At 34.2% G+C, this 72,089-nt stretch overlaps 2 protein-coding genes and 2 pseudogenes across 3 annotated transcripts; 3 read left to right on the forward strand and 1 right to left on the reverse strand.

Annotated features, from left to right (window-relative positions):
* Nucleotides 1-9,680: 9,680 nt before the first annotated feature.
* LOC120184378 lies at nucleotides 9,681-10,536 on the forward strand (annotated as a pseudogene).
* Nucleotides 10,537-13,769: 3,233 nt separating this feature from the next.
* Nucleotides 13,770-18,756, forward strand: LOC120184374 (glucan endo-1,3-beta-glucosidase 4-like). Of its 2 annotated transcripts, none has more exons than XM_039188862.1 (6): nucleotides 13,770-13,963; nucleotides 15,556-15,593; nucleotides 15,626-15,699; nucleotides 16,022-17,269; nucleotides 18,453-18,480; nucleotides 18,566-18,756. In XM_039188862.1, the coding sequence occupies exons 3-6, from the start codon at nucleotides 15,633-15,635 to the stop codon at nucleotides 18,702-18,704; spliced, it is 1,482 nt and encodes a 493-aa protein (XP_039044793.1). In that variant the 5' UTR covers nucleotides 13,770-13,963; nucleotides 15,556-15,593; nucleotides 15,626-15,632; the 3' UTR covers nucleotides 18,705-18,756. The 2 variants fall into 2 exon arrangements, with proteins under 2 accessions (XP_039044793.1, XP_039044792.1); XM_039188861.1 differs by having other exon boundaries at nucleotides 13,957-13,991; nucleotides 15,554-15,593.
* An 896-nt stretch (nucleotides 18,757-19,652) lies between these two features.
* Nucleotides 19,653-24,128, reverse strand: LOC120184419 (annotated as a pseudogene).
* Nucleotides 24,129-31,509: 7,381 nt separating this feature from the next.
* Nucleotides 31,510-33,819, forward strand: LOC120184379. The gene is made up of 6 exons (XM_039188865.1): nucleotides 31,510-31,517; nucleotides 31,619-31,802; nucleotides 32,393-32,566; nucleotides 32,648-32,762; nucleotides 32,842-33,137; nucleotides 33,646-33,819. Exons 1-6 carry the CDS (start codon nucleotides 31,510-31,512, stop codon nucleotides 33,817-33,819), a joined length of 951 nt encoding a protein of 316 aa, XP_039044796.1.
* The last annotated feature ends 38,270 nt before the right edge of the window (nucleotides 33,820-72,089 follow it).

The raw sequence follows: 72,089 nt of genomic DNA on the forward strand, positions 1-72,089 counted from the left end.
GGAAAGTGTGTGATAACCCCGTAAAAATGTGTATTTTTGTGCTTTTTACTTATGTTATTGTTTGTTTTAAGCACATTTCATAGCATTTAGATTTTATTTAGGTCATATAGTTGCATTTGGTGGAAAAGTCTTGTTACAACAAGAATTTATTGAAAACCGGTGCTGCTAAGGGAAATGTCTTGTTTTTTGTGGTATTGTGAAGGTGATAAAAGCTTAAGGACAAAACGTGGCTGCTGAGTCATGCTGGAGAAACTATTGCTGTAGCATTCTGGAGATGGAAAGCTTAAAGACTTACCGTAGCAAAAGATGGCTTGCAGAACTGGAGCAGAAAAGTCAAAATAGCAAAAATATCTTTGCTTAGCTGTCTGGCCACACGTGACTCACCACCTTTGCTGCACATTTTGGGACCACTTGCCATAATAACAGCCCCTTTCACGTTAGAAAGATGCCACCTAGGGTACAAAGGGAATTTTGGGCCCAAAACCCTAGAAATATTCTATCTATAAATACCTAAGGTGCCTTACATTTTAAAGAGACTTTTGGAAGGCCTTGGGAGGTGACCTAAGAGAAAGACGACTGCTCATTTCCATCTTCTTCTTCATTTTTCATCCCTTTTCCGTGGTATCCTCCATAGTCGAGCTTCAAGGGAGGTAGAAACTAGACCTTGAGAGAGACTAGCTTATTAAGGTGGTGCATGGTGGTGGAGCTAAGTCACAGTATGAGCTTATTTTGGGAGTCTTCTTCTCTTTGTGCTTTATTTTTATATATTATTTGGGCTTGTATTAAACTTTCATATTCTTGGATGAACTTAGCCACAACATGAACTTACTTATTTGGTGTTGGATTTGTGTTTGATGATTTTAATTTTGTGTTAATGGACGAATAAATGTTTTATGTTTTAAATGTTGTTTTGCTCATTGTTTTTACCTTTATGCATTGTAGCATTGTAAGAGCTTTTGAGAGATTGTCATTTTTAGCAAATCCTGTCGGGCAACATACTCATAGGAGCAGAGATCATCCCTAGCACAAAATATTTTCGCCATAGCAAATCTATTCCATTTACCTCCAAATAAGCTTGATTGTGTGAAATTGTCAAGTTTAATCTCATTTCCAAAGTTCAATTTATTTTCTTGCCTTAGCATACTTTTCCACTTTGCTTAAATTCTTGCCTCAACACGCTTTTACATTTCCAACAATTTCACCACAACATCTTTATTCCACTTCACTCTATTCTTGCCACAACACTTCATCATTCTTTATACATACCATCTTCATAGCTACTTTCATTTGTTTATACCATCATAAATATATACTTAGATTTAGTTAGTTTTAGATTTAGTTCGTGACAACTTTTATTTTTTATAGCTTGCCTTTAAAATACCTCTAATCCTTGTGGAGACGATACTCACTCATCGTTGTATTACTTGCATCGATTATGTATACTTGCATAGATTTATGTGTCACGCCACTATATATTTATATGTGATCACTGTGTTTCGAGAACGCTAGTGAACCAAGAACATATAAATCGTCCCTCCACTTCAAGGGGTACTAGAGAGAAGTACAATAAGAGTGATTAAAGTGTTTCTACCCAATAATAAACCTGAGCTAGGTATCGGGTTAGCTAGTGTTACAGCCAATGAACAACAAACACAATAATCATCCTAAAATCACAAAACACGTAGAGACTTCTTTAGAAGCAAAAATGATGGAAAACGCTTTTAAGTAACGAACGACTATAATAGAGAAGTTTAATAACTACAACAATAACAGACTAATAAACCCTTTCATAACATTTTAAATGAAAGAGTGAGTGATACAACAGCTAGTGAGAGGATTACCTTACTTTAGTGTGTCCAACTATAATAGGGTGTATCCAGGCTACCTTAGTTTCCCTAGTGGGGCATTGTTAGTTTTCTGCAAGCTTAGTGCCCTCAGTTATGCATGTATAGTTGCATCAGTCTAGTATACAAGATACCCTTAGACCTTGACTTGATGTTTATGTGATATCGAGCTAATGCTTTAGTTGATCGATAATTATGCCAATGTTATGTGACATCAGGTTCCCCCTTCATGATCTACGTGATGGTTATGTGAGATTAAAAGATCATTCAGCAGTTTAGTGAGAATTTTATCAATACTATGTAACATCGAGTTTCCTCAGTTAACTAGAGTCCAATGGCTATATAAGACCTAATACTAGTAGTGTTGCATTCAGATAATGCACAACAGTTACAATCAATGTGGGTAGAGACCCAATAGAGGTGTACTCATGGTGAGGCGCTTAGAAGAGGATTTCAAGAAGCATGAGACTCATACTTCAGCGATAGAATAGTAAAATCATGTATATACCTACCGCTTAGTACCATATCTTTAGCATGCTTATGTTTATGATACTCATAATGTTGCTTTAGATTAACGGCTATACTACTGGGCTTTGTAAGCTCAACTTTAAGATATTTTCATTCGTGGGTTTTAAGCTTGGGTCGTTCATGGAGCACTGTCACAGCAGAACATCAAGCATCTCCTTTAGAGTACTATAATGTAGCTTTAGTGGGCATATGTATTCATAGAACCTTATTTATGTTTTTGGTTTATCAAACTTTGACTTTGTATTATTTAGTTTTAAACCAGGTGTCACAAAGCTCCTATTTTTATAAAGTGTTTTATAATTGTTATTTACGTCCATTTTTGATACCATTCAGTTTGTTTAAAATGAAAACAAACAGGTTTTAAAAATCATGGGTTGCCTCGATAGCCCAATGTGGCACTTGAGGCTCAAGCCTCGGGTTTAGGGTGTTACAATGCACAACATGATATTTTTCATGAAGTGACATCACTATACTCTCCTACAATAAATGGATTGGCAAAGCAGAGAAGTTTTAGGTTATCACAAAGCATGTGGGCTAGAGGAGAAGTTGTTCTGTCAACTAATTATCTTTTAAATAAGGTCCCCAGGAAGAAAAAGAAGGGAACCCATATGAGTTATAGAAATGTCAAAAACCTTCCAATAAATACTTGAAAATGTGGGAGCTCTATGACAATGGATTGTATTTTCCTTTAACTATCCTACTATCTTAGAAGGATAGACCGATGCTAGTTGGAATTTGATATTTAAGATATCAACGACATAAGTGAATATGTTTCACATTGGGAGGAAAATCGTGTCATAGAAATCCTTACGAAAAAGATTATAACCAAATGAATAATGGAATTTGAGTTTGTAGCTCTAGATAAGTATGGAGAATAAGCTGAATGGCTTTGGAGTTTTTTTGTGGATATTCTTGGATGACTGAAACATGTTCCCACAGTATGCATATATTGTGACTAGCATATAATTTCAAGTATAATTGTAATTTGAGACATATGCGTCATTGACATAATACCATAGACATGTGATCTTAAATGGAGTAATCTCTTTTGATTTTGTAAGAATAGAATGATAACATTGAGGATTTGCAAACCAAAGGGTTATATTGAAATCAAGTTGAGAAAAACATATAAAGGAATGAGACTAAAACCATGAAATTTAAAGGCTTTATGTGAAGGAAAACCCTACCTTGTCGATTGGTGATCCTAAGATCTGTGTTCAAAGGGACAACTTAATTGCATAAACTGTGTACGGTCACTATTGGAGTTTCTCATCGCAAGTATGTTCCTATGACGTAAACAATGATCATATTGGTATAGACTAAGCAAAGCTTTTAATTACCATTGTGTGCTTCGGTGAGCTGAGCAACATAAGTCACCTATGTTAGAGTGAAGTATGACAGCTTTAAAGAGGCTATTGGGCATAGTTCTTTCAAACTTTTGTAGAACCAGACTATATTCATGGCTTTAAGGACGTACCCATGAGAACTAAATTCTTGTCAGAGGGGTAGTTGTGTGAAGTATGTCATTGTTTACACAAATGACATAACAGTTTAAGGACATCACATCTATTGTTTAGCCAGTAAAGTAAATATATTATCACAAGGGAATGTTCAAAAGAGGACACCTACCTTATGCAACTATCAATCGTAGAGTCTATCACCACATCGTGTCGAAATGTTTTAATAAAATCATCAATTTCATTCATATAGGGGATTATTAGAAAAAGAGTGAATTTAGTTAATGTATCTAATATTTAAATTAAATTCATATTCATTTTGACAATTGCAAATTAAAATATATTTTTCAATTTGAATATTAGTAGGATAATTACTCTTTGAATATGTCAATTTGAAAAAGTATTTATTATCTATTTAACTTTGAATATTAAATATAATTATATACTTTTGAATATTTCAAATTAAAATAATAAATTTTTAATTTTGAATAGTAAAAGTATCTACTCCCTCCGTCTCATAAAAATGTCCCTTGTTGACTTTAAAAAAGTCAAAAATTTTGAACTTTGACCTTGATCATTTTAAATATTTTAAATAATTAAATTTTATAAAATATATATTTGAAAACTATTTGATTGAAGGTTTTTAAAATATATTTTTACATTTTTATCAATTATAAATTTTAAATAATAATTAGTCAAAATAAATTGACCCAAAAAAGTCAGTAATGGACAATTTTTATGGGAAAAAGGGAATATATCTTTTGAATATTTCAAATTAAAAGATATTATTATGTGTTTAAATTTGAATATTAAAAGATATCTGATTTTAGTAAATCTTTCTTGAAAATATCATATAAATATTGTGTTAACTCGCTGGGTTGAACATAAGTTTTACAAGTTACAATTTTTATGTGTTCAAACAGTTCAGAACAAGTTTTTCTCTTCTACTAGTTTTTCAGTGATAGACGAAGGCAAAGATGGTTAGTGATCTAAGCAGCTATGTTGTTCATCATCTAGTTATTGTATCCTTAGAGACATGCGGCCAACAAACTTGAACACCAAAAGAATGACTGAGAATCTGTCTTAAAAAATTATAGAGACAAACCTCAATTGTTTCCAATCAGAAGATCAAAACAAAAAGAGTATCCATTCTAGTTGTTGGGATCCACACCCAACAATCATAATGTTTTGTTAGAGGATATTTATGATTTGTATTATAAAATATGATTTTAGTCTGCTGTCAATTATCATAAAAAATATAAAACTAAAATTTTACCCTGGATGTAAAATAAGGAAGATGGATTCTAAAGCTTGGATTCTTCTACCCTAATTTTGGAACGTAACAATTGAATTCTAAAGTCTTGATTCCCCTCCTCTCTATATTAGCTCTCGGTTTGGATAAGAATGGACGAAGATGAGTTTTGTCTCCCTTCTTCATGCATTTCCGAAAATATGCAAGTTTCTCTATTTTTTGGTTCAGCAATATGATTTTATTAATTTAAAAGCCTAAACTATATGTTTTATTAAAAACCTCCTTCTAAACGAAGGAAAAAATGTATAACAGTTGGGTAAAATGTTTTTGGAAATTGTCCTTTGAGTTATCTACCTTATCAACTAATTTCTAATTGATTCTGATAATTCTCAATTGGAGACTTTAATTGAAGTAATATGATATCAGGTTTGATCCAAAATATTAATATAATTGATAAGTGAATTATTTTTACGATAGCAGATTTATTCGAATTTTGATATCATTCGATTTTTACTAGACTATAAATTTTGAAGCATCATAAATTCAATACTCATTAGAAATTATTTTTGAATAGGAAAGTTAGTTTTATCAACAACAAAAAAATTCAGAATTACAATCAACGTTTCTAATTAGGATCGTAAACTAAACACATAATTAATATATTTTTTTATATTCACTGACACAATAAACTAGCTACTCACTATCAAACAAAGAGCAAATAAGAAAAAAAATTAAAAACACAACAAAAAACTCAAATAAGGATGCATACAAATAGATTTGATTGCATGGACAAGTACACTATAATAGGGAATTAAAACTACTGAAAGACCACCGACAAATCGCATATCAGAGTCGAGCGACGTGAGAAGACTATCAACGAACATAACCGAGTATTCAAATCTAATATGAGGGTCAAAATCATAAAAAGATCAAGAAGATAACAAACAAGCACCATCTTGATCAATCGAGACGTCGTCAAATTTAACCTTGAGAAAAATATAAAATGAAGAGAGAAAAAACAATCAAACGACCGATAAAAAGACCAAAAGCATGCCAAAAAGTAGATGAAAACATATCATAAAGATAAAATTATTGAAAAGTAAAAGATAAAGATGAATCAAAGATGAATATAAGAATATAAAAGAAAAACGTATGGATACCGACGGGAACGGAGCCAAGATTTTAGTTTGGGGGGCAAAGTATAATTAACAATAGAAAATGGGGGTAAAATCAAAATTTAAAGGTCTAAATTGATAATTATTCTTATTTTTTTAATGGTAAAAAAAACTTTTGGGGGCCAGTGGCCCCAGGGCCTATATCGCTGCGTCACTGAAAACCGACGCTCGACAATTAATACTAAAACTAGTCTCACCGCCGATCAAATTAAGATTAAAGAAAAAAAAGGGTTTTCAAGTGACGAGAGAAACCTAAGAAAGAAAAATCGTTGGGGTTTATGATAAATTAATTATCCATTATTAGAAATTATACCATTTATATCTCAGTACAACATGAAATACAACACAAAAAATTTTAGGACATTACTGTAACGCATAATAATGTCAAAATAAAAACTCCATCATCTTTAATTTCAAATAACATATTTAATCTTACGAGAACTTCAATAACACTGATATAATATAAATGTAAACAAAACACACTTAAAATATCAAACCACGTCTTCAACTAATAAGTGAGATAGTAATTGGATGGAGTTTTCAGCGATTTACAAAGCAACCGGATCGTTATGGGGTTCAGATGAATTTTTAATGGAATTAGCAGCATTAAGGGGGGAAATGAAAAAAATAATAATTTTAGGTGATTTATCTCATTTGATTTCGATGCTGAAACATAACCGGTAATTCTATAAAAGAGGTAGACGATAGATAGTGATGTTAATCGATAGAGAAAGTGAGAGAGAGGAAAAGGATCCTTTCTCTCCTCTTACGTGATGCTTTCTATATAAACTTTTATTGTTGATGTCAGACTTAGAGTGGTGATTGTTATCTGTGGGTTGACAGAACAAACAAATATGATATAATTTCAACATCAAAATGGTTCGTTTTCCTTTTTAGCATTGATTTTAACATACATATAAATGGTGTAATTTTAACATACATTATATTCAAATATTTTAGTATTAATTGGTGTAGACATCCATTTTTGTCCGGATTTACAAAAATATTTTATTATATTATTAATTAATTAATTAATATTATTATTATATTATTTATTAATTTTTTTTGCAAATACCCATCATTATCTCAGCTACCCAACAACCCCCACTATCTCCACCATTCCACTACCCCCACACACTAAGCTAATAAACTTGATTACACGAAGCACAAAGCCTTCCAAAATACTCCTATAAAAAAGGGAAACATTTTAGAGAAAAGGGGGATTTTCGCACTCTCTCTGTACCTTACTTTCAACTCTGCTTCAACCAACGACCCAATGCAAAGCTCTGGGGCAATGAAGTGGCGGTGGGGCCTGCACAAACGAAAATAAAAAGGGGGAAACAAAAGAGCTGCAGTGCAGAAAGCACAAGCTGAAGCCCGTGAAAGGGCAGCATCTGAAGCTAGGGAAAGAGCAGCTGCTTCTGCGAGGGCAAGCCAGCAAAAAAATGATGACGATCTCGAATCCTTTTTTATGGGTTCTCGACCCAGCAGTGCTCCAAGGCCAAGAGCTAACAATTTGGATCCCATGTTTGATGGACAAAACAAGAGAGGACCTGAAGTAGCATCTAGCATGAAGAAAGCTTCCTCAACTGCAAACATTGTTGATGATCTCAGTTCTATTTTTGGAGGTGTTGCATCTTCGTCTGGAGAATTCGATAAGGAAGTTAAGGAAACAGAGAGTAGAAATGATGCAATCACCTCAAGTATATTTTCATCCAAGTGGGCCACAGTATGGGAAGCAGATGCTTCTTGGGCAACGACCTGTGATGTATTAGCAACCGAAAATGCAATACAAAGGAAGGGAATATAAACCAGTTACGGTCTTTATCAGAGGTTACTACTTCATTTGATCTTCCGGTTGCAACAGGCGCATACATGTACACTCTAATTTTTTTACTGTCCCATCAATGACATCCATCTTTAATGAATATGCTTTAAAGAGCCAGTTTGAGACGAGCATTTATCATCAGAACTTGTTTCTTTATGGATATGGTGCAATTTTCAATTTCCTGGCCATCTTGGAACTACACTTTTTAAAGGTTTTTTGTCTTTTCGTGTTTTTAATTTTTTTTTATTGTTTTATTTTTCCCTTTGATTTTTTAATATTCATTTATTATTTATTATCTAACATATTTTTAACTTTTTCAGTAGTAATTTCAATCGATCAAAGGTAATTAATTCGAATTGAATTTTAAGTTTTAATTTAAATTTAAATTTTCTTAATTAAAGGCAACCGATAAATTAATTGGTACCGAAAGGACGGTTCAAGGGTGCTAATCCTTCCTTGACCTTAACCGACTCTCGAACCCGACATATTTCTGGTAAAACGCAGATCATGTAAGATGGTGTCCGATCAGCTTAAATATATTTTTTAAAAATGATCGGTGACGACTCTAACCCAATTCATTCAAGTCGAAGCCCAATTCCAAAGTCCACCCGAAAGACGGCCGTGACAATTGGATATGCATCTTTTATTCTTCTATTTCAGCTTTTAAGTTAAAAATGTGAGAAAAGAAACTTATATTAAGTGAATAGCTTTTATAATAAAGTAACGGTTAATTTTAACGACAATTAATGAAAATATTTAAAATTATAACATTTATACAATTATTTTATATGTATGTTAAAATTGAATATAATGTTGTTTTCGTCTTTTGCTTTCACGTTAGCCCTTTATTCTTCAAGGCATGTGCATTCTACCCTGTATAAGCAAACTGTTTATTGCAACACAAATTGTAGAGCACCAGTTTTAAATTAGTTGTAGCAACTTTTTTAGGGCAAAGTACACAAATGGTCCCTCGGCTATAGGACATTGCTTTGTTGAGTTTTCTGACTATTAAAAGTTATAAAATGGTCCCTCAACTATAGTGTATTACTTTGTTGAGTCCCCCGATTATTAACAGTTGCAAAATAGTCACCCGACTATTTACAGAAAACTCGTCCTATTCTGTTAAAAAATTGATGGCAGTCTGGCCTGGACGTTGACTCACTGATTGTGATATGATAAAATCTGATCTTAAAATCTCAAACGAGTATCATATCTTAGTTAACAAGTTAACGTACAACTTTGATCGCCGTCAATTTTTTAACGAAAAAATGACGAGTTTGGAACATATGAATAGTTAAGTGACCAATTTATGACTTTTAATAGTTGGAGGACTCAACAAAATAATCCTCTATAGTCTGGGGATCATTTTATATTTTTTAATACTCAGAGAACTCAACAAAGCAATGCTCTATAGTCTAGGGACCATTTGTATACTTTATCCTATTTTTATTAAATTTAATTCGATTGATATACTTATGATTGTAATATATAAGAAGATATTACAGTAAATATGTTAAACTTATAATATTTTTAATTTACCACTGAGAATAAGTTCGAGTAGATTAGGCATTTGTTATTTAAGTTGAGTAAACAACAATGGAGAAGTTCAAGAAGCCTTCTAAACACATAGTGGTGTTGGCCTTCCGTTTCGACACACACGCAGCCCCTCTTCTCCACATCATTCCTCGGCTACCGGAGTCTTCCCCCGGTGCAGTATTTTCTTTCCTTTGCACGGAACAATCGAACGGCTTAACTTTTTCGAAAGATCATCACGAGGAGGAGCATTAAAGCTTCAAGCCTTATAATGTACGGAATGGATTACCGGAGGGGTATGGTCATTGCTAAAAGAGGAAACCTCATGAGCAAGTGGACTATTTTCTTAAGGCATTGCCCCAGAATTTCAAAGATGCCATAGTTGCACTTGTGGAGGAAACCGTTAGGCCTATTGATTGTTTGATAACAGATGCATTTTATCATTTTGGGGCTGATATTGCAGATGAATTGAAGGTCCCTTGGGTGGCGTTTTGGACCGCTAGTCATCGGGCACTCTTCGTTCATGCCGAGACCCATTTTTTTTCTCAAGCACATAAGGATCAATGGTAAGCATTTATATATCCCATGATGCAGGTAATCATGGTGTGAACTCATAAACGTTTTGCAGATCCTCAAGACAGAGCACTTGATTTTTGTTCAAGAATTTGCTAAGATACATGTTGCAGACTTACCGAATGGAGTAGCCACCGGTAACTTCGATTACCCCATGCATGTACTGTTACATAAAATGGGACAAACACTGCCACGAGCCACCGCGGTCGCCGCGAATTCATACAAGGAATTGGACAATGCGGTGCTGAACATGCTGAAATCAAGATACACAATGTTCCTCAACGTCGGCCCGTCCAATCTGATATCTTCTCCCCCCCTACAACGACACGCGCGGCTACTTGGATAATTGATGGTCACAAAATATATTTTTATTGTCAAACAAATTCATCAAAATTTATATTGATAATTGTGTTGAATAGATGGTCACAAAAAATGAACAATTGTGATAATATTTAGAAGGTTTAATGTAAAAATAAGTGTCCAATGTATGCCTCGAAAAATATTTTAGTGCGTAAAGAATTTTTCGCTAAAAATAGGTATATAACTTTTTTCAGTTATATTTTTAGGTAACTACCGTTATATTTTTAAATTTTTTAATAACAAAAATATTGTTTTTAAAAAGGAAAAAATAAAAAAGCTTAATTTATTTATAAAAAACCTAATTTTTTTTATTGAAATTATAAAAAAACCTAAAAACTAAAATTTCTCATTTCAACTCATTACCAACCATTGTCGACCATCATCTTCATTGTCGAACGGTTGGGTTTTGGTCAAAAGTGTACGGTGGTTCGAATGGTGGTGACGGTGTCGTAGAATCGGTCGGAATCGAAAAAGAACAACGATGGTGGCTTAAAAATCTGATGAACCTTTGAACGCTTCTCCATGACAAACAATGATAGATTACGATGAAAGAACGATGAGGGTTTGATCGAGACTCAACACTAGTGTTAATGACGGTAGCAGTGAAAGTCATGGTTGACTAACAAGCGCTATGGAAGATGGAAGAGGAAAGGGTAAAGGAAAGGGTAGAGAAGGGAGACACGGGAAGCTATTTGGTTTTTTTTAATAAAAAATATTTTTTATTTTTAAATATTTTTAAATAAATTCTCAAAATTACCAGAATGTGACACGTATCACTTAACAGAGATTTTTAACGGTGGCTAACGTCCATGCACCTAAAAATGTAACGTTGGAAACATTAGACACCTATTTTTGACGAAAATTTTTATATGCAATAAAACGTTTTCCGGTGGATAGTTTAGGCAATTTTTGTTTTAAGCCTGGTTAAAATAACTGTCACTGATATAATATTGATGAAGTTATTAGTGACGACTTAAAAATTTTATCACTATGTATTTTAGTGTCTAAATTTAATGCTTTTAGTGTTTATTTGCATTGTCACTAAATGTGAATTTCTTTGAAGTGTTAATCATTTCTATATATTTTGCATTCAACATAACATATAATGAATACATTATTTTGGATCAATTAAAAAATTAAAATAAATAATATTTTTGTGTCGTCTTTTTTTTTTCTCTTTGATTTTTGTTTAGCTGACAGCAACACCAATCTTAATATTGGTTATTGATCGCCGATAACTAATAGTTCTCTTGTTTTTTTATATAATGTCTTTTAGTTTTTTTGCTTGAGTCTTTTTTAATTTTGAATAAGATTTTTTGTCCGTGTGACATTATTTTTCTCTGTTCTTATGCAACGATCATCATGGGTTTGGTACGTTTTTCGCATACCTTTACGGGTCGTTTTGGTTCTCGCACAAAACCATCATAACATTTATTTTTTTATTGGTTAGTCGGTGGTCACCTATAGTTAAATCCCCTCTTTACGTAAAAGGTTATTTGCCGATATAATCAGATTGTTTAGCGAAACAGTCTGCCAGATTATTTGGTTTGCTCTCCGTTTCTTTATCACTTTGTCAAGTTTTTCATTCGATAGAGACAATGAGTTTTTTTAAGGTTACTGGGTTTTGATGTTGGTCGTCATTCAAAATGATGGACGCAAGAATTTAAGTTAGGGGACGAACTTGAACTTATAAAATTTTAGTGGGGCGAAAACACATTTTAAATAAAAAATACATAGAAAATTTCTAAAATATATGGTAATTTATATTTTTAAAGGGGCAACCGCCCCCGTCTAGGTCCATCCCTAGTCATTCTCATTGGAATGTTTTATTTTTTCGTATATTTAGTTTTAATTGTTTCTTTTGTATGAGTATTTTGGTGACTTCTCTAAATTTCTTTCTATATTTTGATGTGTTGTAATGTTGATTCCTTTCGTTATTAATAAAATCCAGTTGCCATTGTTAAAAAAAATTAAAATAGATAATTGGATCGAAAATTGAAGTTCTAACAAAATTTTAAAACATTGATTATCACATCTAATATTTAGTTTTTTTGAAGGGCTATTGAGAAAGTTAAAAATGAAGATTTATTTGAAAAATGAGTGAATTTGTTTTAAGTGTAAGGTTTTTTCCTCAAAGTAATTTTTGATCAAATTAGAAGTATATTTCTATTTCCCACTTATTTATTACAATATTTTTATCTAATAAATATGTGACACGTAACATGCATTTATTTTATCTTTTTCTCCTTCGATATTTTTTGAAAAAATAAACATAAATTTTGAAATCTAATTCACTCTCACAAAATCTTAACCACTTCAATTTTGAGAACTCATGTACTTTCTATGTATCAATTTTAATTTATGTCTCTTCATTTTATTTTTATTTTTACAATAAAAAATTTCAAATCATAAAATTTAGTTCAAAAACATTTTAATTGTGAAAACAAAGAGAAATGAAAATTACAACTCTTAAAATTAGTCTTAAAATATTTTAATTCTACTTATAATAATAACGAGTTGAATAAAAATATATTTGTAATATTTTAAATGTGTTAGGATCCATTTACACCTTATAAAATTAATAAATTTTACATCAATATATAGTCATTATATGTAAATAAATAAATTAGATTTAATTAAAATTTATAACCCATAAATAAATATTTTTTAACTTACAATAAACATTTTTTTCTTTCTAAGGTTACTGTTTATGATTTAGAGTTTAAGATTTAAGTTTTAAGGTTTAAGGTATGAGTTTTAAGGTTTGAGATGTTGGGTTTAGGATTTAAGATTTGGGATTGAGGTGAAAAGATATATTGTTTTAATGTGAGTTAAAAGATATTTGTTTATCTCAATGAGTGTCGGCACAAATGGTTGTGATTTATTAATTTAAGCTTGTAATGTCAAGTTCGAATTCTATCATCGTCACTCTTGGTGTACAATATGCAAATTCCTATGAAATGGGTTTTAGGTATGCTTTTATCTGGAATTGGAGGAGTCACCCTTGATTTAAATTTTATTGTAAATAAATATTTATTTATGTGTTATAAATTTTAATTAAATTACCGAGATATTCTAAAAATAATTATAGAATAAAATCTAAAATACGACCAAAAAAATCCAGACATCTAAAACACAAAAGAGGAATAAATTAGACACACACCGACTAGTTTTTATTCTTTCTTAATTCTAATGATACCGCTCCTTTAATTTAAGCTCAAGCCGTGAGTGAAGCTCTTTACTGTGTTTTCTTTCACGGCTGGTCTGGCTTCCACATTTATGTAAAGAAGGTTTATGTGGGGCTTTTGGGATTCTTTTAGTTTTTCACATTTAAGTTTGATATTCTCTCCACTGCATTATTAGTTTTGTCTCACTTGGGGTTTTGTTCTTCCTTTTTCTGCACCTTGGATCAGGTACTTCCTTCTCTTGATTTCTTCATCTGGGGTAGCTTTATTTTAAATTATTATTTGGAGTTTGCTTCTGGGTAGTTTTAAAAATGCGATTTTTGCCATCTGGGGTTAGAGTTTTCTTGCACTGTTGTGTTGTCATTCATCTACTTTGATGGAACTAGAGACATCTATCTGGTTCTTTGGATTTCTTATAATTATCGAAATCATTTGTTCTCTTTAAGCTAAACTATGTATTTTTTTTAAAGAATTTCCCCATTCTAATTGATATTTTGTACTGTTCTTATCCACTTCCAACTGAGGGTGTTCTCTTATTCAGTTAAACGACTTATATGGAGTAGGGTGAGCAAAACTCGAATAGACTCAAAAAACTCAGCTCGAATTGACTTTCGAGTTGTGATATCATATACTCGGCTCGAATTTTTTTTTAAGTAAATTGGTTTTTAAGTTAGAGTTGAGAACATATGAAAAAATTGTGAAGAAATAATATTTATTGTATACGGTTATAAAAAACTATTTAAATAAGAATCAAATAGTATCCTAATATTATAAATATTTACAATTAAATTTACACGGAAACTCAAAAACTCATCTCGAATCGAAAAAATTTCAAATAAAATTTGATTTATAAAATATGATTCATCAACTCAAATAATTTGAATTTTTTTTACTTGACCTGACTCAATCGAACGTTGACCCCTAATTTGGAGGTGATTAATTCATTTTGGACGCAATAAATGTTGCTACTGAAATTTCTGCTTGACGTAGTGTCAATTGCTGCTTCACGGAATAGTTAATGCATTTGATGATTGTTATGCAATGTCATGTTTATTTATCTGGGTTAAAATGTCTACCGAGTCTTCCACTTTAAGCTTTTAGGAGCAAACTGATTTCTCTAATACAAGTTTTGAGAATGAAAAAAAAAATCCTGACTTGTCATGTTTGAAAGCTATGTAGGAAAAAAGTGAGCAACTAAATCATTGTTGTGTTTTAAAAAAAGAATTGAACTTTGGTTTTTCCTTTTGGTCACGATACTTTAAAGCACGACAAGTTAGCACTTGATGTTCAAGTTTATTGACGTTTAAAATTTTAGTTCTTATATTCAGAGTTGAATGTAGAGGGACTTATTTGCTCATTTTTATGGTAAAGGGATTAATTTGCTCTTCAGTCTATAGGTTAGAGATCTGCCTTGTAGTTTTACCATTTATTTATTAGGAGTCAAAAGAGTTCCACATCTGCTTTTTCCTGTCCAGTAATACGTGAATGTAGATTTGTAGTAATGTGCTTTAAAAGGTTGCATGCAGCATTATCCTCGTATAGATGAATTAGGTGTCATCTACCTGGTTAGTATGTGTAACACTATCCTCGTGTAGATGAATACGAAATTTTACTTTGCCTAACTTACGAAACATTTACCTTGCACCAAAGTTGCACACTTTCCGTATTAGTTTTTGAAGCCCGAGGCTATTATTTTGAACAGAGTTTTATTATGCAGTTAAGAATTTCTAGGGATTTATGAGCTGTTTATTTTGTCTTTTATCCCTTTAATTTTTCTGACTTAGCTGAATTAAACTCTGTGACTCTGCTTTTGTTTGCAGAACATTTAACATCTACGTGCATCTGAGAGCAAATTGCAGTAGACTGCCTTTTTAGATTGAAGATTTTTAACGACCAGATGAGTCTTGAAAGATGTCTTGGATGCATGCTTCTGGTTCTAGTTGGCATGTTTTCCAATGTTCAAGGTAATTTAGAAAATTTGTCTAGAGTCTCTTCTTTTTCTGTCAGTTTCTGTTCGGAATGTTGAATCTACGCAGGTTCAAGCATCAGCTGTAAAAATGATAATCAATGTAATTGACATTTTTTGTGTTTTTGAGATTTTGTTCCGATTTTACTTAGCCTAATCGTAATCATTGTTTGAACTTCTAATGGTTGCAATACTGTTCCTGAATGTCATTGAAAGTTGAAACAAAACTAGTTATATTTCCGGGTAATAAGTACTTTAAATTGCTAGGTCATGTAGTAGCGTTTCTTGTAGATTTTTTCTGACTAGATTCTTCATTATAGGTGCATTTGTTGGGGTAAACATAGGCACAGATGTTTCTAGCATGCCATCAGCTTCAGATGTGGTTGCTATTGTCAAAGCCCATCAAATCACTCATATACGGCTTTATGATGCCGACTCTCACATGCTGAAAGCCCTGGCTGGTAGTCGGATTGAAGTTACAGTCAGCGTGACAAATGAGGAAGTCCTAGGAATCGGAGAATCCGGATCAGCTGCCGCCGCATGGATCAACAAAAATGTTGCTTCTTACGTGCCCTCCACCAACATTACAGCCATTGCTGTTGGCAGTGAGGTTCTTACCTCAGTCGCTCATGCTGCCCCAGTATTAGTTATCGCTATGAATAACCTGCACAAGGCTCTTGTGGCTGCTGATCTCAATTTTCAGGTTAAAGTTTCGACCCCACAATCCATGGACATCATCCCCAAGCCTTTTCCCCCGTCTACTGCTACCTTTAATTCCTCATGGAACTCTACAGTATACCAGCTTCTACAGTTTTTGAAGAACACCAACTCCTTTTACATGTTAAATGCCTATCCATATTATGGTTACTCAAATGGAAAAGGCATTTTTCCAATTGATTATGCTCTTTTCAAACCTCTCCCCGCTGTCAAACAAATTGTTGACCCGAACACTTTGTTCCACTATAACAGCATGTTTGATGCAATGGTTGATGCAACCTATTATTCTATGGATGCTCTCAATTTTTCTGCTATCCCTATCATTGTCACAGAAACAGGATGGCCTTGGCAAGGTGGATCCAACGAACCTGATGCCACAGTGGAAAACGCCGAGACCTTCATTAATAATTTGATCAGGCGAGTTTCCAATAATTCAGGCCCACCTAGTCAACCAACCATTCCTATCAACACATACATTTATGAATTGTTTAATGAAGACAAGAGACCGGGGCCTGTCTCTGAGAAAAACTGGGGGTTGCTTTTTAAGAATGGGAGCGCTGTTTTTCCTCTGAGTTTAAGTGGTTCGAGTCAGATCACAGGAAATTCTACTACAGTTTTCTGTGTGGCAAAAGATGATGCTAGTGAAGATAAGTTGCAAGATGGGCTTAACTGGGCATGTGGGCAAGGCAAGGCCAATTGCAGCGCTATACAATCCGGGAAGCCGTGCTATCTCCCGAATAACATCAAGAACCATGCATCTTATGCTTACAATGATTATTATCAAAAAATGCATACTGTTGGCGGGACATGTGATTTTGATGGGACAGCCACAACTACTACTAATGATCCAAGTAAGTTTGCATAAGTTTCCTTATCATGTTGATCTTATTGATTTTATCTGCAGTATTTATTTTTAAAATGCTCGAGTAGAATATAAACTTTCGGTACTGTTAATAATTTTTTGCTAGCAGGCTTATTTGATGCAATTTCAAGATCTGGGTTTTCTTTGAAAAGAACTTGATGGTTTTTAATAGTTTCCTTTTCGATCTAGGCTTTTGTATGGGAATCGTTTTATGGAAAGAAACGTACCTCTTTGGAGCTACAAAGCTAAATTTTCATAATCTTGACATTGCTATTAAAGTATGGATTCTTTAAAGTGATTGTATGCGCTATGTTTCTAGTTGTTAAATTGTGGATCTTCTTGTTAGTATTTGTAATTGTAATTCAATGATAAGCATGGAGAACGATATTTCTATGTTGTCTTGTTTTGCTGATGACTTGTGTTCAAAGCTTCACATCCAGGCTCCTAAAATATTATTGAGAAAATTTAAAAAAAAAATTAGCATGCTTTTGTCTAATTGCTTGTTAAACCTTTTTTAGTTAATATATTTAGCAAGAATTCCCTGTTCTACTGTTTTTATTTTCTTGGTTTTATGGAACAGTATCATAGATTGAAGCTGAACTTTCTACCAACTAAGCCGATTTGCTCGAGGACATCAGCCATTTGCTATTGTTGCATTTGGCATGTTTACAGTTTTATCAAGACTAATTTCAGATCCATGGATGTACATTGCCTGTGCGTTATCCTACCTGATGTTTATTTTGTTTAATTGGATAAATATACATTATAGGGGGAATCATAGTTCGAACTGTATGCATGCGTCAGTGAATTGTTATCTACGCGTTTCTATTGTGCTGATTGTCTTTCAAGTATTTTTCTCTATGAAAGATAAACGTTGCCCCCACTTTTATTTATCCTCGAATACTAGCGTCCGACATTTTCGAACACGGGTATAGAGTTACCGTCTTCCAAGAACCCTCCAAATACATGAAAAACATAGAAAATATCGAACACGCTCATTTAGATACATATCCTACACACACTCATGAGCCCAAGTAACATAGACCAAGATTGTTTCCTATCAAGTGTTGTTTATCCAAAAATATATATATATATATATATATAAATGCTCTAATTCTTTTCTACAAGCCCTACCATTTGCTAATTACTGTTTCGGTGGATAATTTGTACAGGTTATGGGACCTGTATTTTTACAGGAAGGTGAGATTCTAATGCTTTTACAGTGTGATTCGTATTAATAGTGTTTTAATTTAAGGCCATGACACGTTGATTTTGCTTGAAATAGTTCTAATTCGAGCACGAGAGGAGGGACTTTGGCCCCTGCAGCATCCGGTCCTATAAGTGCCGGAGGGAGTAGAAAGCTTCCGGTGTCCAAGGTTCAATTTCTAATCTCAGCAGCATGTCTTGTTGTAGTGTTGCTATAATGGACTTAAACATTTGATAAGCAAGATGAAGTCATGTAATGAAGCTAAATGACGGATGACTGATGGTTGTTTTAATTTTTCATCCTCGCCATTTTGATTCCAATGTTAAGTTAGTTGATCAGTTCTGTTGTGGAATCTTATTACTTGGATTTCTTTTGCGATCAGCGCTTGGTTTTAATTTCACATTATTAAGAATCATATATTATTTGTGTTTAGTTGCTCTATTGTTTTAGGGGGTGCTTATCGAGCGTGTAGAGCTTAATAGTGTTTTACCCGCTTGAAAATTATTTGATTTGTGCTCGACTCATACTTGATAAGCTTGATAATTTTTTTCTCGATCTGTGTTCGTTAAAAAAACTCGTTGTTCGACTCGACTCGTTGCTCGTTAGAATTTTTGTCTTGTTTTTTTATAAATACATATAAAATTTAGTAATACAACATAGAACTTAATATAAAGATAAGCTAACAAATTTAATAAGAATGATTAAAATAATTGTGAAGTAATTTTAGAATCTGAAAGTAACAACTTATTAATCAAACAAACGTATTGCAATTGTTAACAATATATATTTAAGTTTTTCCTGGAAAGAAAAAGAAGTTTAATAATACATAATCAATTTTTAAAGTAGGGTCATCAAAATCTTAAAAATTATGAAAGTAATTAATGAGCTATTCACAAACTAATGGAGTTAAATTAGACATTGTATAATTCAACTAGTTAAAGGTCTGGAGTCTAGTTGACTTGAATCAAATGTCGATTAAATTCTAATCCAATCAAGCTTGAATTAGTCATGAGTTTTTCAACTCAGTTATCATCTTCTTTTGCCAAATTTTCTCTGGAAAACAATAAATCGAATCAACCAAAGCATCTAAGAGATTTTGGCAATGATACCGACATTGTAATAGAACAAGGCAAAGTCAACAACTTTGTAATTAAGAAACAGGTGATATTGAGTACATATTTTGACCACCTCGTATGTATTCGAAACAACATTCTCAGCACTTAACGGTAAAATTACAGCACGACTAAGATTTTTGAGATCAGCTCCATTCAACCAAGAATTGAAGACTGTAAAAGTAAATGACTTCCAGAGAATCACCTGCTGTCCTTTAAAAATATGATCTCAAATTATATGTAATTTCCAGTATCTGACAAACAAAGCTCAACAGATCAGCTGAGTCACAAGGATTGACAAGTCATCGATACCGAAAACGCTAAGTAGGAATCGTACCTCAGATGCATTTCGGGGAATCTAAGCTGGAAAAATGGCCAGCACACGGCTCAGTTTCGAGCATTCTCATACATATATTCCTAATCCAAGCTCTTTTGGATTTGTTTCCACCATCCAGGGTGGCCTATGGATCAAAACAATCAGTTAGAGAAAGAGTGTGAATGAAAGATAGATAAGGATTTAACTTCTTCAACATACTTGTTCATCACGAAGGCTATCGTTCCTTGTGCAGCACGCTTCGGCAGATCTTCTCTAGCCTCAACTGCAATTCCTTCAGGCTGTATAAAGATTTTGAAGTAAGATTTATAGTAACATTCAAATATAAAGTTTGTCTATAATTATATTAATGGGAGTATATTTGTGTTCGACCCATATCCGTCAAAAAAACCCGACAATTGAGCATATTGTGCCAGGAACATAACCGTTGAATCCGACACTCACCCCGAGTCTAGATAACACAAGTATTTAGTTGTTTTTCGTACCTCTTCTGGAAACCAAACACCAGCTTGTGTGCTACCCTCAAGAATTGCTACTGCAAAAGCAGCTGTGGAGTTTCCCACTGCCCTGAAATACATGGAATTCGATATACGTCATATCTATTTTGGTAGCTTCAAACAAAGGTATTTTGAGATTGTATTAGACTTAATGTCTTCTACAGATTACATATTGTGGGGATTTTAAGGGAAGGCTTTATGAACAATGAGACTTTAGTTAACATACACGGAGAGTCTCCTGTGACTAAACAGGGCAAGTGTACTCCTCTCATTTGTGCATTCCAAATCAACCTATAGAAAAATTAACATAATATTATATATTGTCAAGTAGTATAAAGCCACTATCGGAATACAAGTCATTACAGTTTGCTCGTTCGGTTCAGCATCATACCCTCATTGACACTCGCTCACCTGAAATTCTGTCAACTGCTCGCACTAGTGGATCAAACCATTCAACCAACTGTTGGACTTTGCTTCTGTCTCTCAGAAATTCCTGCAACATTTACTTTATAACACAATGGAATGGACTTGTTTAAAGGAGATAAAAACATAGCTACTAAATTCAGACTTTGTTGAGCAGATCAGACATGCCAGTAATTTCCTGGTGAACATTAGCTAAGTTACCATTTTCTCATAATTTAAGGTGTGATTGGGACCTGAGTTCTTATTGCTGATATTCATTAAACTCATAATATAAGAACATACTGAAGGAAGAAGATTTGTCATGGCTTCCATTCCCCAAATCCAGAAGAATGGCGCAGTTCCAAATCGAGCACTGACAGTTGGTACTTCGAGGACCTCATGAACACTCTGAACCTCAGGTAAGTTCCTGAAAATTTGCTTCAATGAGAATTGTTTTAATGGAGAGAAGGTTGCTATACTCGAAGATATGAATTGCCTAGAATATGTTATTTGAAACTCAACATATTGAATGCCTGCATTTTTCAGAGAATCTCGAGATGTCCTTAGAGTGGAAATGACTAATTCAATGAAATGATGATTTAGATTTATGCAAGAAAGTTCTACTGAAGTAGGAAGACAAGAATACTTCATTAAAAGTACTTACAACAAATAAACATCTCTCTTTCCGATGCCTTTTCCGAAGTCCACATTGAGCATTCCAGTATAGGGTTTTAATTTGATTTTTTGTCCTGATAAAAAAAATTACTTAAATCATGTTATACATCCTATAGAAAAAGGGTAAGAACTTCAAACCAAGTAAAACAGGCTAAAATGATGTAAAATTTTCGCAATACTCACCTTTATTATATGCAACAACTTCCTTTCCAAGCAGTAAAAACCTAGTTGCTCATATAGTTGGCCCTGCGCCTCCGCTGCCTGCCGTGTAGTATGAGAATCTGAGAATGCACATTCACTCATTCAAACAAGGAAGTATCTGGAAATTGGTTTTCCAGACGAATTACTCTTGGACTTAATGTAAGTGTTAACCAGGTGTAATTACCTTAATCTTTCTGGCTCTCCCTTGTTTTCTCTTCTTGCGGCACGAACTAGCTCTGCTGCCATCACTGTCATATGAAGACCAGTATTATCTCTGGGATTAAGATAGAAGCAATGCAATGAGGATTTAACTAGTCACGAGCTAATTAGTCCTAACCGAGACATTGAAAAACTTTGAAAAATTTGACCATACCTGTATCCAAGACTCGCATCTGAGTTCGAATAACATAATCTATAGTTATCGATCAGAAAGTTACTAAAACGATGTTCACATTTACGAGTAATAGTATAAGAATAACATCTCTAGGTCTAGCATCAAACCACAAAACACTTTAATTTAACAAAAAAAAAGTCCATTTATATTTGTACATGGTTCCTTTACAATCATTGGTTCTTCATTTCATTATAATCTTACACAGCTTGAACACACCCACAAATTTTCTGCAATTAAGCTGTGGAACATATAAAAGAATTTTCATATCATTGCTCACTCCAGGATAGATTCCTCCAGTAGTTATGGCTGGAATATTTGCACCGACTGCTCTGTCCTTTAACGATTTTGCACGGAACACGGAGCTCGTATCATCACAAATGTCAAGATATGCAGTCTGTTATAAGAAACAAGAACAATTCCTAAGTTATCTGATCCGCCTTATACTAAACCATACAAAAGAACGTTATGTGAATCACATGAAAAAGAATGCATGACACTGAAATTAAGAAGAAATTCATGCATAACAATTACCTTTGCCTCACCTGGGTCTCTATGGCTGCTTCCAAGACAGTACACTTCTGAGCCTGTTGAAAAGGTCCTGCAGCATGAACTACAAGATCCACATCTGGAGAAGAAACATATGATACAATTCTCATTATGTTTTTGAATTCGGTACAACTATAACAAGTCCGATTTCATGGGAACGAGTCGCAGATACTATTAGCTGTTCTGTTCTTCTTTCCAAGGGCATGAAGGAGTAACACATGTATTTTGTTCACCGATACAACATGCAGGAATGACATGGATGCATAAGAAAATATAAATAGTGTCATAAAGAGGCTTCACCACTTAAAGCTGCTCCCAGTGAATCTTTCTTGTTAATGTCGACTTCGGCAAACTCGAAATTCTTTCCTAGCGTAGCCACCATGGAAGCACCTTTTTCCCTATGCATTACGTTATTCAGACACTCAACTCAACCACTTAAGGAAATTGAGGAATTACATAACAGAAGAGAGGGAAATGACAAAGAAGTGTAACTTTTTGTTCCTATTTCTTTTGAAGGAAAGAAGAAATGTAGACAATTGAGAGCATTGTCAGGGATGGATTGAGGGAACGGTCTCCTCCCTAAAAATTTCAAAGTCCTATATATTTAGATGTTTTCTTTATATTTTCTATTGAAAATAAATTTTATAAGTTTGTCTACCCTATAACATAAAATCGTGTGTCCTTCCCTAAACATAGGAAAATAGTGGAGCAATTATATAACCAGATTTAGTTTAATGTATTATAAAGAGAAAAAGAAAAAATAATTGCATAAATTAGTTTTTAAAAAATATTAAAATTTTGAATCTTCTTAAATTTTTAGATCCGTCCTTGTATGAGAATAGTACGAATTTTACCAAGACCAATTAGCCTGCTAAAATTTTAGTGTGAATTATTAATTATCAGGTTCTATCCGTCTGGTGTTTTTAGTTGTAAAAGAAATGTCGTTTTCTACTCGGTTCAAACAATTAACACGATTATGAGCATATACTATCATACAATCAACCCAAATTATTCAATATATATATATATATTAATAAGGTCAAATTGTTAAAAAATCGTATATCAATCAGGTCAATTATAATCCAAAATCCCAGAATATACAATTAAAGTAGATACCAAAAAAGGGCAAAAATTAAAGGAAAAAAAATATAGGAACCCCCCAATTTCCTTCCGTTTTCTCGTGAACCAAACAAGTGAAAAACTGGGTTATCGCTCTCTAACCTGTTCCTACCGCCGACGACGATTCGGAGATAGGGGCAAAGCTTGGAAAGAGCGGTGGCAGTAGATCCTCCGACCCGACCAGTTCCACCAAGCACAAGGACACGAGAGTTCCTTGTCTTGTCCGGGAGTTGAACTCCACTTACGTCGTCGTTTTCAGCAGATTTTGCAGACGCCGCTGCAACAGCAGCTGCTGCAGTGTTCAAGTGAAGCGAAAATGTCGCCATAACCGTAGAGGAAATGTAAATGGATGGGTTGTTGTTAGAGGCTGTTATCTTTGTTCATTCATTACATCCGTTTTATCAGTTTATCGTTATCGATGACGTGGATTAATCATTTCGCTACATATGTAACCCACCGGCCATTCACTTAATTTAATTTTGGTAAAAAGGTACCTAAGGTCCCTGTACTTTAAAAAATAATTTGACCCTCGTCCTTTCTTATTTCAATGTGACGCTCCAACTTAAAAATCTCAATGTGATCTTTTGACCAACAGATTCTATCGTTGACCAACAGAGTCGTTATTTTCTACTGATGTGGCACGTTAACTTGCCTAGCTCACCCGTTTAATGTTGATTGGGCGCTGATTGTGTTTAAGTTGTGCTGGAAAATAATTAAAAAATTATTGAAAACCTAAACTAAATAATTAAGCTTCTCGGGCACACTATTCCTCGTACATTGAAGGAAAATCGAGAATAAAAAAAACTCTTCATCTCTAAACCAAAACTCAATCATTCAATTTGTTCTTTGAATCAAACAGGGAAAAAACATCTTCCTTTGCAAAAACTGATTCTTGATTTTTGTTCTTGAAAAATCGAATCGTCCATTTGTAAAAGATTTTAAAGCCCCAAAAAAGTCAGCATCCTTTGCATCGAATCTTAAACCCAAAAACCCTCATTGAAACTCATAGTGAAAGCCAACATTGTTTCTTTCTTCATCGAGAAAACTCATATTTGGACCATGCATGAATGTTTCTTTAGATGAAAAATCCATAAACGAGACACATTTTGGGGACAGTTTGTGCAAACTGAAAATATAATAGAGGGACATTGAAGTAGAAATCGGTAAGAATATTGATTTACTTTGTTTGTTTGTGTCGAAAAATCATTTTTTTACCTTTTTGAACTGTTTCGTTTAACTTTTGTGTTTTGTTTTTGTTCTCACAGGAGAACATTGTTGAAAGCAAAAGAACAACGAAGGGGTGAGATCTTTATTCGACCTTTTTTGATTTAACATGTTGTTGGAAGGGTTTTGGTTGACTACAGTTTTTCTGTAACAGTTTTATTTTCTATTGTTGACTTTGTTGATTTTTAAGTAATATTTACTTGGTTTTACTGGTTGACTTGGTTGGTTTTTTTGCTCTTATATATATTTACACACACAAACATTCTAGAATACGTTGATTTTACTTAGTTGATTTTTATGTAACAATGTTATTTTTTTTGTTTAGGGTTAGCTGAGTTGACTTGGTTATTTTTGTATTGTGCTTTAGGATTCTGTGTGCTAGCATGCGAGGATATAATATAATATGTGGTTCACGTGCTTTGGGATTCTTTATAGTTTTTTTTATGTTAGCATGCATATTTAGCATGTGGTTCATGTGGTTTATTTTTGTCTATAGTTTTTTTTTGTTAGCAAGTGTTATTGTTTTAAAGTTTTTGGTTGATGTGCTAATGTTAGGTTTATGTTTCCAGTTGATGTAGTCCTATGGCTGGTGATATTTATGTACTACAATATTTTCATGGTGGTAGATTTAAGACAACTTCGAAGTTTGAATATGTAAATGGAGTCATTGAAACACTACAGCAAAACAAAGTTTTAGCGGCCATTGGAAAAACGCCGCAAGAAGCGCCGTTAAAGTTAGCGGCATTTGAGAACCAAAAACGCCGCAAAAAATCTATATCTATAGCGGCGTTTTTGGAACAAACGCGACAAAAGGTCGAGATCTATAGCGACGTTTTTGGAACAAACACCACAAAAAATCATATCTATAGCGGTGTTTTTGGAACAAACGCCGCGAAAGGTCGAGATCTATAGCGGCATTTTTGGAATAAACGCCGCAAAAGGTCATATCTATAGCGGTGTTTTTTTGATACAAACGCCACAAAAGGTCATATATATAGCGCCATTTTTGGAACAAACGCCGCAAAGGTCGAGATCTATAGCGGCGTTTTTGGATACAAGCGCCACAAAAGGTCATATCTATAGCGGCGTTTTTGGAACAAACGCCACAAAATGTCAAATCTATAGCGGCGTTTTTTGATACAAACGTCGTTAATTACCTTTTTTTGGCTAAGATTAATTGATTTTGCATATTTCATTTCTACTCTATATCACCTAAATTTAATATCATGTAGCTTTATCTAATTAACAACAACCATACATTTTAATTAAAACACAAGTTATGCAAAAAATACTTAATAACAAAATAACTTAAAATTTATAAACATTAAAGTTAAATGTAATGTAGTTTGATATTGTTCTCTAGGATTTAGTCTAGGTTCTTTCACTTTCAATTAAAAAAATATTGTTCACTAGAATTTAGTCTTCATTGCTCTTTCAATTAAATCCACTAGCTCCGATTCACTATCTACTTTAACACAAAGAGAAGCTGTTGTGCCAAAAATGGCCTCATCGTGAGCTGCTTTCAGTTGCTCCTCTCTCCTTGCCTACATATAAACACAACACCAGTTATGCTAGAGCAACCAAACTAATTCTCTCCCACAAAACACAAATAACATACATACAACATAACATGTATGCATGAACATTAATTGGAATTTGAAACAAGGTCAGATGAAAAGGAATGATGCATCACCTCTATGGAAGAAAACCGAAAACTCTGGCTAATATGCTTCACTAATGATGCATCATCTTCAGTAACTGCCAACAATGAGGCACATGAAGTAAGTTCTAGTACAACTTTGTTCATTCCAGGATTACAAATATTTCAAGCTAAAGGTTGCAAAGTGAACTCGAATATATAAATTTATAAGTGAAGTACATATTCAAGGAAAGCAGCTTTAGCGTCTATAAAACTTGAGGGGAAACCAGTAAACTTCATTTTATGTCCAGCCTTTATTAACTCTCGACAGCAAGTATATATGAATTATGATTTACCTAGATCAAATGCCTGATAGTAATACTCATCATTACTTATGAGGTTTAACATCTAATATCTGTTAAATTTTATATTAAATAGCCAAATCTCGCTCCAAATATTCATATTACAGAAAAATGTAAGCATTGAATCCAACTTTTAGTTAAGCCACAACTAGAGTTTTTCCATACACAATACAAAAGATTTACTTACCTTAGATTCAATTTCAGAATAGTACTGACCAATAGCAGTTTGAAGATTTAGCAGTTCAACATTTTTTGCATGTATTATTCTCATAAAGTTTGCAACCTTCTCATTCATATCATCCATTTTTTCTGATTCTTCAGATTCCTAGATAATATTGCCTCCGATGGACATAAATACAATCCAAGACTAAACTTTAGTTAACAAGTTGATTGTTGAGACTAATGAAGAGACTGATTGTAATAGACTCAATGAACGGCCGATAACAGAAAACAAGCATACAAATTAAACTGAAAGTACTATATTAGAGGCAATTAACTTCTTAAGTCCTATTGCTACTTGAAAATAATGGGGTCCAAAATTTTAATTCCAACCAGATACTTGAAACATAATTTAGAAAAAGCCACAACACCATTATTAAAGACTATTATTATTGTGAGATGTAAAACTTGAAACTAATAGAATTCACAATGATAAAATGGAAAGACAGTCGTCAACACACATATGCAATGCAAGGAAATGATGATAAAAGCAATCAAAATCATCAGCAGGATTCTGAAACATTTGGTTAGTACTTTGAACTTGAGCAAAACATAAGCTAAAGAGGAGAATATAGATAGTGAAAATCTATTACTTTTATCACAAGAGGATGCACTTGGGGCTACTGACATACCATAACAATATCTTGGGATCCACCTGTCAAAAGAAGGATTCTAGTTGTTATTTCATATTTTGAATTGCAAATGAATTTATGTACCAATGAAATAACAGAAAAGTATAGGGGTCAAAAAGATGTCAGTCAACAAATCTCAAAGGATAAAAAAGGCTACCTGGAGGTCACTGCATAGAAGAGTAATACCATCAGCCAATATCATATCTGTGTCAGGATCTGAATAAAATATGTGAGTAAGTATTTTATTTTTTAAAGGAGTCATGCAGGCTGCTAAATATAGCCATGCTATCAATCAATGGAAAATAAGCTGCATAAATGAATTTCAGGATTTCATCGAAATGAAAATAAGAGTATATCAAAATCTCAAAGAACATAAAGAAATTCAGCAGTTTTCTCTGTTATGTTCAATCAAAAATACTAAACTAAAGCAAACCACAAATTATTAAGGCAAACTATAAAATAGAATGAGAAACAAACAAAAAAAATAGGAGAGAAAATAAAAGCTTGCCTTTATATATTTTATAAAGCTTCCGGGGAAAGAAAACATCAACAACTTCTTTAAGATTCCAACCACTTTCCTTCAATGCTTCAATAGAAATTTCTTCACTATAATTAAATAACCATATGAATAAATACATGAACTAAGGAACTGAAAAGAGGGCAGCAAACCACTGATACATTCAATATAGTTATAGATAATAAAACCATAATTCTAAAGATAACTGGAAAAAAATGTCATTGATGGAAATGGGAAGAGACGTGATTAGCCTTACTAACATGTTTTTATTGAGGGACCAAAATCAATCATCTCTATCAAAACACATCCATTGTTCCTTTGTTTTCATCTTTGCACATAAAACATTTTTTCCCGGTCCATTTTTAAAAGTAGCTCTATGTTAACAGTGATTTCAAAAGTAAATCCTAGACACACCCAAATATTAACAGTGAAACCGCAAAATAAGAAAAATCAGGCTACCTCAATGTAGTTATCGACATGAACTGCAGGACTTTGATCCCACGACTTCCCTCCAGTTTATGCTGTTACGAACAACAAAATCATATTATATGATATAATAACATTTTCATTTTGTAGTAAATTTTATCTGTAATAATAACATCTCATATGAAGAAAATATACCTTAATCATTTATAAATGGAGGATAATGGTTGGTACAGAGTCGAGGTTTACAACTAAGATAAAACATACAGAGTTGGAGCGCCACCAACTCAGCCATATATTTTTTCGAATTCAGTAAAATGCAAACGTTTAATTTGAGTTAGCTTCCTCAATTATTGTTTTCTTGAACTTAATTTCTTGGATTTTCTTCCATGGCAAATATTATGAGAGTACAGAGAAATCAAAATTTATAATAACCAAAAGCAACTTCTATGAGAGAAACAACAATCGAAGATAAAAGAACATTCTGGAAGTTATTCTTTAAAGAGAAAGCAACTAACCATATTGGAGTTTATTGTGTAAAACTAAAGAACCCCAAAATCGACAGCAAATTGAGAGCGAAAGTTGAAAGATGTTGCACTATAATCCAAAGACAGAGGGAAGAAAGAAACCATTGTTTTTGGCTTTCAATTTCTTTCTTCTTCTTCCTCTCCTTCGTTTAAAAAGGAAAGAAAATATGTCTTGTCTTGAAGGTTTTGAGGGATGGGTTTTCTCAAAAGAAGTCGAAAAAATGGTGGCTTTTGATTCCATGAAAACATTAGAGGTCAAAAACCAATTTTTAACAAAGCTTGTGTTTAGATTCCAATTTTTTAACTTCTTCCTCCATTTTCTTGTTAGCCAGACATAACCCATTTCAAAATTCCAACTTCGAATTCTTAAAAACCAAAATTTAACATGGGAAAGAAATTAGCGAAACAGAAAACATAGTGCAGAACACAAAAATGCTTATGCCTGAAAACAAAATTGCAGGATACAACTAAGTAAACATCAAATACAAAAGAATTAAACTAATAATTCAAGAATCAATTATAAATTTTCAAAAAGATGAATCAGATGCGTAAATGCAAACAACATGGAAACATGGGATATATATCAAATGTATAATCACTAAGTTGCAATGACTACGAAGAAGGGAAAATCTAAGGTAAGATAATGATACTTAAAAGTCAGTAGAATCCCAAAATCCCATACACGCTAATAACTTCCCAAATAAAATCCCAAATCTTTTCTGGTTATACTTTCTTATCATACACTAAATTATAAACATCTGGCTAAATTTAACAGATAACACTACTTGATAAACCGATGAATAATCAGTTTGGGGCATTTATTCTTTAGGGAAAAAAGAAAAAATAGCGGCAATGGGAAATGTAATGAACCACAAGAAGTAGCTAAGACATTAACAGAAAAGAGACTCTAAAGACTTCATACCATATTATCGTAACCTTGGATAAACCGCGAATAATCAACAGTGTCATTTTTCCCCTTCTTGGATTTACCATCTCTCGCCCCATGCCTCTCAGACCTCCATGACTCCCGCGGCAACGAGCAACACAAATTTTACGTGGATGGAAAAGATGAAAAAGGGGAAAGGGATTTAAAAAAATAGATGTAATGGCGAGAAAAAAAAGCTTTCATAAGTGAAAAAAGAAATTATGTTCGGCGGAGATGGGTAAGAGGAAAAAGGGGATCGTGGGAACATATGAAAAAGGGGAATGGGATTTGAACAATTACAATGATCAAATATTGTGGTGTTTGTTGACAAAAACGCCACCATTTATCATTTTATAGCGGCGTTCTTTAGAAAATGCCGCTAAAGTACATGTTTTTACGACGTTTGTGTAAAAATGTCACTATAGGTGAACCCTATTGTGGTGTTTTTATAAAATACTGCTAAAGTTAAAACCTGTTGTGGTGTTTGTCGAAAAAACATCACTATAGATGGACCTATTGCGGTGTTTTTATAAAAATACTGCTAAAGTATTACTCTTTTGTGGCATTTTTCGAAAAAACGCCACTACATATATACCTATTGCGACGTTTATATAAAACACCGCTAAAGTACTACTCTATTGTGGTATTTTTTTAAGAAACGCTGCTAAAGTATCATTTTGTGGCATTTGGATTGTAAACGCCGCTATATGTTTAAATTTTATGGCGTTTACTTTCCAAACGCCGCTAAAAGCGCCGATACAGAACAATTTTGTTGTAGTGAAAAATTTTAAATTGATTCGGATGTGTTATTTTTTTTAGATATATTAAGGAATGTGAAACTTTTAGGATATGGACCGCACAAATTTTTGTACCATATGGTACCTATGTGAAGTTTGATTGTGATAGTTTGGTAGTGATTCATAATGATGATACAGTTAGACAAGTGATGAATTTAATGCTAAAGAATAGTAGTGTTAATATCTATGTTGACCACAAAATCGATGAAGATATGGTTGTTGAGGGTATTAATATGGTTGTTGAGGATATGCCTGTTAATGTAGGCGGGCTTGCTAATGTAGACAAGCCTTCTTTTGTATTTGGGTTAAAGTCAGAAGGAGTGTCTGGGCCTTCTGTGGTTGATGAATCAACGTGTGAGACTGTTGTTGATGACGAGGTTAAGGCTGCGGTTATTGAAGAAGTTAAAGTTGATGTTTAGGCTGCTAAAATTAGGGTTGATGCTATTAATGTTTTTGAAGATTATGATGGTGAGCGTAATGTCGAGGCAACTGAATTAGGGGCTGAAAACGATGAAGATAATGAAAATTATTTCATACACAATATAGAGTTAACATCTGATGTGAACGATTAAGTTATAACCATCAGAAATCAATTGAAAAGAGGCCAGAAAAAGGAGAAAAAACAAGTTGAAGTCAATAAAGATAATAAAGATGATTTTGTTGAGGAAGATGTAGTCAACCAAATGGCTGAGAAGCTTAAGGTTAATGACAGTGAGTACTTAGACTCTTCTGACCCAGGTGAATATTGTGATAATGATGACTCTTCAGATGTATGTGGGGTATATTCTGGGACTTAGATATGATCTGAATTGTGACATCCCAAAATGGGAACTTGGCATGAGATTTGAAGATTGTCATCAATTCAAAGAGGATGTGAAGAAGTATTATGTGGTAAAAGGTATGAATTTAAGGTTCGTAAAGAATAAAAGTAAGTGAACAAGGTTGTGTTGGAAGGGCGACTATCCTTGGAAAATATTTGCTAGTTATGATAATCGAGTTGATTGATATGTTGTGAAGACATATCATCCAGTTTATAAATGTTATATGAGTAATAAGCATACAATGTTATCATGTAAGATGCTTATGCAACGTATAATATCTGTCAAATAGCTAGATATGCCATTTTAAAGGATATACATGGTTCTTATGTACAAAAGTTTGCTAGTCTTTGGGGGTATGCTGTAGAGTTGCTACATTTGAATCATGGAAGTACGATTACAATTCAAGTGGACAAAGATAATTTGGGAGTGGCAAGATTCCATAGGATGTATGTTTGGTTACATGCACTGAAACAAGGTAGAAAGAATGTTGTAGGCCTTTTATCTGTAGTGATGGATACTTTCTGAAATATGTGACAAAGGGAATATTATTAGTGGTTGAGGGTAGAGATGGAAATAACCAGATGTTTTCGATTGCACGGGCAGTCGTTGAAAGTGAAGGCAAAGAATCATGGCGATGGTTTTTGCATAAACTAATGGTCGACTTAGAGCATCCTAACGACAACAGATTTACACTAATGTCAGACATGCAAAAGGTTGTACTTTATTATGTTCCTTTATTATTGTCGAATTCTGTCTTTTAGTGAGTATTGATGCATTTTTGTATTGTTTTGTAGGGCCTTATACCAGTTCTAAGGGAATCATTCCCCGATGTTAAGCACAGGATGTGTGAAAGGCATATCTATGCATATTGGAAAAAAATGGAAAAGAATTATATGGAACATGGACAAAGTAAATTTTGTAGAAGAATTTGACAAACAGTTGAAAAAATTAGAAGATTTGGGGCATGGGTCCTCAAATGACCTTTTAGAGACCCCATTAGAGCATTGGTCAAAGGCTTACTTTAAAGGGTCATGTAAATGTGATGTGGTTGACAATAGCATGGACGAAGCTTTTAATGGATGGATAGTAGAAGCAAGATGCAAGCCTATCATCAACATGCTTGAGAATATTAGGGTCATGGTAATAACTATGATGGAAACTAAAATAACTTGGGTAGAAAAGTGGAGAACCAACATCTCACCAAGAGCTCTTGAGAAGTTGGAAAGGAACATGAACATTTCAACTCAATGTAGGCTTATATGGAATGGAGATGGAGGGTTTGAGGTTATTTATTTGGATAACCAACATGTTGTTGATTTAAAGAAGTCGACATGCACTTGTATGGAATAAGAACTAAGTGGGATTCGATGTTATCATGCCATATGTGCAATGTACCAAGAGTTCAAATCACCTGAAGATTATGTTTCAGAATGACATAGTAAGGAGAAGTACGTGGAAAGTTACAAACATATTCTATAACCTGTAAGAGGAAAACAATCTGGCCCAAAGTTCTTACTCTGATTAACCCTCCCATTGTAAAGGTCCAACCTGGAAGACTCAAGAAAAATAGAAGAAAACATAAAGATGAACTCACAAAATAAACATTTGGGAAATACTCAAGATCCGGGGTAAAAATGAGATGTGGTCATTGTAAAACATTTGGCCATAACAAGTAAAGTTGTCCACAAAAAACAACCAGTGATGTTTCAAGTTAGGTAAACATGTGATTTAATCTTTGCTCAAAATTATAGTTAGACATATTTTGTATCTATTAACTTTTATGGAATTACAGGTGAATACAAATGCAACAACATCGAATAAGTCAACCACTATGACTAAGAAATCAACCACTTCGACTAAGAAATCAACCACTTCGACTAAGAAGTCAACCACATCGAAGAAAGCATCTACATCAAATTCTCCTAACAAGAATGAAGATGGACCGTCTAGAAAAATGAAAAGATAGATTGGTATGGGTATTTATACCAATATGAACACTGGTGAAGAAATACTTAATGTGAGTATAATTTTTTTTGTTTATATTTGATATAATTCTGTTGTTAGTTAATTATATTGAATAGTTGTTTGAGTAAACTATTTATATTTGGTATAATTATGCAGTTAGTTAATTATTTGTCTAAGATTATGGAAATGGTCTTGTCTGGAATTGTGGAAATTAGCTTGCTGAAATCTGTGAACAGATCTTGTATGGAATTGTGGAAATTAGCTTTTTCAAAATATGTGAACATATCTGTCAACTTATCCTGTCTTATTGAGTGAAAGAGTTATGACTACCCCTACAATGCCTTAAAGAAGATTAGAGCTCTAAATTCCCAGTTTTAGCATACATGGAATGGTTCTAGATTTCATTGGAAAGGGAAAAAGGTTGTCACATCTAGGTAACTTGAGCAAGAATATTCGGATGCCTCTTGCAAGCATCTTGGAATTCGAATGACACAATGAATGATTGGTGTCAACTTTTGTCTTTTGGTTTGTTTTGTATGAAAGAAACCAGCCTTTTGTTTTGTATAAAATAAGTTAGTCTTTTATTTTGCATGTAACAAGTTGGTTGATGAAACACGTATGCTTGTCCAAACAAACAATGTTTTTTGGAATTGACTTTAAGTTGTGTTGTGAACTTTTACCATATATAGGCAAGGCTAATATTATTTTGTAATTGTAATTATAGAAATTTCTCTCTCTTTCACTTTGAAATTAACTGTAAATTATATTAGATTAATTCAACATATTTGAATATGATAACTCCGTAAAAAGACTTAATTCCTAGTCTTTTCACTTAAGTTATTGCTCGTCTAGACAAAGTATGCACTACATTTTTAGTTGCATTTAGTTGCATATAGGTTATATTAGAATGTGGTCGATAAGTTTTTCTTAGGCAAGATTTATTTGGTTTGACTGATGCTGTTGGAGAGAAAGGGTTATTTGGGTTGTGTTTGTGCAGGATTCCTTCAAAGGAAGAACATTTAAGTCGTGACAATGTAAAAGTGCAGAGGCCAATGAAACAGATGAGAACGTGAAGAACAAATTTATCTCGCCAAGGCAAGATTTATTTGAGGAAGTCTGAAGCAGGTGTGGCTAAACCGCCTATGTTACACATCAGCTGGATGACCTACTTCACGTACAAGCAAGCCTCAATTATTCTAACAACCGACAACCGCCTTTCCTTTTTAAATCCGGGCAATTAATAACGGCTAGTTAAGGAAACTCCAAAAATAGACAAAGACTTAGGAGGTTTTACCTTATAAATAGCCAGTCGTAGCCGCCAAAGAAAAAGGCAAGGAAGGAAGAAGAGATAAGAGCTTTACCTAAGGCGTGAGCAAGCAACTGTAGTGTTTTCTCGCCGTCTACCCACCAACCTTCCTTTGTGTCCTCCATAGCCAGACGATAGCAGAGCGGTGATCAGGCCTCGAGAGAGGGTGATCACCAAATCAGGCGCGGTGCTGATCAGGATTGTCACGACAGAGCCCCCAATTTTGGGAGTCGTTCTTCCTTTGTTTTAAACTCTTTATCTATTTGGGGTTGCATTAAACGTTGAATATTGGATGATCTTTGATAGCACCATGAATGCTTTACTTGGTGTTAAACTTTGTTTTTCCTGAACAATATTTTTATGTTTATGAATGATGAAGTATGTTTCACTTATGACTGTTTTGTTCATAGTTTAAATATTTTACCTTAGCACTGTAAGAGCATCAAGAGATAGCCTTGGGTTTTGGTAAAATATGTCTTAGCATTGTAAGAGCATCGAGAGATAGCCTTTTGTCTAGATAAGTGATTCTTAAATTCGAGAGAATTAAGATAGATCAACGCGAGTAATGGAATGAATCCGGGATGGTGAAGTTCTAACTTGTCTACCTTAGACATAAGGAGTGAGTTTCAAATGAATAAAATGGATAGATGCTAGAGTAGGAGAGACTACGTCTATAGTTAACGTCAAGAGGTATTGTCGTAGAAACCGTCTAAGAATACCTAGTAATCCTGTCGGGCAGTTTTAGTGAGTTATAATAAGTCATTCTAAGCTGAGAATATTTGTTGTCAAGACAATGGTTTAGCATAAGTGCTCTGTGACACGTCTGAATATGTGCGGTTGTTTGCATTATATTTAAACCATCACTTATTTTATTAGTCTGCATCTTAATTTTGCCTCAACCAAACCTTTATGAAATCATTGAATCGTTTTCTTAGTTAATTAATATTAGTTCTTAGGATAATACTTAGTAGGACTTAGCTTGTGACATTAGTTTTAGTTGTGGTGAAAATATATTTCTAATTCAATCCCTATGGAGACGATACTCACTCACTACTATATTACTTGCATCGATTGTGTATACTTACACAGATTTGCTTGCCTTAGCATATACATTTACAAGGGATCAAGTTTTTAGCGCCGTTACCGGGGATTGGCAACTGACGATATTTTTAGCCATAACAAGTTTTCTTACTCTAATGTAGTTTACTACTTTCTTTTGTAGGTTTTAATTATTGCATGACCTTGAGATCTTCTGGTAAGCCTTTGGAACCATTCGACCATGAAATTGAGCAATCATTCAGACAAAGGTTGCGTGCCCAAAGAACTAGAGAACAATCAAATCAATTTCAAATGCAACACAACATGGGAGATTTGGGAGATCCAGATGCAACAATTAATCTTCAAGTTGCAAGACCAAGAGAGATACAAGATCATTTGAACCCTATTCTCGATGAACTCAATCCAGGCATAGTGGCACTTGAGATCCAAGCCACTAACTTTAAACTCAAACCGGTGATGTTTAACATGTTAAACTCTATCTGACAATTTGGTGGTTCACCCAATGAAGATGCAAGACAGTACGTTCGTGCTTTCCTTGAAGTATACGACTCGTTTCGGCAATAAGGAGTACATGAGGATATACTAAAACTGAAGCTTTTTCCTTACTCCCTACGCGATAGAGCAAGGGCCTGGCTCAACGGAGTTCCTTTCGGCTCAATGGAGTCATGGGCAGACTTATGCAAGAGTTTCCTACTACGATACAATCCGCCCTATATGAACACTCAGCTTCGCAATGACATTGCTAGTTTTCGCCAAGGAGATGATGAATAAATGTACGAATGATGGGATAGGTATAAAAGTCTACTTTGCAAATGTGTTAACCTTGGATTTCACGATTGGACGCAAGTGGTAATGTTTTATAATGGAGTCAATGCACTAACTCGAATGATGCTAGATGCCTCAACGAATGGCACCTTACTAGACAAATCACCCGAGGAAGCTTTTGACATTCTCGATAGGATAGCAAATAACGATTATCAATTTCCAAGTTCAAGATTGGGAACTGGCAGAAAAACATCAGGAGCATATGAATTAGAAGGTAAAGATTCGGTAGCATCTCAACTTTTGGCCATAACCAATATGTTGAAAAATTTGCAACGTCCTAATAAGGTAAGAGAAGTCAAGGTGACCAATAATGTATGCCTATTTTGTCATGGCAATCATCATGAGAGTGAATGTCCTGAAAACTATGAGTCAACCAATTTTATGGACAACTACAATCAGAACAATAATAACCCCTATTCGAGTATGTACAATCCTGATTGGAGACAACACCCAAATTTTTCTTGGAGTAATCAAGGGAACAGTAACAATCAAGCCGCAAACTACATGCCACAACAAAATAATTCTGACCATCAATATTTTCAGAATCATCATCATCAGCAGCCCTGACAAAACAATAAAGGTATAACTTCTTCCTCTAACACCAATTCGAATACTAATTCCTTGGAGTTATCATTGCAGGAATTCATGGCCTCGATAAAAGATTTAATGGCTTCCACAAAGACCTTGATGCACGAACACTCTCCAATAATTAAAAATCAAGGAAATTTGCTACAGAGCCAAGCAACACTTTTGCAAAGCAATAGTTCATCTCTCAAAGTGTTAGAGAATCAAGTAGGACAAATTGCTACGGCATTACATTCTCACCCACATGGAAATCTCCCTAGTGATACTGAAGTCACTAAGCATCATGAGAAGGAGAAATGCAATGTACTTACGCTAAGGAGTGGAAAACAAGTCAACCAAGATGACAAGTTTGGGGAGAACACCTGAACAATCCTCACCAAGGTGTAACACAACTGGATGATCAATCTGAGAATGTTGAACGCAGGGAAGTGCCTAAAGAGAAGGAAAGAAGTGAAGGCTCCGAAGAGCATCGACCGGATAACAAAAACCTCATGGTCAAGGCCAGCGATTACTCAACACCATCAACATTCAATGTGAGACCTCCACCACTATTCCCTCAACGGTTGAAGAAGCATGATGACGAAATCCAGTTCAAGAAATTTGTTGATGTTCTAGATTAATTGTGTATTAATGTGCCCTTACTTGAAGCCATCGAGAAAATGCCTTATTATGCCAAGTATCTTAAGGAAATTGTTACTAAGAAAAAGAAGGTAGAACGTGTCGCCACGGCAACAGAAATCTGTTCAGCAGTAAGCAAACTCCCACCAAAACAAAAAGACCATGGCAGTTTTATAATACCATGTTCTATTGGTAATGACTTCATAGGATAAGCTCTTATTGATTTGGGATCAAGTGTAAACTTGATACCAAACTCTATATTTATGAAGCTAGACAGGTATCACGCCCAGCCTACCTCGGTCATCCTACAGTTGGTTGATCGGTCTTATGTGCGACCCGACGGCAGAATAGAAGATGTCACAGTAAAGGTAGATAAATTCGTATTTCCAGTAGATTTTCTCATCCTAGATTGCGAAGCCGATGAAAATGCACCAATCATTCTGGGACGCCCTTTCTTAGCCACCGGGAGAATCCTCATAGATTGTGAAAAGGGAGAATTCACCATGAGAGTAGGCGAGCAAGGCGTCACTATCAATGTATTCAACTCCATGAAATATGTGGACAATTCAGAGGAATGCCAATGCATTAACAAGATTGAAGAAAAGACAATCCTTGGACGAGGTGAATCCCTAAGGCTCGATGAATATAGTACATTGTACCATGAACCTACAACCAAGATAAATGAAGCAGAAAACTTTGGCCCAGACGAACTATTTTCAGAAGACGATCCTGAAAATCATAGCCTCGACCATAGAAATATGAGCAATTATCACCCTGAAAACAATACCAATGCAATATGCAGAGGAAAGACAAGGGACCAATCGAGACTTCTTCATAACAGATCAGGTATAAAATTTGAACCCTTAGATTATGATGAAGTTAAATCTCATGAGTCATCTTCAAAACATGCACCGAAGTTGGAACTTAAAGCTTTGCCATCATATTTGAAATATGCTTATCTAGGAGTTGATGAAACCCTACCAGTGATAATTTCTACCAACCTAACCTTCGAACAGGAGAATAGTTTGTTGAATGTCTTGTCACAGCACAAGAAAGTTATAGGATGGATGATGGCAGACTTGAAAGGAATCAGTCTGACCATATGCATGCACAAAATCAACCTTGAAGATAGCCATAGCACTTTGGTGGAACCTCAAAGACGGCTCAACCCGATCATGAAGAAGGTAGTCATGAAGGAAATTATAAAATGGCTGGATGCAGGAGTGATCTATCATATATCCGACAGTTCATGGGTCAGTCCAATACAATGCGTACCAAAGAAAGGTGGTATGACCGTAGTTAAAAGCATGACGAGCTACTCACCACAAGAACAGTCACGGGATGACGCATATGCATGGATTACAGGAAGCTCAACAAAGGCACAAAGAATGATCATTTTCCCCTCCTTTTTATCGACCAAATGTTGGATAGACTAGCGGGAAAAGCATTTTACTGCTTCCTCGATGGATACTCGGGGTATAACCAAATTGTCATAGCACCGAAGGACAAAGAAAAAACAATTTTCACGTGACCGTATGGTACCTATGCCTTTAGACGAATATCGTTTGGGCTGTGTAACTCTCCAGCTACATTCCAAAGATGCATGATGGCAATCTTTTCAGATATGGTGGAAGAGTGCATGGAAATATTTATGGACGACTTCTCCGTCTCGGGTGATGATTTTGACTGATGTCTCGGTAATTTATCCAAGGTGTTAAAACGCTGTGAATAAGCCAACCTAGTGCTGAACTGGGAAAAATGTCATTTTATGGTGATAGAAGGAATAGTGTTGGGTCACAAAATTTCATGCCATGGCATCAATGTCGACAAAGCCAATGTGGATGCAATTGCAAATCTTCCCCCACCTACTAATGTGCGAGGTGTACTCAGTTTCCTTGTACATGCATGTTTCTACAGGAGGTTCATAAAAGACTTCTCACAAATTTCTAAACCCTTATGTCTTTTGCTTCAACAATATCGTCCATTTGAATTCACTAATGATTGTTTGAATGCCTTCACAGATTTGAAGAAAAAGCTTTCGGCAACACCAATTGTTATCCCACCAGACTGGAATGATGCACAAGTGAACTATACCACCACTGAAAAAGAATTCTTAGCAGTAGTATTTGCATTCGGTAAGTTTAGGCCATATCTAATAAGCATTAAGGTAATTGTGCACACAGATCACTCTACCATTAAATATCTGATTAATAAAAAAGATGCAAAACCTAGACTAATTTGGTGGATATTACTACTGCAAGAATTTGATTTAGAGATCAAGGATAGAAAAGGTATAGAAAATCAAGTGGCAAGCCATTTGTCTAGGCTAGATAACAAACATGATAGTCCTGACATCACAGTAATTAAAGAGGATTTCCCAGACGAGAAAATATTATTTGTCACGGCTGCGACGTGGTATGCTGACATTGTTAACTTTCTTGTTAGTGGTATTGTTCCTCCTGGTTTATCTAGCCAGGACAGAAAGAAGTTTCGACATGATGTGTGACATTACTACTGGATGGACCGTTTCTATTTAAGCAATGTGGAGACCAAATAATCCAAAGATGCATTCCAGAAGAAGAGCAACAAGATATCCTACACCAATGCCACTCATCATCATATGGAGGGCATTTTGGTGGAATGAGAACATCAACAAAGGTTTTCAGTCTAGATTTTATTGGCCAACCCTGTTCAAAGATGCACATGAATTCTATAAGTCATGTGATAGATGTCAACGAACAGGAAACATCTCGAAACAGTATGAGATGCCATGGAAAAATATTCTGGAAATCGAACTTTTCGACGTATGGGGAATAGATTTCATGGGACCTTTCCCATCACCATTCAGAGATTTGTATATTCTCCTGGCAGTGGATTATGTATCAAAATGGGTGGAAGCCATCGCAACACCTAAAAATGATTCCAAGACGGTGCTAAAGTTTTTGCACAAAAACATATTCACCCACTTTGGAACACCACAAGCTATAATTAGCGATGAAGACACATTTTGACAACAGATTGATTGCCAAGGCACTGAAACGATATGGAGTACGACATAGGATTACTATGGCATATCACCCTTAAACGAATGGACAAGCCAAAGTTTCTAACCAAAAGATTAAGCAGATCCTTGAAAAAGTGGTCAACTCGATTCGAAAAGAATGATCGCCGAAGCTAGATGAAGTATTATGGGCTTATCGCACAACATTAAAGACACCGCTGGGAATGTCCCCGTTCAAGCTAGTCTACGGAAATGAATGTCATCTACCGGTTGAACTTGAACATAAAGCCTACTTGGCTATAAAAAAGATAAGCATGGATGCTCAACTTGCTAGAGAAATAAGACTCTTGGAGCTGAACGAGATTGATGAATTTAAAGCATATGCATACGAGAATGCCCGCCTTTACAAGGAGAAAACAAAACAATGGCATGATAGAAAAATATTGCCGAGGTAATTTTATCCTGGATAAAAAGTACTGCTCTACAATTCATGCCTTAAGTTATTCCCAGGCAAGCTGAAATCAAGATGGTCAGGATCGTTTATCGTTCACCAAGTCTATGACAATGGAGAAATTGAAATTCAAAATCAAAATGATGGTTCCATCTTCAAGATGAACGGGCAGAAACTCAAGGAGTACAAAGGAGCCCCAATTATGCGCGACAAACCGGCATCACTGGCACATGATGCCCAAGAATTTGCTTTACTTAATTGAGCAAATATTTGTTGCCTAGGTAACGAAAATCTGAATTCTGTACATAAATAAGTTAAGTTATTTTCTGTTTTAATCCATTTTATTTTATTATTTTCTTCTTTCTTATTGTAGGCAAGGCAGGAACACGTGGCAGCATGGGGAGTTGAAGCATGCATGAAGAAAAAGCCCTAGGGTACAAGGTTTTGGTGGCAGAATAAAGAGGGAAATAAACCTTTTCTCCCCCTTTACGTCCAATCAAATATTTCTCATTTAATGTGAAATATTTTCCCCACCATGAAAGGACTAAATTACCCCGAAACCACCATCACTTTCCCAAGAAAAAACTACCCAACCTCTTCTTCTTCATCGTGTTTCCCTCTCTCTCTACAAATAAGAAAATATTTTCTTTCTCTCAATAATACCTTCCCATCGCAACCATAAAAGTCAGCCAAGCACAATGGTGAGAATAAGGAAAGCTCTAACCCCAACACAAGGCTTCGAACGTTTCCAAACAGCCGAAGCAGAAGCACGCTTCAAGACCTTCCAGAAACTCCAAGTATATTTAGAAGATGGATTCAATTTTCTAGCCGAGGAAGATGAGTCGTTTGGACCGGAGGTGATGAACGTGATAAAGAAGTACAACTGGGAGAAGTTTTCTCGCAATCTTAAAGCTGTAACACCGGCGATGGTACGAGAATTCTATGCCCATCTCGAGGACCCGTCTAGCCACATAGTTTATGTTCGAGGAAAGATCATACGATTTTCCCCCTCTGTACTCAACCGATATTTTAAGCTAGGGAAAGTTGAAGAACAACACAAGAGATTTGTGGCAGAGGTTGATCAACAAACATACAGTGGCATACTGTCGGATCTTTGCTTCGGGTGGGCTAAGTTCGAAGGAAGTGCCCCACTTAGGAAAAGAGTTGATCGTCAAGCATTAACACCGCACGTGAAACTATGGAACCACTTTCTCAAAGGAAAACTGATGCCAACGTCTCACAACACCACTGTCCTCGTGAAGAGATTGATGCTCATACACTCGATCATTTATGGGAGGAAGATTGACGTTGGAGAACTCATTTTTGAACAGATCCATAACTGTGCCAAGAGGAACCGGGGTAACCTTATGTTTCCCAACTTGATAACCGCATTATGCAAGAAGAAGAAGGTTCCTGAGAATCACTTCGAGGATTATATTAAACCAAAAGAGGGCATCACAAATAAAAAGGTCCCTGAGTTGATGAGTTTCAATGACAACGACCCAAAGGAAAGTTTGGAGCGAGGAGCAAAATCGATTGCCGCGACTAGAATGGCTGCTGTGGTCACATACACTTGAGAAACACGTGAAAATATAGGTCGCCTGCAGGACCACATGGAAATTTACTTCGAGTGTGTCAAGGCTAGGGATATGCAAATCAACGTCTTCTTCAAGAAGTTGCTCTCGAACTCAAACATCAGACTACCAACATTCCCCGTTGTCATACTCAAATACAATGTGGGCGGGAGCACATTCCATACCTTGACATCGCATGCACCTCTAGACGTTCCTCTAGAAGTACCCGTTGATGTGCCACCACTAGCAACTCAAGTACCACCTATACGAGAGGAAGGCCAAGGCGACACAGAAGAATTACTCAACTCCTTCTCTTTTTCAACCTATGGAAGCAGTGATGATACTTCACCCCACTTATTCTCTAATGAAGATCTTACTCCAGCACCGCCGTAACCCGAGCATAATCCTACTCAGTCCCTTGTCTGTCCAACACCGCCAGTCCCAGCAGCAGCTACTAGTCCAGCACCAATCCCAACACAACCAACTCCTACGACTGAGAAATCCACTCCACCACGAGCCGCATCGAGTAAGAAGCGTTACAAGAGAATTACAGGACGTATACTTCAACCGTCTCCTTCTCAACCACCAACAGTATACTCTGGATCCGAGAGTCCCTTTCCTCCCAAACGATGCTGAACAAGGGCGTCTAGTCAAGCCACACCACCACAGTGAGTCTTTACATTAGTTTTTTTTTCTTTTTCGCATATGCATTTAGAATCATGTAGTTTAGTTTTCTTGCCTTGAGGACAATGCATCCTTCAAGTTTGGGGGAGGTATTTTACCATATTCTGCCATACTTTTTTAGAAAGCAATTGATGTTAATTGGTTGAGAATTTTAGTTGTCATGACATAAGTAGGTTGAGATTATTGTTAGGAATGAATTAGGGATGCCCAATGATGAATGCAAAATTTTATTTCCTAGGCCAGAATTTTTGTTAAGACTGTCTAAAGAAGAGAACCAACCCTAGGCTTGATTCCTTGAAATTTATAAACACGATTGTAGGTTGTTTTCGTTCTAGGTAATCTGTAAAATTTTTAGGAAAGAACTTTCTATTTGCTGAGACTGCAAAAATATTCTAAGGGTAAAGTGAAAACTCTCTAGTGTTTAAAAACTTGAAAAACTCAAAAATACAAAGGGACACTCCTCTATGCAAAGGCATGAACAAGAAAAACTCCAAAACAAATTAAGAGTAGCCAAGGCATATGAGTGAATGAAAGTAGTCACAGGATGACTCTGCCCGACTAGCTTGGGGGTGGAAGGTATGCTCCCTTTCACATAGAGTATGGAATGGTAGTTATGATGAGCTGACTACCCTAAAAAAATGAATAAAAAGAATAAAAGTTGATAAATAACTAGAAGTATAAACTACGTCTGATGACTAATTTGTTGCCTTGACAAACCAGGAGTGCTTACTTTAAGTTTTCAAATTAACTCTATGCATAGACTAGTTACAATCACGCACACACAATAGCAAGGGATCCTGACTAGGAAATGGAATTGACTGATATGACGGTCAACATGTTGAGGCCAAACAATTTTTGCTGAGGGCTGAAATCTCAAACCAGATGATTTTCTTAATACTGCTTTGCCATGAAAATTTTAATTCTCTGCTAGCTAGTATCCATTGCTTGAGGACAAGCAATATCTTAAGTTTGGGGGTGTGATAACTCCGTAAAAAGACTTAATTCCTAGTCTTTTCACTTAAGTTATTGCTCGTCTAGACAAAGTATGCATTGCATTTTTAGTTGCATTTAGTTGCATATAGGTTATATTAGATTGTGGTGGATAAGTTTTGCTTAGGCAAGATTTATTTGGTTTGACAGATATTGCTGGAGAGAAAGGGTTGTTTGGGTTGTGTTTTTGCAGGAATCCTACAGAGGAAGAACATTTCAGTTATGACAATGTAAAAGTACAGAGGCTAACGGAACATATGAGAACGTGAGGAGCAAATTTATCTCGTCAAGGCAAGATTTATTTGAGGAAGTCTAAAGCAGGTGTGGCTAAACCGCCTATGTCACACGCCAGCTGGATGACCTACTTCACGTACAAGCAAGCCTCAATTATTCTGACAACCTCCAGTCGCCTTTCCTTTTTAAGTCTGGGCAATTAATAACGGCTAGTTAAGGAAACTCCAAAAGTAGACAAAGACTTAGGAGGTTTTTCCTTATAAATAGCCAGCCGTAGCCGCCAAAGAAAAAGACAAGGAATGAAGAAGAGAGAAGAATTTTACCTAAGACGTGAGCAAGCAACTGCAATGCTTTTCCACCATCTACCCACCAACCTTCCTTGGTGTCCTCCATAGCCATACGATAGTAGAACGGTGATCAGGCCTCGAGAGATGGTGATCACCAAGGCAGGCGCGGTGCTGATCACGATTGTCGCGACATAGCCCCCAGTTTTGAGAGTCGTTCTTCCTTTTTTTTAACTCTTTATCTATTTGGGGTTGTATTAAACGTTGAATCTTGTATGATCTTTGATAGCACCATGAATGCTTTACTTGGTGTTAAACTTTGTTTTGCCTGAACAATATTTTTATGTTTATAAATGATTAAGTATGTTTCACTTCTGACTGTTTTGTTCTTAGTTTAAATATTTTACCTTAGCACTGTAAGAGCATCAAGAGATAGCCTTGGGTTTAGGTAAAACATGCCTTGGCATTGTAAGAGCATCGAGAGATAGCCTTTTGTCTAGATAAGTGATTCTTAAATTTGAGAGAATTAAGATAAATCAATATGAGCAATGGAATGAATCTGGGATGGTGAAGTTCTAACTTGTCTACCTTAGATATAAGGATTGAGTTTCAAACAACTAAAAGGGATAGATGCTAGAGTAGGAGAGACTACGTCTATAGTTAACACCGAAAGGTATTGCCGTAGAAACCATCTAAGAATACATAGTAATCCTGTCGGGCAGTTTTAATGAGTCATAATAAGTCATTCTAAGCTGAGAATATTTTTTGTCAAGACAATGATTTAGCATAAGTGCTCTGTGACACGTCTGAATATGTGAGGTTGTTTGCATTATATTTAAACCATCACTTGTTTTATTTGTCTGCACCTTAATTTTGCCTAAACCAAACCTTTATGAAATCATTGAATCATTTTCTTAGTTCATTAATATTAGTTCTTAGGATAATACTTAGTAGGACTTAGCTTGTGACATTAGTTCTAGTTGTGGTGAAAATATATTTCTAATCTAATCCCTGTGGAGACGATACTCACTCACTACTATATTACTTGCATCGATTGTGTATACTTGCACATATTTGCTTGCCTTAGCATATACATTTACAAGCGATCAGAATAATACTAAATTGCAAATACATGTTGCCATAATTCTTAATCCATTCTAACATCAGTCAATAAACTAAAAACCACTAAACAAGAAGCAGTAAACCTCAGTGGTTAAACATTAATCCATAAGCCTAAATTCTTAAACATTTAACCCATAAACACCCATATAACTACTACACAAATTATCTAAGAAAATATCATCCCATTTCGATACAAATTTCTCTTCCTCCTAAGTTATGACCATGTTCTACTTCAGCATACAATTGTTTTTGGACCGAATTCATATAAATCTTCAGTTCTTGAACTGAGAAACGATCATTAGCTTGGAACAATTTTTTAACTCCTCATTCTCTTTTCGCAGCTCGTAAATTACGAATTTCGCTCTTTCAAACATTTCTTCATCATACCATTTGAAGAACTTACAATTTGTACTCTTGAAATTATGGTAGCTAAAAAATCTTCTACCTGTTTTTTTTTCTTTTCCAAGTTTTCCACATAGGGCACTTCAATCCACATTTACAATACACAACATTTCCATTATATTCCCACGAGAAAGATGAATGAACATTGCTTCCACGATTGCTTTCAGTTGACGAGCTCGCCGAATTAGCCATAGTGTTTATAACACTACTGGATATATTTTAAATATTTCAAGAAAATCAAAAACACACATTTAGGTTTTCAAATATTTCATTCAAACCAAAGTTCCATTTAAAAAAATCAGAAAAATAAAAAAAGATGTGAGGAGAACTGATTCGAGATTTCAAGATGAAAGAGTGTTTTAACATTAAAGGTCCAATAGATTAGAGATGAACAACTTACATTATGATGCCCAACGGTTGGAGGTGATTAAAGAAGTTGATGCTCTTCAACACCACGATGGGGGGAGATGAATTTTGGGAGAGTAGAGAGGAAAACTTGAATTTAGGGTTTTTAAACACAAAAAACATGTTTAATTTTTTTTTTTGTAAAAGGTTTTCTTTCCACCTCACCTCAGCTTAATCACAAACAACGCCAAGTCAGCATTAAACGGGTGAGCTGGGCAAGTTACGTGTCATGTCATTCGAAAATAATGACTCTGTTGGTCAAAGACAGAATCCTTTGGTCAAAGGACCACATTGATATTTTTTAAGTTGAAATGTCACATTGATAAAAAAAAGGACGAGGGCCAAACTGGGTTATTTTAAGTACAGGGACCTTGGGTGTCTTTTTACCTTTAATTTTTTATGTAAATTATTGCTTGAACGGATTATTTATTCTTTTTCTTGGGTTTTCAATTTGTTTATTTATATTACCATATAGTTATCTAGAAACTAGCTTGAACATAATATAAAATCCTTGCTTGTAAGTCTCCCTCGAATGTAAATCACATGAAGTGTTGGTTGTGGATGTTAGTGACGATTTTCTTTTATTTGGATGGAAAATTGTTAATTATGATAATCGAAACAAACGATCAAAGAATTTATAAGAGATTAAGATGACTTATTCTTCTTTTGAAAAAGTACTAGTGAAGAGAGATGGAAAAAGATTTCTGTAGTAAATAAATTATTTATCTTTAATTTATACCTTATAATATTGTAACTGAGGGAATTTTAGTCGAAGGGTTAGGGCTGTTAACGAGCTGAGTCGAGTTCGAGCATTGTTGAACTCAATTTGATTTGAAAAGTTTAAAGTTGAGCTCGAATCGATTTGAAAAGTTTTTAAAACAGAGCTCAAATTGACTTGAAAGCTCACGAGCTTAAAATTATCTAGCTCGACTCGAGCTCAAAAAAATTTGAACTCGAAATATTTTCAAATTTAACTCGATTGAAGCTTAAACTCGAACTCAAACATGAATCTTAAGTACATATAAGTCTTATATTGTATTTAAAAAAACATAGAAATGTTAATTATCAATAATTTAATTTAAAATTTTAATATATATTGTTATTTTAAATTGCTTGTGAGCTTTTGAAGTTGGGTATCAAACAATTCGCTTCGGTTCATTAAGAACTTGAGTCGAGCTCATTCAATTCAAATGTTAACCAAACTTTAACTAATCGAACTTAAATAACTCTCGATTTGTCTCGTATCATTTACAAACTTGATTGGAGAAACAATCTTGATGTAATTCCGAACACTCTTGGGGATCATTTGGGTTCACAATCTTTCTTCCACTTCGACCTTGACGTGCCTTATTGAAATAAGCTGTGTGGGGAACATTCCCTTTCACCCCCCCCCCAAGTGCTAACTTAGGTAGACGAGAACATTGCTGCAATGGCAACAAAAGCTAAACATCAATAATTGGGTCATTGATTAGCAGATCATAGATGGGACAAAAATAATTCCAAGCTATCGAATTATGAATAGGGATTTAAATAGTGATCTATTATTACAATAACGACTGTTATATAACAGTAAAAATATCATTTGGAACTTTTATTCTATGATCACGATATTCACATTGATTGTAATAGCACCGGTTATGCCTATAATAACAATAAACACAACAAAAATAAAAATATAAATGTAGTCACTCATTTTTGTCCCAAGTTTATTTAGTATATATATAAATATTATAATGTAGTTTTTGAGAATATTTTTTTGAAAACATATAATATATAGTTTTTAAAAAACGTTTTTGAAAGCATATAATATATAGTTTTTAAAAATCGGTTTTTAAAAATATATATAATATGATTTTAAAAATATTTTTTTCAAAAAACATATTATATAGTTATGAAAATACATTTTTGAAAACGTATGATATACATAATTTTAAAAATGATTTTTGAAAACGTATAATATAATTTTTGAAAACATATTTTTAAAGATATAGTATTATATAGTTTTTATTATTATATTTATTATATATTATTTATTTATTTCATTTTATTTTTTATTTCAGGTCCAAATTAAGAGTCCAAGTCCATAGTCCAAGTCAAAGAAGTCCAGCAAGGGACCAAATCCGGATCCAGAAATGAGCCCAACCGAGTAGGCTAGCCTGACCCAGTAAGCCACCCCGAGAAGCCCATCAAGCCAAATTGGGGTTTCAAACTCAGCAAGGGCACCGCACAGATGGCGCGTGGTAGTCATGCGTAATAACCGACTGAGATTTCGGCAGAGCTAATCATAACATCCCGTAACTGAACCATCTCGGGATTTCCGGCCAATAATGACCTCGAGTAAAACATGGACAAGAGGAAAAGGCTCCCGAAATGAACAAAAATAGCCCCGGTGGGGGCTATATAAATACCACGACGAGAAGGATGAAAATCCATCATCGGAATAACCCAAGAAGCAACCAAAGAACATAGAGAAACATCACATAGCAACACATAGAAAAAACAGCCAAGTATCAAGCAACCAAAACAAAAAAAAACATTTGAATATTCATCAAAAAAATTACAAGGAGACAGTTTTTTTTCTCGAAGAATTGTCAGAAAAGAAATAGACGTCGGAGCTAGGAATGACGACGCTGAGAAGTGGAAAGGCCTTGCTGGAAAAGTAAAAAAATCAAAAGTTCTTTTGTAGATCTACGCTTGTGGGGGGTTTTAGAATAATCGAGGCTCGGTTTTGTTTTTGGGGTAGTGAGAGGAACATTTTGGGGTGTTTTGGTTTTTCAACCATCGGAGGCGACAGTCGAAGCGGCTGTCCGAGCGACAGGGTTTGGTCGGTGAGTGAACGGCCTTTGGCTGGTCAATGAGAGTTGAGATTGTTTTGTTTTTGGGGAGAGGGTTTGATTTTGAAGAATAGTGAAAATGAAAGATTTTTATGAATTTAGGGCTATTTATAGGGGATCCATGTGCAATTATGAAATTCTTAAATTATTTCTGCGGTCTCTGCAGTTTTGATGCGTAATTCGTTTTGATTATCTGTTGTAGATTTGCCCTTGAATTTTGAATTTATTCAATTTTATCCCTGTTTAAATTTCTTATATCTTACAAATTGACCCTTCCTAACTTTTTATTCTTTCTTGCAACTCTCGAATAATATCAATTTGACCCCTAATTTTAATTTTTTTGCAGTTAAATCCTTTTAATTTAAAGTTTTTTTTGTTTTTGTTTTTCTTAATTTAATTTCGTTTTGCTTTAATATTTAACACGGATTTGATTTATATTTTTAGGTCAATTTTAAATTCTTCAATGGTAAGCAATTCAGATCAAATTTCAAATTTAAATTTAAATTTTACTTTTCACAATTAAGACAACCAGAAAATTAAATTGGTACCAAAAAGGCAGTGCAGGGGTGCTAATTCTTCCTTGACTATAATCAACTCCCGAGTTTGATATATTTCTAGTAAAACGTGGATCAAGTAAGACGATAAATTAAGGTATCCGATGAACCTGGTTTTAAATGATCAGTGGTGGCTCCATCATATTTATTTAAGTCGAAGCCCAATTCTGGGCCTACCCGAAGGGCAGTTACGACAACTTGGCGACTCCGCTGGGGATAGGTAAGTGAGTCAGGCCAAAATTAATTTTCGGTTGTCCTCTTAAGTGAAAATTGTAAGTTTAAATTTTAATTTATCTTTTCGATCCATATTATTTATCTTTGATTATTTTTTTTAAATAAATAGTTGTACTGATGTTTTTTAATGATTCCAACATTTTCAAAGATTCATCTCAGGCTCTATACTCGAGCCTCAAACTCTTTCCTAAGTGAAGGTGAAAGCGATGCCTTCGTGAGAATTTATTCTCCATACAGGCCTAGCAATTAACCTTAGGGATTCATATACCTTATGTCTTCGTGTGAATTTATTCTCCGTACAGACATAAGGGAATATGTCCTCTCGAGTTTAACTTGGTCTATATGAGCTTGTGATGGGCTTGGGAATGAGGATCTGGCAAGCTCAAGGGGCACCAGCAAGGAGAACTAGGGTATCTTATTTAGAACCTAAATCGGGATACTGTAAGGAATTAGAGCCGACCCCAAAACTTTATTTCAAAACCTAGTTTGTTTGAGTTATTCCCTACTTTATTTTTTGTTCAAAGCATGTGAACTAGAAATATATACGGTTGGAATTTATTCAAAAAAATTTAATATGCAGGATATAGATCATGTCAGGGTAGGAATAATAAGCATGTGGGGTAGGAATTTTTATATACATTATTATTTTGATTATTATTTTTGTGTTACTAACTTGTTTCATTTTCATCTTTGTTTTTTTTATTTTCATCATTTGCAACATTCAAAGAGGTGTTTATCTTTAAAAGTGTTCATTAAACCCAAATAATTTGCATTAAAGGACAAAGGGGTTGTACTGCAAGAGGTGATAAATACAGAGGTTCAATTATGGTCAGAGAAGACTCAAAGGGAAAAGGGAGACAGTCTGTAAGGTAACTATGTGTTAGATCTGGTTGATTATGCTTCTGTTAGTCTTAAACAGAACGATGTTCAAGAGTTGCAGAGCATTTGGGACAGTTAGAAAAATGACAAGAAACAAAAATTATGCCAGTGGTATGGTGATATCGCACATCTACTCTATGTCAAGATAGACGAGCCCTTAGTTTGAGTCTTAGTGCAATTTTGGAATCCGGGGTACAACTATTTTACATTCAACCAAGAAGGCATGGTGCCCACAATTGAAGAGTATACTACTTTACTACATTGTGAAGGAATCAGAATGGAACGGGTCTACAACAAGTACATCAAAAGTCATCCTTTCAAGAACGGGTTAATAAAGGTTGCAGGGGTAGATGAAAAGTGGGTAAGTGACTGGATTAAACACAAAGGTAAAGGAGAATGAATTGCTTGGACCTACATCAAGCAATTAATGAAGAATCATCCAGACGAATGGAATGTGATTGACCTTTTCGCACTAGGTATCTACGGCTTGGTTATCTTCCCAAAAATTTTGGGATACATTGAGATAGTTGTGGTGGAACTGTTCGAACAACTACCTAAATGAGTTAACCCTGTGCCAACAATCTTAGCTGAAACGTTTCGTTCACTAAACTATTGTAGAAAGACTGGGGAAGGAAGATTTATAGGGTGCACACAACTACGCCAGGTTTGGATCCACAGTCATTTCTAGAAGACTGATGGGATTTCTTACCGCCGATTTAGCACCACTTACTCTCTTTTGGAGATATTTCTTACACAAAAATGGCGAGAAGGTATTACGAAAGAAAAATGGGTAAATGTATTCATGCACCTTCGAGATCAGGACATTATCTGGAGAGCCCCTTGGTTGACCCATAGTGGCATCCTTTATCGATGTGGAGACTCAGGAATCATAATGTTACTTGGGTTATGGGGAGAAGTTGGTTATTCTCTTCTTTTAAAACTCTGGCAGTATGGGGAACTTCAGTTTGTCCCAGTTACACATGAGATATTGGGATAAGAGTTTGCATGCCATAAAGACCACTACAAGAAGAAGGTCAAAGATGTAGCTAAGTCATGGAAGAAGATATTTCATACAGATTTTGTAGCTGCTAAAGACATATTTACTACAGATTATGTAGAATGGAGGCAGCTAAGGAAGAATGACATCATTCCCATACCAGATCATGAAGATAATCGGACCATGGAAGAGAATCTTAAACCAGTTCTCTCCGAATTAGAGATAGTAAAGAAAAAATTTGAATCTGAAATGGGGGCTAAAACAATGACTAAGGGAACTCGAAACTGAGAGGTTCCAATGGAATTTGGATTCCGACACTCAAAAGGATCGAGCAGAAAGGTTAGAGAAGGAACAAAAAAAGGTCTGCTTTGAGTTGAAAGATTTGAAAAAGAGTATCAATAGCAAGTTCAGAATAATTCTAGCTTAAAAAGGTCTTCCGAATACTGGAAAGGTGAAGCCGGTAACCTGAAAAGGAAGTTCGAGGGACATGATGAAAGAGAGACACTGAAAGAACATTTAAAGACTCCCCAAAGACGTTTATTAAAAAGCCAACACCAGAACAAATGATTGAAACCAAGGTAATTGATCTGGAGAGGTCTCTTCAAAAATTACAAGAACATGATGGAAAACCCATAGCTAAATTAAAGACCATTGTGGATAAATTCAATAAACAAGCCAATTAACTTCAGATAGTTCCTTTCGGTGGAGGACTCCAATGGTGTTTCTGTAATATGCCAAACTTAGGACCAGTGACTAAAATGAAAATTTTGAAACTTTGAGGTCTGATTTTGAAAGATTAAAAAGTTCAAGGATTTAAATAGGAATATTTCAGTATTGGACTAAATGGTAATTATGAAATGATTAAAAGGGTAGTATGGTAATTTGGCTTAAAAGATAGGGAGAAAACACGTGGGGGGATGAATTCTCCAGAAAACTCTTCTCTCTTCTTTTTCTTCATCCGTGGAACTTTAAGCAAAGGTAATATTTATTGTTGGTTGATCCTTAGCTAAATTTAAGATTGGGCTATGATCATTAGATGATAATTAAGCTTAAGGAAAGCTTAAGTTATCTTAAAATTAAAGGATGAAGGAGTTAGGAGAGATTAAAGATTTGGAGTTTTTGAATGAAAACTTGGAATAGAATTGATAAGTAAAATTGATAAGTAGAATTGGAAGCCAAATTTGACTTGTCATCATCCTAATTAAGATATATGAAGTAATAGAATTGAATTTGGAACATGTTGAAAATTGAGTTTAATTCTTGAATTTTATATGGATGATAGAATTTTGAGGTTTAAGAGGTGGTAAATGAGTATTAATGAGTTTAAGCATGTTTATGTAAGTTAGGAATATGTAAGGGGATGTAATATAAAATATTTGCACTGAATTGAGTGAATTTTTGGGTGAAAAAGTTATGTTATGGTCAGGGTGTACCGGTACCCTATGAACAGAGACTGATACACTTAGACCAATTTTGAAGAACATATTCATGGTGTATTGATACATTAAGGAGTGTATCGATACCCCCTTGAAAAGGAAAATTTCGAATGTAATTTGTGTACCAATACATAGGCAGTGTACCGATACACCAGTGAAGGGATGTATCGATACCCTATATTGTGTACCGATACACTTCAAAGGGAAAATAGAAATAGATATTTTTTTCAGTCTAAGAAATGAAAGAGTATAGTATATCAATTTGAATACTGATATGTATTAATACATGATTGTGTAGATATCGATCGAGGGCAACGTCTGGTCAAGTCGACAAGAAATAGGATTCGAAATAAGATATGAAAGCGGTATTGACTAGTGAGTGAACATTATTTAGTAGATGATGTTTAATGGGAAATAAGACTTACGACAAGTCTATTTCCAATAGTAAAATGCATGAATTTATAGATAGAAGTATATGTTTGTTATGATTTATATGTGTGCATGAGTATATGTGATAACATGTTATTATGTATGTTACATGATTTGTATAAGTATATGTTAGTGTGATAAGTCATGTTAAACAGTACAAATGATCTACATATATATGTGAATATATGATATATATGATATATGTGAAACATATGTGAACAAGAGGTGGAAATGATATACATGTTATATATACCCATGTTATATGTCATGAGGGCTAAAGGTATAGTTGGCATGCCAAGAGTCGAGGGTTCTATGTGGTCCTTCGGGATATAGTGGTCCTTCTGGATAAATTCATATGCCCCTAGTGGGACCTTATACGAGATGTGGTGACAGCATAGTGCATAACCTCTATGTACTCGCATATCTATAGTTCTCAGATATATACATGGACTAATAAAAAGATAACCCTGAATATATATATGATGTATGTTATGAATTGTATGACATGATATATGTCTTTTATGGTTTATTGCATCTGTTATATGATATACATGAATATATGTTAATGGATATGTGAATGAGTATAAATGACTTATATGATGATATAAGAATCTGTTATAAGATATAGAATATTAACATAAGAGATCATATCAATAAGAGAATAAAGATATGAAGGATGATAGTATAGGAACATGACAAAAACATAAATGATGAAATGTGTGTGTGTGTATGTATGTAATTGTTACATGAAAAAGTATATGAGTTGTACGATATGATAGCCTAAAATATTCATGCATGTTTATTAGATATAAATTACATTAGATATGTTTTTATGCCTCACTAAGTCATCGACTTAGCGTGGGTATGTTTCACACGTAGGTTGGAAAGCGAGAAGATAAGCTAAGAGAAGCAAGACAGGTTAGGATTCGCCTTCCCAAAGATCATATCAGAAAAGCATTTTAAATTATATGTATTTTATTTTATTGGAATGTAGTTGGCATGTAGGATAAACGATTTAAATTGTATATGCTCTGATAAGTTTGAAAACTTTTATTTTGAAATGATATGAAGCTTTCTTTTAGCGGAAAAATTTCATTTTTTTGCACAAGTAAAGGTTTTGAAAGTTGATGTAACACCTCGAACTCGGATACGGGTTATAGGTGTTACAGTTTCTGTTGGGAACATATTCAGCAAAAGAGTGAAGGGTAAAGATGCAGTTATTTGAGACTTAATAGAGCAAGTACAGAAGGCGGCATGCCACTTGTACGGTTTGGCGAGAAAAGCCGGAGTGGTTCGACAATGTATTCAGCCAGTGACAGATGAAGCAATAAGACTTGTCAACCTATTAGAAACTATTTTGGGTCTAGAGGATTTAGTCAAAATGTACCTTTGAGTTGATTTGACCTCTTAAAAATAACATTTTTGTCCCAGTAAAGATTATTTATAATAACATACACGTTTTTTGGATCAATGCCTCAAAACTTCATGTATCATGCATTCTTGTATATTTCACATTATTTTCTTTTTCTTTTCATTTCTTTAACTAACAGAAAATGTCTCATCAAAAAAATGGAACAAACATTGGACATACCACTTCAAGCATTGGATACACCTCATCCTCTCAATACCCGTTCAAAGAAAAGGAAAATGGAAGCTAAGATAGCTCAACACGAAGAGAACATGCTGAGGTTACAAGTGGAACTTGAAGAAAAAATAAGTCAGAATAATCAAAGCACTTTGGAATCAATCATTAAAAGCCAAGATTCTTTGGTTGATCAAATCATCACAAAATTATCTAGCTTGAATCAATCAAGTATTCCTGGGGCAAGGTTATCTGAAGGAGTAACTGTGCCACCTACCCCGTAGGTAGTTATCTTGTCGGGAGTCTTACTTAGACTTCAAGGGGACTTATCCGTTGCGAAAACACAAGCCACATCTACTATAAAGGTACAGGCTTCTGTATCCAATCCTCATAATAATTCGGATGACTACCATATATCGGATTTTCATGAAAATGACAAGGTAAAGAAAATGGAGGAAAAGATCAAGCAGTTGGAAGACCAGATGAAGATGGTTAAAGGGGACAGCGACTATTATGGAGTTGATGCTTTGGAATTAAGCCTAGTCCCATATTTGATTCTTCCTTCTAAATGTAATGTCCTAGACTTTGAAAAGTTCGATAGGAATAGTTTCCCTTCAGCTCACATTACATGTTCTGTCGAAATATGACGGGATATGTAAGGAATGACCAACTACCGATTCACTGCTTCGAGGAGAGTTTGGCAGGTTCAGCTATCAGGTGGTACAATTAGTTGAACCGCTCGCACATTCGAACATAGAAAGATCTTGCCAAGTCATTTTTGGAACAATACAAGAATGTAAACGATATGAGGCTGGATCGTGTTATGCTACAAAGCATGGAAAAGAAGCATAATGAAAGTTTCCAACAATATGCACAGTGGTGGAGGGATTTAGCTATACAGGTTCATCCGCCCTTGGATGAAAAAGAGACAAGCAAGCTCTTCGTACATACCTTGAAGGCTCCTTACTTCAGGTATTTGGTTGCAATTATGTCCAAAAATTCTCCGATTTGGTTATGACCGGAGAGATGGTGGAAACGACCATTAAGCAAGGAAATATTGAAGGAGATGAGTCTAGCAGAAGACCTCCTATGAAGAAAAGAGAATGAGAGATCAATAACATCAATGCTCTCAACTTTAGTAAAGGTGTTATGATCTCTAAATCAATTACAGTTGTACCGCTAGGTACTTCTAAACAGGACTCAAGGGAACCAAGAAAATAAAGAGAGAATGAACATTTTGATCCTATTCCCATGACTTATAAGGAACTCTATCAATAGCTCTTTGACACGCACGTGGTGTAACCTTATCCAATGGAACCTTTGAAGCCCCCATACCTTAAGTGGTATGATGGAAATGCACTTTGTGAATATCATGGTGGAGTTATAGGGCATGCCATCGAGAATTGCCTCGCCTTCAAAAGAATCGTACAATGGATGTGCAACTAGAACTAGATTCATTTCAATAATTTCGAATCACCTAACATTTCAAAAAACCATCTGCCTAACCACCAGGAAAGTAGAGTTAATGCAATCATCAAGGAGATGGGAAAGAGAGTTAAAACAAGCATTTATGAAGTAAAAACTCCTCTAGTTTGGGTATGGAGGCAGATGGTGAAGGTAAGAGTGCTTGCACCACGTTCTAGCACATCGAAACACGAAGGGAGTAACCATTGTTGTTACCACAATGAAAAAGGACATAATGTGCAAGACTGTTTTGAATTTAAAGCATTAATCAAACTAATGATAGATAGGAAGTAGCTAGAATTTTATGAGGAATATAAGGTCACTCCAAAAGTAAATATTTGTGATACTGGAGATTCATCTAACAAATGGGTTGGAGCGGGCCATTCTTTGATAATCACTCCAAAGGCAAAAGTGGTAATAACGACACCATTACCTTTTCCCTATAAAGACAGCAAATAAGTGTCTTGGAAGTATGAATGTCAAGTAAGCTCTTTGAAGGAAGATACTAATAAAGTGGGGCATACTATTAGAAAACACTACTCCCAAAAATCTAACTTAACCCAGAGACCACTTGAATCGTTCAAAGGGGACTCACTAGTAATAAATGAGCCAATAAAGGAATAAGAGGCTGTGGAGTTCCTGAAATTTATAAAACATAGTGAGTACAACATTGTGAAATAATTACATAACCTGTCAACACGTATTTCAATGTTGGCACTGTTGCTAACTTCGGAGGCACACAAAAAGGCACTTATAAAGGTCTTAAATCAAACATTTGTGCCAAAAGACATACCAGTCAATAAGATGGATCGACTGGTTAACAACATCCAAACTGATAATCTCATCTCATTTTTCGATGATGAGATTCTGTCCGGAGGAATAGGTCGAGCTAAAGCATTACACATTACCACTCATTACAAGCGCGTGCCTTGCTAAACGTATTAATTGACAACGGTTTCGTCCTTAATGTAATACCTTTGGTCACTCTGAAAAGGCTACCAATGGATACCTCCCACATGAGATCATGCCAAAGTGTGGTTCGAGCATTTGATGGGATAAAGAGAGAAGTGCTCGGCAAAATTGAGATATTGTTGGGATTTTCGGAAGCTCGAATCGATAATCGAAATTGCTTGCAGAGAGGTCGGGATCGGTTTTTGTGTTTAGGGAGTAAAGAGATTAAAAGATAGAGAATTGCACAGCGATTTAAAGTGGTTTGACTTCTCAACCAAGTCTATAGCCACTACCTTAGCTCCTCACCAAGGATTTTCCAACAAATTCACTAATTTGTTCTTTCTTTTGAGGACAAAGAGATAACCTTACAACTCCCTAGTTTTTCCAGGCTAAACTAGAACCTTTCCCTAGCTTTTACATGGGATAAGCTAGAACTTTTTCCCTTTACAAAAGGATAAAATATGTAAACAAGAAAACCTCTCTAAGGTAGGTGTTTACAAGATTGAGCTCATAAGAACAAAATATTTACAAGAGAAAGATGAAATAAGAATGAAAAACTCTTCTCTTGTGTTTGATTGCTTGGATAGTTGTTCTCTTGCTTCTTCAAGTGTCTTTAGTTTGTATTTATAGCTTGGAATGTGTTTGATATGTATATAGCCGTTAGGGATATTTTGTAACCGTTTGGGGATGATTTTTCTACTAAAAAAGGCTGCCCATAACATGGTGCATCAGTGCACTATCAAGGTGCATCGATACCCCTTCATTAAATTCAAATAAACGAGCCGTTGCAGCCTTCGTGCATGGATGCACAGCAGGTGCATGGATGCACTAGTGGCAGGTGCATGGATGCACTGCAGGAGTGCATGAATGCACTTTGACACCCTTTAGCATTTTGGCTCAAATCTAAATTTAATGGACTTTGAATTATTTTTTAAACCTTTTTAAAACTTTGAATAAATTCAATTCAAGTCCAAAAACTTTTTGCCTTTAAATTTGTTATATCGAAACATAATTCAACAATCTCCCCCTTTTTGATATAACAAAACATTTAAAGAATTATTTTTGGCAAAAAGTCCCCCTTAATAAAATGTTTAATGAAAAAGATATCAATTGTTAACAAAAGGATATCAATTGTTAAAAAAGATATCAATTGTTACCAATTGTTGGAAAATAAATGAAAATGTTAAGCTTCTCATTTTTCATTAAGAAATTATTTTTCATTAAGAAATTAAAATTTTCAAACCAAACTTCTCCCCCTTTTTGTTATATAAAAAATAATTCAATCTTTGAAGTTCAAAATAACTTTGGAGAGGAAGTAGTAAATTTGACATTTTAAAACTTATTTGAAAAATCAAAGCTCCCCCTCAATAAATGCATTCCAAACAAAATTTAGCTTTAAGAACTTGACACTTAAACAAAATTAAATTTCAACAAAGAATAACAAACATGTTAGTAGTACATGAAATTCAATATATCCAAGTCTAAAATACTTTATGCAATATTAATTATTGAAATTAAGTGCATATGCATAAAGTTTTCCAAAAATGTTATGCATTTGAAAATTTTGACATCAATTGTTAGAGAGATATCATTTTCATTTAAATCATATGCATAAAAATTTAAATTTAGGTCAAAAATTTAAAATTTGTAAAATCAAAGTTTTTGAAAAATTGATATCAATTGTTAGAGAGATATCATTTGCATTAAAACCAATTTTGACCAAAATTGGTTTATGATGAACTAAAAATAAAAAAATCATTAAAAATTTAAAATGTTCATCATAACCATTTTTTAACATACATGAGATTAAAAACAATGCATAATCATTTAAAATCAAAACTCATGCATGCATAAATCCTATGAGCAACCAAATAACTAAAATTAAAAACATTAAGCTTAGAGGTTACCCATTCATTTTCATGTGTGGCTAGAGCATTTTGAATATCATTATTTTCATCACCATTGATCCCACACACCTACAAGAGACATTTAAGTAGATTTTGGTATCCAAATTGCTTTGGATCCTTGAACGTTAGTTTCAATGCCCATTGTTCCTTTCGGAACCCATACTTGTCTAATTTTAAAACGTTTTCCTTTCTTCAAAGGACAAGTATGTTCCATATGACCATGATAATGGCATTGTGAGCATTTTGCCATATTTAAACATAATAGGTTGTTTTTAGAAATTAATTCTTTTTCTTTTATTAAGCTTTCAAGCTTAACTCCTAACTCAAAATTTTCTTTTTCTAAATCATTTATTTTGATTTTTGAAAGCTCTAAATTATTTTTTAAAATTTCATTTTGATTTTCAAAATCAACTTTTTCTTTCAAAATCAAATTATCTTTAATTTTGAGTTTTGAAATTAATTTTGTATATTTGGAATTCATGGTCTCAAATCCCAAATAAAACCTATTATAAGCATCTTGTAACTCATCAAAAGTAAATGAATTAAATTCATTTGAGTTAGAAGATACCTCGAATTCTTCTTGAGTGGTCATGAGGCATAGGTTGACTGCTTCATCTTCATCATTGGAATCATCTTCATCACTCCAAGATGCAACAAATGCCTTCTTCCCATTTTTTCTTTAGAAGAGGACATTCATACTTGACATGTCCATTTCTTTGACAATTGAAACATACCGGGGGACTCTTCTTCTTGGTTGATTCATGTTTCACTTCCTTGGAAATCATGAATCTCTTGAGTTCCTTCAAAAGCTTGACCATCTCTTCTTCTTGATCATCATCATCTTCATCCACCTCATCACTTGAATCTTGATAGCTTCATTGGTGGATTTGAAGGCAATGCCTACCTCCTCCTTCTTCTTCTTATTCTTGTTTTTCTTCTCTTTCCTTTCTTTATCTTCCTTCACCATCATCTCATGAGTGAGAAGGGAACCAATTAGCTCATCTAGAGTGAGAGACTTTAGGTTTCTTGCTTCGATAATGGTCGTCTTCTTTGATTGCCATTCCTTTGGAAGAGAGTAGATCATCTTCCTCATAAGCTTCTCATTTGAGATTACTTCTCCATATCCCTTGAGACAGTTGACAATCACGGAAAATCTATCCGTCATAGCTTTGATGTCTTCGTCGGGTTTCATCTTGAAGTTCTCATAGCTATGGTTGAGAATACTTTTCTTTGATTCCCTCACTTCGTCGGTTCCTTCATGAGTGACTTGGAGCTTATCCCAAATCTATTTGGCACTGGAACAAGAAGAGATTCTTCCATATTCATTTGAGCCTAAAGCACATAATAGAATATGTATAGCCTTAGAATTAAGCTAAAAAAATTTCTGCTCTTCTCTACTACAATCGTTGTACTTGACGGGTGGAGAGGAGTAACCGTCCATGATTGAGTTCCAAGCTCCTAGATTGTAGGATTGAATAAAGTACATCATCTTATTCTTCCAATTTGCATAATTTGCTCCATTGAAGAAGGGTGGCTTGTTGACCGGTTGTTAATCCATAATAGGATATTCTTCGAGATAATAAGCACTGGAGGAAAAAGTCATTTCTTTGTTGGTTGCATCAAAAATTGGTAGAGCTTCTTCGAGGATCGTCTCAAGGTGGTTAAACCTTCTTAACGATTTAGGCTCTGATGCCAATTGTTGGGATTTTCGGAAGCTCGAATCGACAACCGGAATTGCTAGCAAAGATGGTCGGGATCGGTTTTTGTGTTTAGGGAGTAAGGAGATTAAAAGATAGAGAATTACACAGCGATTTAGAGTGGTTCGACTTCTCAACCAAGTCTACATCCACTACCTTAGCTCCTCACCAAGGATTTTCCAACAAATTCACTAATTTGTTCTTTCTTTTGAAGACAAAGAGATAACCTTACAACTCTCTAGTTTTTCCAGGCTAAACTAGAACCTTTCCCTAGCTTTAACATGGGATAAGTAGAACCTTTCCCCTTTACAAAAGGATAAAATATGTAAACAAGAAAACCTCTCTAAGGTATGTGTTTACAAGATTGAGCTCACAAGAACAAAATATTTACAAGAGAAAGATGAAATAAGAATGAAAAACTTTTCTCTTGTGTTTGATTGCTTGGATAGTTGTTCTCTTGCTTCTTCAAGTGTCCTTAGTTTGTATTTATAGCTTGGAATGTGTTTGATGTTGTATATAGCCGTTGAGGATGTTTTGGAGCAGTTTGTGGATGATTTTTCTACTCAAAAAGGCTGCCCATAACATGGTGCATCGGTGCACTATCAAGGTGCATCGATACCCCTTCATTAAATTCAAATAAACTAGCTGTTACTAGCCGTTACAGCCTTCGTGCATGATGCACAGCAGGGTGCATCGTTGCACTAAGTACATTCGAAATGGAGTGCATGGATTGTAACATCCGCAATACCGGGTTAGTGACTAAATTAAAAAGTTTCAGAATTTGGTGACTAAAGTAGAAGAATGAAATAATTAATGATTATTGGAAATATATGATGAAGGTTATTTAGTAATTATTAAAGGAAATTAAGGGTAAAATGGTCATTTGACCAGAAAGATTTTTATCTTTCTTTTAAGGTGATAAAAACGTGGGAAGAGAGCTATCTGGAAGCTTTCTTCTTCTTGCTTTCTCTTCTTCACGTGGGGCTTAGCTACAATAGGTAAGTTGGGTTTTTATAGTTATTTAATTTAAATATTAAGTGGATTTTGATTCTTTGGGTATTAAATAAGCTTAAGGAAAGCTTATATGGGATTTAAACAATAAGATAAAGGAATTAAGAAAGAATTTGTAATATGAGTTTTAAGATGGAATTTTGATATGGTATGGTTGTTGAAGTTTTATGGATGAATTTGACTTGTCATCAATCTAATTAAGAAGTATGAAGTGTTAGAATTAGAATTAGAACACATTGAAAATTTAGTGTGATTCTTGAATGCCATGTAAATGATGGAATTTTGGGTTTAAAGAAGTGATTATGGAATATAAATGAGTTTAAATATGTGTATGGAAGTTAGGAATATTAAAGAAAGTAAAATATGAAGGTTTAAGCTGAAATGAAGTGAATTTCGAGCTCAAAATAGGATTTCTGGGCAAGGGGAATTGGTACCCATTCAAGGGGAACCGATACCCCCTCAAACGAACCAGAATTTACAGAATGTCAAGGGGGAACCGATACCCCCACAGGAGGGAACCGATTCCCCCTAAAGGAAAATTGTAAATATTGGTTTAATAAGTTCGTTTAAGTTGACAGTATCAAATTACAAGGTGTAGGTATCTAATAATTGTCTTAAAATGTATAATTATGTAGATTCAGAGCCTAAACGAGTTTCGGAATCATTGATAAGTAAGATCGATAAAAAGGGAAGATAAGAGATTGGAATGGACTAGTGAGGCCAGGTGAGTGCATATTAGTATTATATGATGTTAAATGGAAATAAGACTTGCGACAAGTCTATTTCCATAGTAAAATGCATGAATTCATAAATAGAAGTATATATGTGTTGACATGTTATTTTATATATGTATTATATGGTTGATGTGAATATGTGATATGTTATGATGATATAAACCATATAATATGATAATAAATTATATGAATATAAAAGATAAGTTATGTGATAAGATCTTTGATATATATATATATATATATATATATATAATGAAATATTACTATGTGAATACATGTTATGAGATAATTTAAGTAATAATATGAGAATATGGTAAAAGTGAGTTTATGAGAAAGGATATGAACTAAGTAAGCAAAGGTTACATAAATAATATATTAACTAGGAGACTTGAACTTCAGTGATACTATGAGAATATAAGATAAGATAGAGGAGAAAGATTCATATGCTTAAATAAAATTATGATACATTAGTTGTATAATAGAAGCTATGGAGTGATATGAAATGATTATAGGAGTTGTACGGAATTGAATTAAGTAAATAGATTAAATTGTACATAAAAGAAATAATATAAGTAATATATTCGGGTTTATAAGTATAATGTAGGTTAGGTAATGTAAGTGCATACTAAGAAATACAGAATAAGGTAGATGATATGATGTAAATTATATTATGAATTAGTAATGTAGGATTGAGATATAAATATGCAATAAAACTTATGTGTTATATGATAAATATGAACATATGAGAATAAGAGATTAGATAAGTGACTTGGTGATAGAAGCTATATGACCATGGATTAGGTAAATATGAATAATTTAAGTGAGATGTAACTATGAGTATTTGAGTATGTATCCATGTGAGTTGTTTCATGAGGTTATATGAAATACTATACTATATGACTATGTGAGTATATGAAAAAGAATATAGGTACATGAAAGTTATATCGAAAGGAGTTGTGTAACCATGCTTGATATGTATTACATGTATGGGAATATAAGATAATAAAACATAAACTATATGAAAAGATATGATTCAAGTGATGTGAACATATGAGAAAGTGTATAAGTTATATGTATTACATGATATATGTGATTTTACAAGAAATGACATGAGCTATGTGATTACATGATTATAAGAGATCAGACATGTGATAAAAGATAATTAATATGCGTGTGTGAATATGAAATGATATAAATGACAATGCCCATGTTATGTGTCATGAGAGCTAGGGGTATAGTTGGCATGCCAAGAGTCGAGGGTCTATGTGGTCCTTCGGGACATATATGTATTCTTTGGAACATGTGTGAAGTCTGGTGAGACACATACTTGATCCTTGGCATATGTATATGATTATTAAGGAATGATATGTGGTCCTTCGGGACATATATGTATTCTTTGGAACATGTGTGAAGTCTGGTGAGACACATACTTTATCCCTAGTATATGTATATGATTCTTAAGGAATGATATGTGGTCCTTATGGACATTATTATATGGCACTACGGTGCAATTCTACGAGGCACTACGGTGCAATTTTATGTGGTACTTCGGTGCATTTATATGAGCTGTGGTGACAGCATTAGTGCACAACCTCCATAAACTCACATATCTATAGTTCTCACATATGTACATGGGCTAATCAAGAGATATAAACAAATATATGTTAGTGATATGATAAATGTTATAGAAATGATATGATGTTGTATGTGTAGAGTGTTTGATTGAAAAGGTTAAGCATAAAAGTATGTAATTACATGATAAACTGTTAATGATGAGTTATGTGTACGTATTTATTTATTGTAATTAATCTGATATGATTTTTCATGATATGAGCGAATCATGTAATTTGGTATAGCATGATAGAATAGAACATGCATGTATTAATATATGTTATAAAGTGCATTATAAGTTTTTATGCCTCACTAAGTCATAGACTTAGCGTGTGATTGTTTCACACGTAGGTTACAGAAGCTAGAAGAGAAACGAAGAAGAGTAAGACAGGTCAGCACCTCCCTTACAAAAATTTCAGATCAGAAAATAGAGAATTTAAATGTAGTTGGTTATTTTGAGTATAGTTGGCATGTACTAATTGGTTGTATTAGTTATGCTCTGATTTATTTTGGGTATTATGGTCAATTTATGTAACTAAACCGCTTTTACTTTAATGAAATGTTTAAATTTTCTTTTAATTTTGTCAAGAGTCAAAGTTTGATAAGTCAATGTGACACCTCATACTCGTATCTGGGTCGGATACGGGTTGGGGGTGTTACATTTAATGGTATTAGAGCTACGGTTTAGTCGATTCTCGGCATAAACTGGAGTCTAGAGTGTCGTATAATGTATACATGCCAACAAAATAGAAAAAAAAAATTCTGATCTGAAATTGTAAGGAATATGTTGTCTTGCTGATAGAATAAGTTTAATAGAATACAATAGAAATGTGGTTATAAGAAATGACAAAGTGAATCGATAGCTGACAAATCTGATGGTGATAGCAATTCACCTGCCCTGGCCAGGCAGGATGAAGAGCAGAAACCTCAGAAAGTGTCTTATAAGATTAAAGGTTGATTTCAGAAATTGAAATCATATTCGAATAGTTATAAAAGGTTCTCACTGTTTCGAATCGAAAAAGTGATACGGAGAAGTTTTGTTATAAAGTGAATAAGATAGAATATGGTGAGCAAGTGTCACCATAAGGATGTTAAAAGATCTAAGGATGTGGTTAGAATTTGTGGAAAATTCGAGAATAAGTGCATCAGTGACAAGCATATAAGATATATACAGTCAGAGTTGATGAGTTTGAAATAAAGGAATAGTACTGTGTATTAATAAGAATGTGGATAGAATAAGGGTTTGTATTTTGGATGGAAAGAGTTAGCGTTGGCTAACCAGATTATGTGATGGAAAAGGTATAGAATTTAATATTTTCAAATGTTGTCATGATAAGACAACCAAATATGAAATGGATATGGATACAATTGTATATTTGGATCATAGTATTGTGGTATAGTAAAGGGAATAAGGATTTGTATATTTGAGTAAAGTTGAGGATTGATAAGAAGAGTTTAGGAATGGGTATATCGATGATCAGTTTATAAGACAAAGTAAGTCAGAATGTTCAGTTAAACAACGGAAATTATAGGATGTATGAGAATGGAGGTGAAATTGACAAGTTAAGTAAACAAATTTTGAGATAATTTCGATTGGAAAGGATGTATGTTATTGGTTGATTAGGGTTGTGTTCTAGATTGGACAGATGTTATTGATTAACTATCAGAGTAAAAGTGATAGAATTATAAGATTGGAATAAAAGGTAAAGTTGAGTTAATCAATTATGATGTGAATCTGAATATAGTTGGGTATTCTGATCAGATAGCTATGATGTAGAAAAGGAGATAAGTATTTGCATGGAATTTTAAGAAATGAAAATACAAGTATAAGAAATAGGTTATCAAAGTTATGAGGATGCAATGAAGATTGGTATATAGCGATGAATATAGGTGATAAGACAAGAGTATGTGAACATGAAAGGAAATATATGATTTGTGTATAAGGAATAAATAAAGGAAGAATGGAATAAAGAAAAGAAATGGGATTGAGTTAAAGGATCAGAAACGATAAAGGTTATATGGAAGTGTAGGTGATAATTTTGGATACACAAGTGAGAAAAGAGTGATTGGTGAGGTGAAAAGATTTTATAAAGTGTATGTTGAATCATATTTAAAGAAGATTTAAGGTCGTTTTCTTGGTTAAATGATGATGGAAAACGAATTTGGTTATTATTATAAAGTAATTAGAGATGGATTTTTGATGTTGATTGATGAAAATGGATTGAAGTTACTGGTTGTTGTTTAAGTGATAAGTGACATGATATGAATGTATAAAGCAAAAAGGTAATAGAAAAGTTAAAGGATTGAAAAGTGTTTCCTGATGATGACAAGAAAGAGTAAGTAAATGAAGCAACATGAGAACATTAGAAGATATGTTTTATCAAAATATTCAGTGAAAATTCGAGGGCAAATTTTCTTAAAATGAGGGGAGATTTGTAACATCCGCAATACCGAGTTAGTGACTAAATTGAAAAGTTTCATAATTTGGTGACTAAAGTAGAAGAATGAAATAATTAATGATTATTGGAAATATATGATGAAGGTTATTTAGTAATTATTAAAGGAAATTAAGGGTAAAATGGTCATTTGACCAGAAAGATTTTTATCTTTCTTTTAAGGTGATAAAAACGTGGGAAGAGAGCTATCTGGAAGCTTTCTTCTTCTTGCTTTCTCTTCTTCACGTGGGGCTTAGCTACAATAGGTAAGTTGGTAGGTAAGTTGGGTTTTTATAGTTATTTACTTTAAATATTAAGTGGATTTTGATTCTTTGGGTATTAAATAAGCTTAAGGAAAGCTTATATGGGATTTAAACAATAAGATAAAGAAATTAAGAAAGAATTTGTAATATGAGTTTTAAGATGGAATTTTGATATGGTATGGTTGTTGAAGTTTTATGGATGAATTTGACTTGTCATCAATCTAATTAAGAAGTATGAAGTGTTAGAATTGGAATTAGAACACATTGAAAATTTAGTGTGATTCTTGAATTCCATGTAAATGATGGAATTTTGGGTTTAAAGAAGTGATTATGGAATAGAAATGAGTTTAAATATGTGTATGGAAGTTAGGAATATTAAAGGAAGTAAAATATGAAGGTTTAAGCTGAAATGAAGTGAATTTCGAGCTCAAAATAGGATTTCTGGGCAAGGGGAATCGGTACCCATTCAAGGGGTACCGATACCCCCTCAAACGAACCAGAATTTACAGAATGTCAAGGGGGAACCGATACCCCCACAGGAGGGAACCGATTCCCCCTAAAGGAAAATTGTAAATATTGGTTTAATAAGTTCGTTTAAGTTGCTAGTATCAAATTACAAGGTGTAGGTATCTAATAATTGTCTTAAAATGTATAATTATGTAGATTTAGAGCCTAAACGAGTTCCGGAATCATTGACAAGTAAGATCGATAAAAAGGGAAGATAAGAGATTGGAATGGACTAGTGAGGCCAGGTGAGTGCATATTAGTATTATATGATGTTAAATGGAAATAAGACTTGCGACAAGTCTATTTCCATAGTAAAATGCAAGAATTCATAAATAGAAGTATATATGTGTTGACATGTTATTTTATATATGTATTATATGGTTGATGTGAATATGTGATATGTTATGATGATATAAACCATATGATATGATAATAAATTATATGAATATAAAAGATAAGTTATGTGATAAGATCTTTGATATATATATAAATGAAATATTACTACGTGAATACATGTTATGAGATAATTTAAGTAATAATATGAGAATATGGTAAAAGTGAGTTTATGAGAAAGGATATGAACTAAGTAAGCAAAGGTTACATAAATAATATATTAACTAGGAGACTTGAACTTCAGTGATACTATGAGCATATAAGATAAGATAGAGGAGAAAGATTCATATGCTTAAATAAAATTATGATACATTAGTTGTATAATAGAAGCTATGGAGTGATATGAAATGATTATAGGAGTTGTACGGAATTGAATTAAGTAAATAGATTAAATTGTACATAAAAGAAATAATAGAAGTAATATATTCGGGTTTATAAGTATAATGTAGGTTAGGTAATGTAAGTGCATACTAAGAAATACAGAATAAGGTAGATGATATGATGTAAATTATATTATGAATTAGTAATGTAGGAATGATATATAAATATGCAATAAAACTTATGTGTTATATGATAAATATGAACATATGAGAATAAGAGATTAGATAAGTGACTTGGTGATAGAAGCTATATGACCATGGATTAGGTAAATATGAATAATTTAAGTGAGATGTAACTATGAGTATTTGAGTATGTATCCATGTGAGTTGTTTCATGAGGTTATATGAAATACTATACTATATGACTATGTGAGTATATGAAAAAGAATATAGGTACATGAAAGTTATATCGAAAGGAGTTGTGTAACCATGCTTGATATGTATTACATGTATGGGAATATAAGATAATAAAACATAAACTATATGAAAAGATATGATTCAAGTGATGTGAACATATGAGAAAGTGTATAAGTTATATGTATTACATGATATATGTGATTTTACAAGAAATGACATGAGCTATGTGATTACATGATTATAAGAGATCAGACATGTGATAAAATATAATTAATATGCGTGTGTGAATATGAAATGATATAAATGACAATGCCCATGTTATGTGTCATGAGAGCTAGTGGTATAGTTGGCATGCCAAGAGTCGAGGGTCTATGTGGTCCTTCGGGACATATATGTATTCTTTGGAACATGTGTGAAGTCTGGTGAGACACATACTTGATCCTTGGCATATGTATATGATTCTTAAGGAATGATATGTGGTCCTTCGGGACATATATGTATTCTTTGGAACATGTGTGAAGTCTGGTGAGATACATACTTGATCCCTAGTATATGTATATGATTCTTAAGGAATGATATGTGGTCCTTATGGACATTATTATATGGCACTACGATGCAATTCTACGAGGCACTACGGTGCAATTTTATGTGGCACTTCGGTGCATTTATATGAGCTGTGGTGACAGCATTAGTGCACAACCTCCATAAACTCACATATATATAGTTCTCACATATGTACATGGGCTAATCAAGAGATATAAACAAATATATGTTAGTGATATGATAAATGTTATAGAAATGATATGATGTTGTGTGTGTAGAGTGTTTGATTGAAAAGGTTAAGCATAAAAGTATGTGATTACATGATAAACTGTTAATGATGAGTTATGTGAACGTATTTATTTATTGTAATTAATCTGATATGATTTTTCATGATATGAGGGAATCATGTAATTTGGTATAGCATGATAGAACAGAACATGCATGTATTGATATATGTTATAAAGTGCATTATAAGTTTTTATGCCTCACTAAGTCATAGACTTAGCGTGTGATTGTTTCACACGTAGGTTACAGAAGCTAGAAGAGAAACGAAGAAGAGTAAGACAGGTCAGCACCTCCCTTACAAAAATTTCAGATCAGAAAATAGAGAATTTAAATGTAGTTGGTTATTTTGAGTATAGTTGGCATGTACTAATTGGTTGTATTAGTTATGCTCTGATTTATTTTGGGTATTGTGGTCAATTTATGTAACTAAACTGCTTTTACTTTAATGAAATGTTTAAATTTTCTTTTAATTTTGTCAAGAGTCAAAGTTTGATAAGTCAATGTGACACCTCATACTCGTATCCGGGTCGGATACGGGTTGGGGGTGTTACATGGTGCATCGATGCACTAGTGGCAGGTGCATGGATGGACTGCAGGGGTGAATGGATGCACTGCAGGGGTGCATGGATGCACTGCAGGGGTGCATGGATGCACTTTGACACCCTTTAGTATTTTGGCTCAAATCCGAATTTAATGGAATTTGAATTATTTTTGAAACCTTTTTAAAACTTTGAATAAATTCAATTCAAGTCCAAAAACATTTTGCCTTTAAATTTGTTATATCGAAACATAATTCAACAGATACCATTGATAATTGGACCAGCCACTTATAACATAGAGTTCCTGGTGATGGAAATCATGCCTTCTTACAACTTCCTTTTAGGAAGGCCTTGGATCCATCAAGCTGGGGCAGTACCATCAACACTGCACCATAAAGTCAAGTTTGTTATCGACAGAACTCTGATAATTATCAATGCTAAAGAATATATATTGGCAAGCGTGACCACTGACGCCCCTTACATAGATGTGAATGGGGAGGCCCTAGAGTGCTCATTCCAATTATTAGAGTTCGTTAATTCCATATTTATGGCTGAAGGGGGTAAGATTTCCAAACCCAAGCTTTTAGAATGCACCAAAATAGAAATCAAGCAGACTTTGGAGAAATGTGCAAAGATAGGAAGAGGCTTTGGGAGTGATTTACAAGGAAAAGTTAGCCCCGTCTTTCCTATTGTCAAGTTAGACCAGTTT

This window comes from Hibiscus syriacus, unplaced genomic scaffold (assembly GCF_006381635.1).
Source record: "Hibiscus syriacus cultivar Baekdansim isolate YM2019G1 unplaced genomic scaffold, ASM638163v2 tig00112888_pilon, whole genome shotgun sequence".
In the NCBI taxonomy this organism is placed as follows: Eukaryota; Viridiplantae; Streptophyta; class Magnoliopsida; order Malvales; family Malvaceae; genus Hibiscus; species Hibiscus syriacus.

Coding starts and splice junctions, on each gene's coding strand:
- LOC120184374 (XM_039188862.1), top strand. CDS start 15,633: ATGAGTCTTGAAAGATGTCTTGGATGCATGCTTCTGGTTCTAGTTGGC. Junction 15,700..16,021: donor CATGTTTTCCAATGTTCAAG/GTAATTTAGAAA, acceptor TCTTCATTATAG/GTGCATTTGTTGGGGTAAAC. Junction 17,270..18,452: donor AACTACTACTAATGATCCAA/GTAAGTTTGCAT, acceptor TAATTTGTACAG/GTTATGGGACCTGTATTTTT.
- LOC120184379 (XM_039188865.1), top strand. Junction 32,567..32,647: donor TAATGTCAGACATGCAAAAG/GTTGTACTTTAT, acceptor ATTGTTTTGTAG/GGCCTTATACCAGTTCTAAG. Junction 32,763..32,841: donor TTATATGGAACATGGACAAA/GTAAATTTTGTA, acceptor ATGACCTTTTAG/AGACCCCATTAGAGCATTGG.